General features: G+C 41.7%; 3 protein-coding genes and 1 long non-coding RNA gene across 5 annotated transcripts; 1 reads left to right on the forward strand and 3 right to left on the reverse strand.

The window, feature by feature from the left end:
• Positions 1-3,384: 3,384 nt before the first annotated feature.
• On the reverse strand, positions 3,385-6,334 carry LOC112189779 (L-ascorbate oxidase homolog). The gene is made up of 8 exons (XM_024329131.2): positions 6,025-6,334; positions 5,816-5,925; positions 5,449-5,719; positions 5,030-5,129; positions 4,588-4,933; positions 4,123-4,488; positions 3,943-4,021; positions 3,385-3,838 (listed from the first exon to the last, which is right to left on the reverse strand). Exons 1-8 carry the CDS (start codon positions 6,169-6,171, stop codon positions 3,644-3,646), a joined length of 1,614 nt encoding a protein of 537 aa, XP_024184899.1. The 5' UTR covers positions 6,172-6,334; the 3' UTR covers positions 3,385-3,643.
• Positions 6,335-28,229: 21,895 nt separating this feature from the next.
• On the reverse strand, positions 28,230-31,305 carry LOC112184309 (L-ascorbate oxidase homolog). The gene is made up of 8 exons (XM_024322572.2): positions 31,013-31,305; positions 30,809-30,918; positions 30,090-30,360; positions 29,866-29,962; positions 29,424-29,769; positions 28,958-29,323; positions 28,758-28,836; positions 28,230-28,668 (listed from the first exon to the last, which is right to left on the reverse strand). The coding sequence occupies exons 1-8, from the start codon at positions 31,157-31,159 to the stop codon at positions 28,465-28,467; spliced, it is 1,620 nt and encodes a 539-aa protein (XP_024178340.1). The 5' UTR covers positions 31,160-31,305; the 3' UTR covers positions 28,230-28,464.
• Positions 31,306-35,510: 4,205 nt separating this feature from the next.
• Positions 35,511-38,276, forward strand: LOC112183779 (reticulon-like protein B13). The gene is given in 6 exon segments (XM_040515577.1): positions 35,511-35,657; positions 35,731-35,917; positions 36,040-36,194; positions 36,197-36,253; positions 37,667-37,744; positions 37,833-38,276. Coding segments are annotated over 6 exon segments (711 nt in total). The 5' UTR covers positions 35,511-35,611; the 3' UTR covers positions 38,021-38,276.
• A 29,683-nt stretch (positions 38,277-67,959) lies between these two features.
• On the reverse strand, positions 67,960-70,879 carry LOC112185563. Of its 2 annotated transcripts, none has more exons than XR_005807032.1 (3): positions 70,580-70,879; positions 69,720-69,812; positions 67,960-68,364 (listed from the first exon to the last, which is right to left on the reverse strand). It is a non-coding gene; the product is annotated as an uncharacterized LOC112185563 (long non-coding RNA). The 2 variants fall into 2 exon arrangements; XR_005807031.1 differs by lacking the exon at positions 67,960-68,364 and adding an exon at positions 68,371-68,891 and having other exon boundaries at positions 70,580-70,877.
• Between the last annotated feature and the right edge of the window lie 1,210 nt (positions 70,880-72,089).

Below are 72,089 nucleotides of genomic sequence, written 5' to 3' on the forward strand. Positions count from 1 at the left end.
GCTGCTTATGCTAAACTCCTCTCCCAGATTATCCGTCTATGGGCTCACTACCCTGACCATCCTATTCAGTCAATTCGACTTGATAATGCTGGGGAGTTTACATCGAAAACGTTCGATGACTATTGCATGTCACTGGGGATTGATGTAGAACATCCAGTTCTTCATGTTCATACCCAAAATGGTCTCGCAGAAGCCGCTATCAAACGACTACAAATGATAGCGCAGACATTAGTTATGTGCACCAATCTCCCTATTTCTGCTTGGGGATATGCAATATTGCATGCAGCAACGCTGATTCGTCTACGACCCACTGCAACCCAATCCTACTCTGCATTCCAGCTCGTGACTGGGTACGAGCCTGATATCTCGCATTTACGCATTTTTGGGTCTGCCACCTATGTGCCTATTACGCCGCCACAGCGTACTAAGATGGGTCCACAACGACGAATGGGCATCTATGTTGGCTATAAATCTCCAACCATTGTCCGCTACCTTGAACCCTTGACAGGCGATCTCTTTACCGCTATATTTACGGATTGTCACTTTGATGAGACAGTCTTCCCATCGTTAGGGGGAGATAAGAACACAGATGTTCCACAGGAATGACAGGAATTGTCATGGTCTGTCCCCACTATGTTTCATCTCGATCCCCGTACCGCACAGTCTGAACTTGAAGTGCGAAGAATAATCGAGCTCCAGAACGTAGCAGACACTCTGCCTGATGCGTTTTCTGATGTTGCCAAAGTGACGAGATCACACATACCTGCAGCAAACGTGCCTGCAAGGATTGATGTCCCAAATACTGGACATCACGCCACTCCTGTGACATCAGGAGATGGCGCCATTGCCCAGCATGGCAATGATGTGGCATCTATGGCCTTACGTCCCGCAAGGAAGCGCTGGAGACTAATTGGTTCGAAGGATACTCGCCCTAGAAAGAAAGCGAATGAGGCACAGATAAATCCTTTGATCATCGATACTCAAAATCCGTCCCATGAGAATGTTCCGGATTACGGTTATGTCCAAGAGACATCATTAGGGGACGCCTCAATGTCAGAACCTATCCATGAGAATGTAGAGATCTCTATAAATTACACTAGTGTACATGGGACGTGGGAACGAAACTCCATCATCATTGATGATGTATTCGCGTATTCAATGGCGTGTGAGATTATTGAGACCGATGACATTGAACCATGCTCCGTTGATGAATGCCAACGTAGAGCTGATTGGCCAAAATGGAAAGATGTGATCCAAGCAGAACTCGATTCTCTAGCGAAAAGGAAGGTATTTGGCAAAGTTATACCAATACCGCCCAACACCAAACCAGTTGGTCACAAATGGGTATTCGTTAGAAAGCGTAATGAGAAAAATGAGATTGTAAGATACAAAGCTCACCTTGTGGAGCAAGGCTTCTCACAATGCCCTGGAATAGAATACGAGGAGACCTATTCTCCTGTAATGGACGTCATTACGTTCTGCTACCTTGTCAGTTTGGTAGTTTCCAAAAAACTGAACATGCAACTTATGGATGTGGTTGCTGCGTATCTATATGGGGATCTAGATACGGAAATATACATGAAGATTCCAGATGGAATTCAGTTACCCAAATCGAGTGGCTTTAAACCACGGAGCGCGTTTGCGATTAGATTGAAACGCTCACTATATGGATTGAAACAATCCGGACGGATGTGGTATAACCGTCTAAGTGACTACTTGATTGGAAAGGGATATGTGAACAATGAACTATGCCCATGTGTGTTCATAAAAAGGACAAGTTCCGGATTTGCAATAGTAGCGGTTTATGTTGATGACATGAACATAATTGGCACCCTTAAAGAGTTAAGGGAAACCGCTGAACACTTGAAATCCGAGTTTGAGATGAAAGATCTTGGGAAAACACGGTTTTGCCTCGGTTTAGAACTTGAGCACTGTAGAGATGGTATCCTGATTCATCAGTCAGCTTATACCCAAAAGATGCTTAGGCGTTTCAACACTGATAAGATTAAGCCTTCAAGCACCCCAATGGTCGTCCGTAGTCTTGATCCAAAGAAGGATCCATTCCGTCCAAAAGATGACGACGAAGAAGTGCTAGAGGCAGAAGTGCCCTATCTAAGTGCAATAGGCGCATTATTATACTTAGCACAATGCACAAGACCGGATATCTCATTCGCTGTGAACTTGCTAGCTAGATATAGCTCTGCGCCAACACGACACCATTGGACCGGTGTTAAAGATATCTTTCGATACCTAAGTGGTACGATTGATATGGGCTTGTTCTATCCCTACAGAGAGAAGATGGATTCGGACCCATCAAGTGCTAGGGACGGTACACATGGTGGACTGTGTTCCCTCTCCCCATTCCAAAACGATATAAGTGTTTTGGAAGGTTTTGCTGATGCTGGGTATCTCTCTGACCCACACAAAGGTCGCTCCCAAACTGATTATGTTTTCACCATGGGAAAGACCGCAATATCTTGGAGGTCTACAAAGAAGACCTTAGTCGCTACCTCTTCGAATCATGCAGAGATTATTGCTCTTCACGAAGCAGTTCGTGAATGTATATGGCTTCGATCCATAGTTACGCATGTTCGAAGCAATTGTGGTTTGAAGTCTACCACAGATGAGCCAACGAGCATTTATGAGGATAATGCTGCTTGTATTGAACAAATGAAGCAAGGCTACATCAAAGGTGACAACACCAAGCATATATTGCCCAAATTCTTCTATAATCAGCAACAATAGAAGCTCCTCAAGATCAAAGTGAACCAAGTTCGATCTGAGGACAATGCGGCAGACTTGTCTACTAAGTCATTGCCCAAATCCACATTCGAGAAACATGTGGCAAGAATTGGCTTGCGGAAATTATCTGAACTTCCATGATCGTAGTCATCAGGGGGAGGCACTGACATCAGGGGGAGATGTCTACATGTTCGTCTCGAATCGTGAAGGGTGTGTTGTGCTCTTTTTCCCCTTCGACCGAGGTTATTTTTATCCCACTGGGTTTTTGTTACTCTGCAAGGTTTTTAACGAGGCAACGAGAGAAGCACAGTGTTTGGACAACACAAGGGGGAGTGTTTAAGGATATCCCTATTTGTGTTTGGCCCAAACTCTAGGTTACTTGACCTAGTGGTAATATGGTTCAATTAGAAGAATCTAGATATTATCTTTCCTTGTATGATTCTAACTCTATGTATTGTAATCCTCTATAGAGATTATCAATGAGAATGCACAACAAGTTTCTCTCAATTTCTGATTCCCTAAAACAATTTTATAATTTAAATATGTATTTTGTTTATTGAATTATCTGGAGCACTAAAGTTCTCCTAAGGTTAATTGTTTTGGACTCATTTCATAATGCATAGGAAGCATAATAGAGGACAAACATTGATGCACTGAAATGGGGAGGTAGTATACAATATAAATGAACTTATAACAACAACCAATTGAGGATTGTGGTTAGCAAGAAATCTAACACAATAATGACACTTTGAAACATCTTATTTTTCCTCACCCTAAGCCTGTTTCCCCAATCCCAATTTTTTGACAGTCACACCCTCGTAACTGAAATTTAAGAACCACCAAGTGAAAAAACAAATTAAAGAACACAGAAGATTACATCAAAGACTAAACAGCTTTTCTATCAGTGATGGGCCTTGCCACAAAATAATGCATTTTGAGGGATATCATTCTCAGTGAAGAAGCTTTGCTCATCGTTCCAAACTCTGATATACAATTGCTGACCCAAGTACCTTCTTGACCAGATTGCAGACCTCAAGTTCCACATACCCTTGTTGTCCAAAGACACCATCACAGCACTCCAACCAAATGGATATACCTGCCGATTTCACCAATTAATAATTCGATTAACAGTGGTGATGATTGGTACAAAAATTCGAATTTCTGAACATTAATCAATAGAAGTAACTTTAATCCAATTACCTGAACTGTGTGTCTTGGTACAGCGTCTGCCAAATTGTAGCGTCTCCTCATATCTGGGGTCCAATTTTTAGAACCATATCTGAACATTTGAAGAGTGACAGGATTAGCCAAATGAAAAGTCTTCAATCCTACCAACAACAGATCTTTTGTTGTGCATATAATTAAAAGTTGTATGCCTACCCAACAATGTAGAAGCTATATCCATCAAGATGCCAAGATTGAAGTGTGGGTTCGGTGTTCTGGAATACGATTTCGACGAAGTCATGGAGTGTGGTTCCTATGACCGAGGCACCAAAACTTGCAGGGCCTGGAGTAGGTGTGTCCTTGATTGTGTTGAAGTTAAATACTCCAGGGATGTTAAACCAGTCAGCCAGCTTCAAGGGGGTCTCTGGATCAACATAGGATATCTTGTTTACAGCATAGCGAAGCTTGCCACCGATCTTAGTAGCAGAATTGGCTAAAACAAGTGTCCTCACTACTTTAATGGTACCATAATGGAATGAGCCCTGAGGGTTAGGCCTGGCTGCATTTGCTGTCAAATTCAATCTTCATTCATAAAAATGGGATATTAGATTAGATGCCTAGCAAATTGACAAATGTGACTAATATGGCAACAGAGATATATCATAAGATTGTGGTTGCTACCTGATTGTCCTGGCTTGCTTCATAGACCAGTGAATGTGATAGGTTGGACCAATAGGCAATGGCCCTGCAGCCTTGATGCTAGAACCAGCATATCGAAGAATTCCAGTGGTTGTGAGAATGGGCTTTGTGAATCGGGTAGAGGCCACAATGAAATAGTCCTTAACTGAACCGTGTAAGGTGACCAAAACAGCTACAGATTGGCCTGGATGAACGTCAAGTGAATCATACACCTCTTGCAAGGTATTAGCTCCTTCAACTTCAACAAGCGTCATTGTATGACCCTGAATCCTAAAGTTGATTGAAGTTGCTATTCCCACATTTGATATCCTGAATTTGTAGGTCTTTCCTGAAAGAACGCACCGAAAGTATGAGTACAAAATTTTCAGAAACCGGTAATTATGATACCCAAAGAAATTATGGAGGGGGTTATGCCTGATGTTACCTTCTTGACCAGTGAAGATTGCAGACCTATGAAGCCCATTTATAAGAAGACCATCAGGAAGAGGAAGAGGATTGCCAGAGTCCAAGTTTTGTTGCAATACCTGTAAACATAAGCACAGATATCAGAACACTCTTTTTGATATTTAGTTAATAAAAAGATGACTATATACATAGAACTCGATGTAATGTTCCATTGTCAGAGTAAATTACATTACTATATTTCATTATTTTGTGAATCCTGATTTCTTGACCACATTTTCAAACCCATCCGATTAATTATTTAGATTGATTAATGGTGTTGGCAGCCTAAAATGTAAAACTTCCTGATAAGAGAACACCTCTCTACATCTAGTATCCGTGCCTAAGAGATTAAAGAAAGGATTCGAGGATATATGATCTAGCAGTTGCATATATACATACCTTGTGGTTAGTGTTGTACCAATCACCAACAAGCACGGTAAACTCTTCAGCGGGTATGGGATATGGGACAGCTATCACAGACCTGTGTGCCACATTGAAACCACCAAAACCACCAGCAGCTCTATGAAGTTTCGTTGAAGGAAAGTAACTGAAGGTTCCAATCTGATCTTTTGTTTGAAACTTGTATCTCCAGCTTGTGTTTGGAGGAATCGGGCAATTGGTTCCGAGAACTCCATCTTCCCATGTGGACTTCCTCTGTTTAATTCCATTCCTGATTTCACACCAAGATAAGAAAGAAAAGCCTATGAGTAGCGAACACAAAGCTTCTGAGTCTCCAACTATCAAAACTTCCAACAAAAGTACTGACCATGTAATGAGGAAAGGTTCATCCAACTTATTAATGACATCAACGATTATGTTGTCATTAGTCACAGCCTCAATTGTTGGACCAGGAAATTGACCATTAATAAGGATAGCCTGCAAAATTGAGTGACAAACAGTTGTACATCAACCACAAGTAGAAAATTTGCAGAACTCTATAACCCCTAACACCATGTTAGATCAAAAGACAATTACCTGTCGAGGAACACCCAATGGAGAAACTGATCCGTATGTAACTGTCCATGTAAAATATCTGTAAGGGTCTTCTGCATTGATGATGCAGAAAGCACTCAAGCCAACGAATGTTCCAAGAAAAAAAAGCAGGAAAGAGGTTGGCCTCATTGTATAAGCTCCTATATATTCCCCCAAGCTCCTAAAACAACAACACGTTTCACACAAAGCTAAGTTAGCACCAAATGAAAACACTACATTCAATCTGAGTTTATCGTCCCCCAATTGATCAAGAGAACGAGACGAGGAAAATTGAAGGTGAGAATTGGTGTACTGTAGTTGAGCGTGAGAAATGATCGAACACCAGGTGAGGTTATATAAATGGTCGCGGGTGCAGCCAGGGCCAGCGTGGACGCGAGGACCGAGGAAGAATCGAATCGAAGCTCATTTGCGGCGCACTTCATGCTTTCAGCACCCAGCTACCTGCATATGCTACTCATTCTTAGTTAGCTCAAAATTTGAACTAAATTAAATTATTGAATTTGACTAATGAGTTAGCAGCTAGTGAAAGTGTAGTGTGTACGTGAAGCGGGTGAGGTGGACTCGTCGGTGCGCGGTGGCGGGAAGGAATGAGATTAAAGCAAGCGGGAGCTGCGCAGCCGAGAACGGATCGTTGAAAAATTAGTTTATCTAGAATTAAATGGAGGACTGCGTAATCACTGGTGGGATTAAATGAGTTTTAGATCTCTGACACGATCGGAGACAAAGCAGAAAGCGAAGACAATGGGAGGACAGTGTGGTAATTTTCGTCGTGGCGCTCTGTTTCTTCTTCATCGTCTTCAAGTCCCCCCTCTTCTTTCCCGCCATGTTGGCCGTTGACGGTTATTGGTAGTGTGCAAGTTGGGCTTCTTCGGCCTCGAATATACCACCGAATATGTACCGCTGCTACTTTCAACTTTCCTATTGGGCCTTTTTATTTGAAAAAAAAAACAAAAACACACTCCAGTTTACCCAATCCGCTAAAATTTATAACTAAAAAAAGACAGCTGACCAAATACTACGTGTCTTACTCCCACTCCAACACCTGTTAATTTTTTTCTACTGCCTTCTCTTCTCCTTCTCCTTCTCCATTGAAGTCGAAGTGTGCCCGAAAGAGGAAATACTTCAAATCTAATTCAATCTCACAGAAACCAAACAAGAGATCTGGGAATATGATAAAATCTTCGAGGATAATCCTAAAGTTGGCAAAGTATGAAACCAAATTCGAAATTCTCAAGATCCCAAATATCTGAACGATCCGTGAAATGATGAAATCAATTTGGAGTGGAGAACTTGAAGTTTCAATCCCTAGTCAAAACGAAGGCAAAAGATTGAACTGATTTAAGATTGAAATTAGACTGAGAAGTGTTAAGGGTAAAAGGGGTAAATTACTCCAAGTCAAGTCAATATAAGATATCTTGTTGTAAACAAAAACAGATTGTAATTTTCATCATCATAGTTATGTACGAAACTCTATCATTTTCTGGGTTTTTCCCTCATCTTCTTCAAGCTTTCTTATAACTCTAACATAGTATCAGAGCCAGGTTCCGATCCTCAGACCTGTGGGTTTTGGGCCCACAAACCTACAAACAATGAAGACTTCCCTGTGATTGATCATTCTAGAAATGGTGCATTGAAAATATATGCCGAGATATTCTGTTTCCTGATACAAGTGAAACTTGCTCTGTTTTCAATGACTGCTGTGTGGTGCCAATTGAAGATGCAGGATTTGGTCCACTTGATTAGTCGAAATAACCACTCTGAGCATTATGAAAAGGAAGTGAGCCGTTTAATTGCAATAGTGAAAATGACGCACCAAGTCAATCACTTTTTATCTACATTACAACAATATGTGGAGTCACAGCTATCACATGTATCATGCTGCAGGTTTCTATACTCAAGCGTAAGGTCAAAGATATGATGGATCATACTCTTTCATCCGCTGCAATTTGATGCTGGTTCCCTCCCATCAGCTTGAGGGGGGATGTTAAGGGTAAAAGGGGTAAATTACCCCAAGTCAAGTCAATATAGGATATCTTATTGTAGGGTAAAGTTATGGTATGTTAACATTTCTCATACATCAACTATTTTTAACCATTTAAGGACTCATGTTACCACTTTGAAGACTAATATTACTATTTTGAGGACTCATATGGTAAACTAAGAAAATTTGCCACTTCAAGGACTCATGTTACCACTTTGAGGACTAATATTACTATTTTGAGGACTCATGTGGTAACTAAGAAAATTTACCACTTTAATGACTCATGTTACTACTTTAAAGACTAATATTACTATTTTGATGACTCATTTTACCACTTTTAAGGCAATTGTTTGCATGTCATACGTTAACACATTGTAGAATTTTCCCTTGTTGTAAACAAAAACAAACTGTAATTTTCATCATCATAGTTATGTACGAAACTCTCTCATTTTCTGGGTTTTTCCCTCATCTTCTTCAAGCTTTCTTATAACTCTAACAAGAAGTAGGTTTTGTCCTTCCAAGTTCAGTAATCGAGCTTTTAGTTTGGATAAAGCTTAATTTTATTGTTACATGTTCAAAGCTTAATTCAAGATTTCCTTTGAATGCGGAGTCTGGGTTCAGAGAAATGGTGAACTTGGTTTCACAGAAGAAGAGGAAGAAGGAGAAGAGAAGGCACCGACGTTGTAAAACGAAAAGAAAAAAAAACCTTAGAGTGGGAGTGAGACATGCAAGAATTCGTTATGGGCAGCCAAGTATTATCCAATAAAAAATAATTAAAAAACGGTGTGCGACGAGACCACAACTATTTGTTTATAGCGGTATAATTTTTTTATAAGTGAAAAATTTGGAGTTCAAATTTCATAATGATGTAGTCGTCTCACTCGTCTGTATAAGAAAAAGAACAGTGGCAAATTGTTGTTATTTTTTTTTCTCGTAAGAAAAATGAAGTTAAGTTTGAAATCACATTAATTATCATGGAATGAATAAAATTAAAATTAATAAATAATAGACTTCTATAATTTTGAAAAATATGTTAATGGTAGTCCATAAAAAATCCACACTGTGAATCAATACATTATACATATGATTAATTTCAATTTACTCCTCTGAGGTTTGAGGGTGTTATTATTTCACCCCCCAAACTCTCAATTTCACTTTTTTACCCCCTGAATTTTCCAATTTTTGTCTTTTGTGCCCAATTTCTCATTTTCCGTCCAAATGGGACGTTAAGTCTGACTATTTGACCCACTTTGAGGCTAAAATGGTCATTTCAAGGCAAAAAAAAAAAAAACCGTTATCCTTCACTCTCTCTCTCTCTCTCTCTCTCTCTCTCTCTCAAATCTGCATCTCCAAATTTATCTCTGTCTCTCTCGACACCTCCCTCAAGCGCCTTGCTGCCGCCAACTCCTCCGACCCCTCCCCTTCCTTCGAGTCCACCTCCGCCTTCCTCTCTTGCTTCTCCATCTCCAAGTCCTCCGTCAACTCCCAACTCGCCCAGTGCCAACTCACCGATCCCACTCACCTCAAACCCTTTATGGGGTTTTATTCTTTGGTGGGTTGTGAATTTGGTTTATTGGGTTTTGATATTGGTTATTTCTGCGCTGAGATTTTCTGTGGATTATAGAAAGGTTGGAACTGGGTTTCCTTATTTTGTTCGTCAAGAAATTTGATTTTTTGTATTTGTTATCTTCTAATGATTATGGTTTTGTAACTACTGCGTTTTCTATTTTCTGTGAATTGAGTGATTGAGCCTTTAGGAAATTGTGTGCCTTTAGTTTCTGGGATTGTATGCCCTCTTCATAATTGTTCAGTTCTTTTAAGCGTTCACTTATTAGGATTCTGGTGAATGACGTACTAGGAATGTTGCAAACTTGCAATTAGCAAATTTGTTGTTTCTGATTCCATTTCTTCATTATGATGAAAATGACAATCCGTGAGTCTTTGTTTCAGATTCCATTTCTTTTCATTCGCAAATTTGCAATTGGAGATTATGATGGGAATGCTGCAAGTTCAGTCTCGGAGCAGTTTTCCCAACTAAAATGAATGTCGAGGCTGGTTCTGGTGGCAATGCTTTATCTTCTGAGCTCATGGATCATGGTCGTTGCCAGCACGGTGGTGGTAAGCGGAGCATGGAGCGCGACGGTGGGAGGAGAAATGGTTTTAGGGAGAGAAAGGTCGAAACTGTTTTTTTTTTTTTTTCCTTTTTCTAAATTTTGAATTGACCATTTTAGCCCTCAAAGTGGGCCCCATTATCGGACTGGATTTGAACGGAAAATGAGACATTGGGCACGGAAGACAAAAATTGGAAAGTTCAGGGGGTAAAAAAGTGAAATTGAGAGTTTGGGGGGTGAAATGATTACACCCTCAAACCTCAGGGGGGTAAACTGAAATTAATCCTTATACATATGTCTTGCCATCTCATAGAATCGATTATATGTTAATCGATTAATAGACCCGCTGGTTTGAACTTTGAACCAATGACACTAGCAGGGCTCACCCACTTTGTGTGTGGAGAGAAGTTAAAGGTAGTGGGAAAACTTTTCGTACAATTATCACATTTTGTCATTTTCTGCTTTTTATTTTTATTCTTTTATTTTTTATTTTTTGCAATTTATTATATTATCCCCATTGATTAATTAAAGAGAAAATTTTACAAACAATACCCGAACTAAGGCCGACTCCTAACTTCAGTACCCGACTATGCAAAACTATCACTTTGGTACCCTAAGTTTGAAGCTCGACCCAAGAATGGTATACGTCGTCCATCACAGCGTTAAGTATTTACTATGTGGCAAACCATGACAAACCATAAGGGCCCTCAAAATATGCCACGTGGTTAGTTAGTTAACGCCGTGATAGACGGCGTATACCATTCTTGGGTCAGACTTCAAACTTGGGGTACCAAAGTGATAGTTTTGCATAGTCGGGTACTGAAGTTAAGAATGAGTCTTAGTTCGGGTACTGTTTGTAACATTTTCCCTTAATTAAATTTCATAGTTTTTTAATATATATAAAGGTTAAATTGGTAAAAAAATTTAATTTAAGAGAGCAAGTTTCATTCTCTTAATAATAGTATAGATATTGTCTTTTCGAAACAAGGCATATATGGTGTAATGATCAGAAATATGTTTGTACGTACAACACTACATGTTACGCAGAGAAGATGATGAGCGCATAATGTAGGATTCTCTAATATTATAATTTTAACATAGGTTGCTCCCACGTTGATAACTTACAAATGTCAGAAGTTAGCCTCACGATATTATTGGTTATATTTACATAGTTCAGACCATTTTGATGTTTGACCAAGATCATCAAGTATGAACACCCTAGTAGTAGTGTAGTACCACTGTACCAGGCTACTAGCTACTAGCTACTAGCTAGTACCACAAGCTTAAGGTCAATGGGCCGGGAGCTTTATTGAAGAGCAAGTCAACTATTAAAGTAAGAACTGGCAATGGATGATGGATCCAAGGACAGATCTCATATGGGAAATCAAGATCCTGTTAGTTGAATAGTTTCTCTGGGGAAAATATATTGCTTGCAGGGAACACCAGGATGCACGTGGAATTCAATTCCAATACATGTTATATTAAATACTCATCATGTGGCTATGATCGATGGGATTTTGATTTGGAGTGAAGTCTCCAATAAGATTGTTTCTTTATGGTTCTTCAACATTCCTACCACGTAGTTTTGCCCCCAGCAACTAGTGTTACTCCTCTGTTCTGCGCGTCTCTAATTCTCTATAGGTTGGTACTTGTTGCCAAGAGCTAGGTAGGCAGCTAGCTGTTTAAGCCCACTGATTCTCAAGTTTATTGGTTCCACTTTCCTCTAGATCTTTTCGAAATAGTTATTTTCAGAGTTTTGAGAAATCGCATTCAAGTGATTCAACCATTTTCTCTCTCTCCTTTTTATCGAATTCAGCTGAATTGGGGACTGTTCAAGTCTAGATAGGCTTCACCAGGAGTCTGTTAGGCTACGACTAAAAGTTGGATCTTCTAGGATTTTTCTTTGGAGTTGGTGCAAGTTGCTTGAAGGTTTCATCGAGTTGTTGTTTTGAGAATGAAGGAGGTTTTTGTTAAACTCTTTGGTTGCAAATTCAGCTTAACCTCTTTAGGTTTAGGGTTTTGAGGCCTTCGTGATCTGACTCGGTTGTCTGTAACTTTTGACAAGTTTCCTACGATGAACTCTATGGCTGGTTGCTGGTGTAGCAGGCTTCTCAAGAAGTCTGTCTCTGGCTAATCCTAGCCATATGTCATATGTGGCTTTTGGGATGAAAACTGAAAATAATGGTGATTCCTCATGCATTTTGACATGGAAATGCTAATTATGTGGCATTGTTCAACTTCAGTACATGCATATGGTCTCATCAATCAAACATGCTCCCTCATTTTAGCTATCTGAATTTTGCTACTGATTAATCAACCTTGTGCTGAAGACAACATCTTTTGTGGAACAGAATCAGTTCAGAACTCCCATGAAACTTTCACAGTGTTTCCCAATCAATTTGGTAATATTAGAATTAGAAGCAGTCCGTCCACAGTTTCAACCATTGCCGGCTGCATTTTGGCCCTGTTTGGCTCCAAAACCAGCTGGTGTGCAAACAGTCTCTTTTGGGCGAGTGGTTGCGCAGGCGTGCCAGCACCGCAGGGTGCAGTCGTTGGGGTAGTCCCGTGACCTGACTTCTTTTCAAGCGCTGTGGACGAGGAGAGCACCAACCTCGTCACAGGGTTCTTTTCTTGCCTTCCGGAAAAGGACTTCTTGCCTTACGCGGGTAAGGGCTTTGGTTGTGGTCTCTTTGCGTTCACTGAATCGATACTCAACTTGAAAGCCGAGCAGAGCAATCACTGGGAAGTTTGAGAGGAACACGGGTTCGCTAAAGCGTGACTTTAGCTTCGCTGGGTGCGAGGGCGTTACCCTTGCTTCGCTGGAAGTAACAGTGGCGGTTGTGCTCGCAGTCGGCTCCTGGGGAGACTGGGATTGGAAGTACGGTCGCCGGGTTGAACTGGTGAGGCTGACAGTCGGCTCGCGAGGAGACTAGGACTGGCGGACGGTCACCGGGTTTCAACGAGGTTGGGGGTTTGCTCCGGGGAGGCTTTGTAATCGCTGGGATTGATTGATTCGAGAGCTCTTCTGTATCGTTTTTAGCCTCTATATATAGGCTACTGCAGATTCACTTTCCAAATAGGAATGGAATACTATATTTTAGGCCACAGTTATTGGCCTTGAATCAAATCAAAACTCTTAATAGTTTTGATATTATCGTAAGCGATAATTAATAATTATCCTCCTCTGTCGCCGCTAGAATGTAGGCAAGGATACGCACAGCGATAATTAATAATTATCCTCCTGCATCCAGCCCAACTGGTACCGGCCGCTAGAACGTAGGTAAGTATCGGCCAGAGAAACATTTTGCCTCTTAGAATCCTAGATGTGATCGCTGGATGCGAGCAGTAGGATACGCACGTATTAATTGCAAATATATCTTCACGCCCTTCTGAGCGCTCAAATCTTCATGCAATTAATGATGATATCTCCTTATGAGACACGGGATAAGCAGCATCACGACCCAAGTCCATGTAATCCCATTTTGGGCCGCAAGTATCGGCCCACTGGCTCAGACCCACTAAAGGATTTCGCCAAACTTACTTTTGGGCTCAAACATTGCCCCCCAGGCCCCGAAATCAGGCCTGCTAAAATGCAACTGATTGAAGGGGACTTAGAAAGAAGCGTCGGTCGCTTGAAACGATGCCATTAATAAAGGTCGCGTCCCCTCATTTGTGAAACGCTTTCTGTCGCATCGTTTCCCTCACAAAATTCTTTATTTAAACTCACAGCCGCACTCATCTCTGCTCCATCTTCTTTGCAAACGATCCAGAAATGGCTCCCCCTAAGAAAATTGTCGTCGATCAGGAAGAAGAATTGAACGAAACGGCTGCTCGGACCTGGGGCACCAGTATCGGGGCTCGCATTCATCTAGAGACCACTATTCACCGACCCCTACTCCTTCGTTTTTCCAATCACCACACCGGATTAGGCCCAGCACCGCAAGGTGTTATCCCAAATGATGCCATCGCTATGTACGGTCTTCCTGTCCGACGGCCCATTCTAGTCCTCCGAAGGACTCCCGGAGACTTTAGCGGTTGGGGTGTCCAAAACCATCGAGCCAAGATAGGGAATTGGCCATCCTCCATTAGTGCGCAGGAAACCTCTTGGTATCGCGAGGCGCGGGCGCGAGATCTAGGTCGCTGGAATGCTGCGGGTATCACCCATGCTATTGATTTGTGCTTCCACCTTCCTCGCGGTGGTAATCGCTCGCCACTCGCTGCTTTCCTCTGTTTCTGGAATACCTCCACCAACACATTTGACTTCAGATTTGGTCAAATGAGCATTACCCTGTTGGACATCCTTGCTATCACTGGCCTTCCCATCGATGGCGAGCCGTATGTGCATGGTCAATTTGACTCGACCGATTTCACTTTGACCATGGCCCAGCAAGGCCGCAGCGCTCATAGTGGTTCATACCCAAGATGGCTGGCATATTACAGCCGGGAACACAATGCGACCGGAGGAATCGCTTTCCTTGAATATTGGCTCTGTAAATTCATATTCTGCACCTCCTCCTGCAAGCCCACTGGCACCTGGACCTATTTAGCAACGGCCCTCTACAACGGCCGCAACATCGGGCTCGGACAACCGGTCTTGGGCGCTATTTATCGCATGCTGTACCAAGTGACGATGCACCCCTTTGAGACCAACATTTCCGGACCTTTCTGGATCTTGGACTTCTGGATCCAGACCTACTTCCCATTCTTCCGCCGCGAAGATATCCTGCTATCTCCGCCGGTCGATCAACTGTTAGGTCGATGGTTTTGTTGCGAGGACAAGTACTCATCTCCCCCCTACTCTGAATGCTTTTCTTATCTGTACTTGCTAGACGACATGCCATACTGTGATTTAATTCTGGGGAGACGATTCCCTTCTGTGTTACAATATGGATTCCTCCCTGGCGATCCTCGTTATCCCGACCGCGCTCGCCTGGCGTTCCGCCGCGCCATCTCTTGTTCAGACATTCGGATCGCTACCGAGGAACTCAGCTATGAGCTCTACGCTCCTAACCATTTCGCCCGCCAATTTGGCCTTGTCCAATTGGTACCAATCCCTCCGTATGATGCCTGGAACTACAACACTTCCTGGAGAAGATTCGGTCCACCTTCCGGGCCCCCACCAGCACAAAGTATGCTCGTGCTGGTCGACCTTCCCGATTGGGCCCAAAACCTAGAGGCTGTCGACGGAACCGAAGAAGGGTATGAGATTTGGTGGAGAGAAGTCTCTGTCAACTGCTGGACTCAACCAGATGACGAACTCTTCGCTACTCTCTTTGGCGAGCTCAGGAACCCATACCCCACTGATATTGAAGTGCTCGCTCGCTTTTCTGAAGACGCCAACAGGCCTCGACCCCTCCAAGTGGTCAGGCCTACGCGAGCTCCTCGCCCGGCCCAGGCTGGCATCGTAATTCGTGAACCACCTCCAGAAGTAAGTACTGCAACTCTAATTTCTGCAGACTCCTTCTTTGTTTCATTTACTCATTCTTGTTTGTATTAGGGGAGTGCGCCGCGCCCTGACCGCCGCACAAACCATGCTTCAACGGCCGCTGGACAGACTGGAAAACAAAAAGCAGTACTTGCTGAAGCTACAGCTGAGGGCTCTTCTTCCTCTTCTGATGACGACGATCTACAAACCGTAAGCACCCTTTGTCTTCAGGACCAACTTTGTGATTTGAATGCTAATCTCTCGCTTCTCCCAGGTCGTGGCTGCTATAGCCCGCAAGCGTAGTCGCTCAGATGCTCATACTGGCACCTGGGAAGAAGATGAACCGATGGCCGACCGGCTGGTAAGAAACAAAGAGCCTATGTTAGAAATTATCCCTGTCTCTGCCCATGTTTCACACCCTTCTCCTTTACAGGTTCGTCGCAGACCATCCAACCATGCCGGGGAAGGCTCTTCAGCCGCCGCTCAAGGGACAAACGCTTCGCGAACGCCAACATCCGTGGGACCTGAAAATCTTCCACCTCCCGTCAGCACTGATGGCGGCTCAGCCTCTATCCCTGTACAGATCATAGAAGATAGTTCCGATGAAACGGAAGAGAATGCGCCCCTTCCGGACGCATCAACTGAGGAACTGCTCGCTACACAACCACCAGCGCTCGCATCACCTGATCGCAATCCTGATGAGGAAGCTCAGGAATCCGCGCCAGTAAACGTCTCATGCGAGGGTCCTGTGGCAGAGGTATTCTTAATTGAAAATTGGTGCCTTAGTTCCTATTCTTCTCGTACACCTGACCGTCTTTCCTCATTGCAGAGTGACGTCCCTGTTGAGGAGGTCGCTGTCCCTGACCCTGCTGAGCCCGCTGATGACGGCATGGCGAATCAAGAACCTGCCCCCCAGATTCCAGAGATAGTTGCTGATATGGATGCAGTACCAGAACAAGTTGCGACCCCGACCATCGAACCTCAAGTAGGCCCTGCTGCTGCTACCGCTGACGCAGACATCATCGCTGAAGTTCCTCCTCCTGAGCCTCCTAATAGGCTGGAAAGACTTGTTCGCGTACTCGAAGTGGCTCCCCCGAGGGTCGCGGATGAAGCGAGGGACAATCTGCAGCGACTCCTGGGTCCTGACATTTTACTGCCGGGCGCAGCTGCCAGAGCTCAAGAGTATCTGATGGTACTTCGCCGCGAATGCGCCATCGCTGAAGATGAATTCGTTGAAATATATGAGCTCTTGCAAAATCTTCCTGCAAGGATCAAAGATAGGACGACCGCGGCCGCGCAGGCCAGGCAGGTTCAGGTTCACTATCACGGCCTTGCACAACAAGCAGAAGTATCTCGCGACTCTCTAAGCGATCAAGCGATTCGCGTTAGGGATCTGAGAATCTCACAGAACCACCTTCGGACCCACATTCAGGATCTCCAAACCCAACTAATCGAAGCCCAGGCCCAACTAGTGACGGTCAAGGCCCAACTGGTGCAGGAGGAGCCTCAGATAGAACAGCCCCTAACGGCGCTAGAAGCAATGTCTCAGAACTTGGCTCAAGCGCGCGAAGCAGTTCGACAAGCAGAGCACGCTGCTGCCGACGCTAGCTTTTGTCTGGATGAGCACTTGCTTCGCTTGACCCATGCGGGTCGAAAACTTTAGGCCTCCTGTTTTAGGCCCATTTTACTTTGTATAAGGATATGTTTAATATATACAATATTCAGCCTGCTTTGTTCGGCCCAAATATCATTTAAGGTTTGCCAATTAATGAACAGCAAGACCGTTGAAAAGATAATCCTAATTTGGGCGGTTGCTTTCTTGGAGACCGTCCTGCTTCCCACGCGTTTTCAATATCTTCCATTTCCGAGATAATCGCATTCAACCGCATTGATTCTCTTATTGATGGCGTTGAAAGCGTCTCAACTGCCTACCGCACGGTGTGAGATCAACCCTATAAATACCAGCTGCCAAAGAAGAGCGATAACCCAACCACCATGTTTCTTCCAAAGATGAACTCGCCAGCCCTGTTGCTTTTCCTCCATTTTCTAAAATCTTCCCACCGTAATCTCACCCTTAGCCACAGATTCTTAGGCTTCATGGCTTAATCTCAAGACCTGGTTAGGCTTCATGGCCTAATCTCAGGTCCAGCGGCGTGTCTTTGGTTACTGAAAATCTGGATGAACTTGCCAGTCTCAGTTAAACCGAAGAACACGCCGCGCTCCTAACGCGGCAGAACCAAATTCTGAGGAGTCCAACTTTTCAGATTGCCTGCGCGGAGCAAACGGAGGAGGGGAGGAAGGCCACTTTGAGGCTTTCCTTTCTGCCTCCGCGGTCTATCTCTGGGGCCTGGGCACGCACTTTCTGATTTACCCCAGGAGGTAGATGTGGTTGTGAGTCACGCCTGCTCTGGAGCCCAACTCTTGCCTGGAGGAGAGGCCCCAGCAGGGGAGTGAAGGCCCTCTTTTTCCCTCTTCCTCCAGCATCGATGACAGCAGCGGCGACTTAGATGGGAGGAGGATCTGATCATAGGGGGAAGAATGCTCTGAGGTGGTAGCGTCTAGATCCTTCTCCACACGGCCACGGCGAACACTTTAAACTTTCATGTCTGTAGCTCGCATGTGAACCTGTATTGCTCTATTCTGTTATATGCTTCTGGCCGCAAAGCCACTTTATGAATAAAAATGCTCGATTTACTCAAAAATCTGTACAAACGCAAAAGCAAAAATAATCCAAAATGAAAGCCTCTTGTATAGGCCCTTGTATTTATTCTTAACACGTTTTGTCAAGATCATGAATAACAACCTAGTAACTGATAACATGGACTATAATCATAAACAAAACCTCTTGTATAGGTTCTTAAAATGAAGCCTCTTGTGTAGGCCCTAATAGATATTGAGATGTTGCCCCCCAATGTTCAGCGGGGAGCAGAAACAAAACAGAAAGGCCACAGAGAAAAAGGCCGAATAACCATAACGCTGCGAGCCGATGAAGATTAAGGTTGCCCCCGAGTCGGAGCAAAAACAGAGTCGGGAGGATCGTCAAACTCCCAGACACTTGGATAATATTTCTTCAAAAAACGACCGTTAATAGGATTGCGATGGATATCACCGTCGATGTCTTTGAGGTGGAAAGCACCGCGCTCCAAGATGCGGTGGATAACAAAGGGTCCCTCCCATCGCGGCGTCCATTTACCGCGACCGGTGACCTTTTCACCCAGGGGTAAAATGGCCTTCCAAACGAGGTCACCTTCTTTGAAACTGCGACCCCGGGTCCTCTTGTCATAGGCGCGGGCGATACGCTGCTTGTCCATCACCAAATTGTCCAAAGCGGCCAAGCGCTGCTCGCTTAAGTCTTCGTGCTCCTGCCACATTGCTTGAACATAGTCCTCACCAATCAAATGATGCTGTTCTTGGACTCGTAAGGAATGCACATTAATTTCTAATGGTAAGACAGCGTCATGTCCAAACATAAGCGCGTACGGCGTCGTGGCGGTGGGGTTGCGCTTCGAAGTGCGATAGGCCCAAAGTGTCTCGTGCAAAGTATCATGCCACTGTCGAGGATTCTCCACCAACATCTTCTTCAGTAAGGTGATGATTATCTTGTTGCTCGCCTCCGCCTGACCATTAGATTGAGCATAGTACGGAGTACTATGTGTGAACTGAATGCCAAAGTCATTCACCAGCTCCTCAACGGGGCCTCCCATGAATGCTGCCCCCCTGTCCGACACCAACACTTCAGGTATGCCAAACCTGCAGAGAATATTACGGAAAATAAACTGGCGAATGGTAGTGCCGGAGGCCTCCTTTAGAGGTTCTGCTTCAACCCATTTCGTGAAGTAATCAGTGGCCTCCTTTTGGTCCCACTGGGCGTGCCAAAATGTTTGGCTCCAAAACCAGCTGGTGTGCAAACAGTCTCTTTTGGGCGAGTGGTTGCGCAGGCGTGCCAACACCGCAGGGTGCAATCGTTGGGGTAGTCTCGTGACCTGACTTCTTTTCAAGCGCTGTGGACGAGGAGAGCACCAACCTCGTCACAGGGTTCTTTTCTTGCCTTCCGGAAAAGGACTTCTTGCCTTACGCGGGTAAGGGCTTTGGTTGTGGTCTCTTTGCGTTCACTGAATCGATACTCAACTTGAAAGCTGAGCAGAGCAATCACTGGGAAGTTTGAGAGGAACACGGGTTCGCTAAAGCGTGACTTTAGCTTCGCTGGGTGCGAGGGCGTTACCCTTGCTTCGCTGGAAGTAATAGTGGCGGTAATGATAAACTTTTGCTGTAGGGAAGAATGAGGATGGATCATCCCAATCAAGTCCAGCGCCCAGCCTCGCGCAGGCCAAGGTTTAATGATAGGTTGCATAGGGATGTTAGGAACATGCTGGACAGGACCGTGTGCTTGACAATCCGCACAGCCTTTGGCGAATGCAATACAATCCTTCAAAATGCTGGGCCAATAATAACCATGACGTCGGAGGAGCCAACGCATCTTAGGTCCGGCTTGATGAGATCCACATATCCCCGTGTGCACCTCGCGCATCAATCTTTTGGCTTCGCGACCGTAGACGCATCTAAAATCTATACCATCTTCGCCACGTCTGCGTAGTTCATCACCTCTAAGGAAGTAATTCAATGCGAGGAAACGAATTTTCCTATCAGCGCTGGAGTCTGGTCGTTTGAGGTATTCAATCAGTGGGATCCGCCAATCAACATCAATGGGCTCGAGTACCGCAACCACGGGATCATCTGGAGGATCAGGGCGAGCAAGCCACGAAGGTAGTGTGCGGCGCTCAACTTTCAGAATGCGCTCGCGCACTCCGTATTTCAAGCTAATGCTCGTAGCCAGCTGAGCGAGCTCATTGGCAGCAAAGTTACGTTCACGTGGTATATGTTCCATACCAACATCTGTAAATTGGTCCAGAAGCTCAACGGCGCGACTCAAGTAGGGGATGAGCAGCCAACTCGTACAGCGATATTTTTCCAGAAGCTGATTGATCACGAGCTGAGAATCTCCGCGAATCTGAACGTCCCGGACGCCCATTTCCAACAGGACTTCGAGTCCAATGATGAGAGCTTCATATTCAGCCTGATTATTAGTACATTGGAACGTGAGCTGGAAAGAATAAGAGAAACGGTCACCGGCAGGATTCTCCAGGACAATCCCTGCGCCGGCCAGAGTATCTGTTCTTGAGCCATCAAAGAATAACACCCAGGGTTGTAGAAAAATAGTAGCCTGATACCAGACCTCGTATTCAGGAATGCATGCTTTATCTGGTCGAGTCGTGGCGTTGCAGGCAATTTCTAGCTCTTTCAGTACGGGTATTTCTAGCTGGGGATGATGTGCTAGAAAATCTGCGATAGCCTGCCCTTTGACCGCCTTCTGGGGTACATACTGGAGCGAAAACTCTGAAAGTGCCAATACCCATTTGCCAATGCGGTCTCTCAAGATAGGCCGGGACAACATATATTTGACCAAATCAGTCTGAGCGATGATGCAAGTAGTAAAGGATAACATGTAATGTCGCAACTTGCACGCCGAAAAGTATAGGGTTAAGCACAGCTTTTCCATGGGGATATACCTTGTCTCGCAATCTGTCAGTACACGGCTGAGATAAAATACAGCGTGCTCGATACCGTCCTCATCGTCCTGAGCGAGCAGGCTACCAATGGAGGCGGCGGCTGCTGAGATATACAGTTTCAACGGGACTCCGGGTCTAGGTGGAACCAAGACTGGTGGGTTTGCTAGATAGGCCTTGATACTGTCGAAAGCCTCCTGATGCTTGGATTCCCACACAAATTCATTCTGTCCTTGTAGTCCCAGCAACGGTGAGAAGGGCTGGATTTTCCCTGCAGAATTAGAGATGAAACGCCGTAGAAAGTTAATCTTACCCAAAAGACGCTGTAATTCCTTCTTCGTCCGTGGGGGAGATGCATGAATAACTGCGCTTGCCTTGTCCTCGGGGACCTCAATTCCTCGCTGGTGGACTATAAACCCCAGAAAGTCTCCGGCTAACACTCCAAACACACACTTGGCCGGGTTCATTTTGAGTTTATGTTGGCGCATGCGCTCAAACACTTTCCTGAGATCCGCGATGTGATCCCCTCACTTCTGAGACTTGACGACTACGTCATCAATGTATACCTCTAACACCTTTCCAAGTATGTCGTGGAAGATCAGGTTCATGGCTCTTTGATACGTCGCACCGGCGTTCTTCAGGCCAAAAGGCATGACTACATATTCAAACACTCCCGCGAAGCCAGGGCAGCGGAAAGCAGTCTTGTGTCTGTCTTCTTCAGCGACCGGAATCTGGTGATATCCCGCAGTGCCGTCCATGAAGGACAACAGCTCATGGCCCGCCACCGCGTCTACCAACATATCCGCGACCGGCATGGGGTAAACGTCTTTAGGTGTGGCGAGATTCAGGTTTCTATAGTCAACGCAGACTCTTATCTTGCCATTTTTCTTCCGGACAGGCACTATATTAGATAGCCACTGGTTATACTTGGCCACCCGTATGATGCCTGACTTGTGCATTTTCTCTACCTCTTCCTTTACCAAGATCTGGGTCTCGGAGTTCATTCGTCGAGGCTCCTGCTTGACGGGCCTCTTTTCAGCAAGAGTTGGTAATTGATGACAAACCAAATCTGGTGACAGGCCCGGCATGTCCTCATACTTCTCCGCAAAGCAATCTTTGAACTCTAGCAATAATTCGATGAGCCTCTGTTTCTCGTTAGGCTCTAGGTAAGCACTGATGGATACTTCCATAGGCTCGCTTACCGTACCCAGGTTGACTTTCTCTGTAGGGTCTTTAACCTTTGGAGGTGTATCGTCCAGCGCCGCCGGAGCGAGCTGAATGTGGACGTCCTCGTCATCCTCCGGATCAGCAAGTTCTTCATTGACGACCTCTAAGGTCGCGATGCGATCGTAAGCCTCTTTTTCCACCATGTATGATGACAACCGCTCGTGTATCGAGTGGAAGGCTTCCATTCCCTCCTCAGTGGGGTCGTAATCCATTAATCAGTTAATGGTTTGGGCACAGCATGGCCGGGCCGCTCCAAGCCTTCTTTTGCGAGCGTGAGACCCCACTGTGCTAGTTCAGAGGCCGTCACCCCTGTGGGGCGGCCCTTATCGTCGATGCCACTAACCTGCAATGGAGTGATAGGTTCCAAATAGTATCTGGCATCTACATAATTTGCGGAGACTGGAAACGGACGGGGATCTGCTGGGACCACTTCTGCCGTGTCTGTCTCTCTGTTCCACATAACCAACTCTTGGTGAAGTGTCGACGGAACGCAGTAACTCCGATGGATCCAATCCCTGCCCAAAATGGCGCTGTAGGCCGCATAACAATCCGTCACAAAGAAAGCATAAACTCCCTCTGCTGGGCCGACTTTAATACGCAAGAACAATAGCCCTAGGGTTTTGGTGACAGTTCCTGCGAAGTTTTTGAGCGCAAGAGACGTGGATTGGATTTTCTCCCGCTTGATTCCAAGCAAGTGCATGGTCCGAGTAGTGACAGCATTAACGGCCGCTCCAGTGTCAATCATGATTTTGCTGACTGTGATACCACCGATGTCTGCCGTAATGTATAGCGGCCGCATGTGTTGGGCCATGGCTGGTGTTGGCTTAGAGAAATGCATGAGCACCCTTTTGTCTGGAACCCCCGCTGGTTCTGGTAAGGCTCCGTCTTCTACCGGTGTAGCGGCTGCGGACGTGACCTGCAATGGTTGCGCACCCTCTTCTTCTGTTTCCACGCAATCCTGGGCAGCGACCGGCAAGGCGTACCTTGCGGGGAGCACATAAACCATGTTGCAAGAGACATTATCTGATTCAGTCCCCTCCACGTTGACATCCAGATCAATCTTGGGTTCTTCCAATGGGATATCAGTCTGGAACTGCCGAGCCAAGCGATCTACCAGCGACTCTTCTGTAAGGCCTTTTACCTGACAGTGTTCAGGCCCTTGTGACTCGAGTTCTTGCTCAATTACCAACGGCTTAGGGTTTTCCGGTTCCCTACATTCTTCTGGGGCGGAAATGACCACACTTTGGACTTTCTTAGGTCGCCATTGCAAAGTGCTAACCACTCTGTCTTTGCCCCCCAGCCTGTCGAAGACTGAAGCTTTGACCGCCGGTGCTTCATGGGAGAGTCTGCGCCTAACATGCGGTCGCCGAGTTGGCGTGCTGTTCCTTTGGGTAGGGGATGGTGAGATCTCTTTAGTAAGCCTGCAAAACACACTGGGCTTTGAAGCTCCCATTAACGAATCTGTTTGCTTGTCAAGACCACGGAGAGGTCTCAGTGGTTTAGCAGCCAGTGCCTCCAGCTCTTTCTGGTATCGTTCAGGCGACTTGACCAATTGGGAAGGTTTGATTAGGCCTTGGTCTAAGGCCTCTAGAGTGCGCTTGGCTTCACCGAAACGGCGCTGTAGCTTCCTCTTTCTGGACGGGCTAATCTCCACTGCCTTCCCCTTTTCCCTGGTGTACCATCTGCCTTCTTTGATGGGATTAGCTGCTGCAGGTGGTATATAGGGCTTGGTCAAAACATCTTTGCAGTCACTTTTGACCTTTTCCCGCTCTGGTTCTTTCGCGGTTGCTTTTAGTTTCAGGAATAAATTGGAATCTCTGGGAGGAGGTGGTGTCACTTTCTCCCGTTCCCTCGGGCTGGTAGGCTGATAGTTCCGCGATGGGGAAGTCCACTTGACTGGTGGTAGGGAACCAAAGCGAAATGTCTGCTCAACTTCCTCATGTGGCGTTTGGATACCACATTCCTCTTTACATCGCGAACAAAGAAACACAGGTGAGGCCTGGTTGGTTGTCGCAATTTTATCCTTAACAGGTGCCTCACCTGCGGCGGATTTATAACCCTGTTCGCTTGTGGCCAAATCCAGTGTCAGTTTCTGTTGCTGCTTTCTGTTCCAGTCTATGTTGACCATATTAACCCCAGTATCAGGGAAGGGGTCCACATCCACTAGTGCCGTCGCGGTGACTGGAGCTTCGACCTGCAAGTTACCGTTATTAAGCCATACCTGAATTTGGTCCTTAAGTTTTACGCAGTCCGCAGTGTTGTGGTTCCACAGGTTATGGAACTTGCAGTATTTCTTTCCTTTCAACTGCTCTGGCCGCGGAAACGGCCCAAAATCAGTTTTTACCATCTTCGCAGCAATCATTTCGTCGAGAATCTCGTGCGCTTTGTTGGCATCGTAGGTATATGCCGTGAACTCCGGCTTAGTGAAAGCCATCGACTTGAGCTTAACAGGCTCCTTGGACATCTTCAACTGTTTCAAAGACGAGCTTTTCTTCCCAGTCAGTTCATAGGCAGCTATATCATTATCCTCATCCTCTTCATCGTCCTGGCTCACCTCTGGCGTACCACGGTGATAATAAGGGTCGTAAGTGGTCGGCTGGTAGCTCAGGGCCGCTACCGTACGGTGTTTACCGGGCACATACGTTCCTTTAGAAGCGTTCTTCCTTGCATCTGTCTCTCGAAGGAGATGCTCAAAACTGCCTACTTCTGTGATGAGTTCCCCCATCGACTGTATCATGCTGCCATGCTGCTTCTTTCTCTGCCGGGGTTCCAAGCCTTTAACCGCCAACTTGACCAACTCCTTCTCGGGCAGAATGACGTTCAGTTTGGCTTTCTGGATTTGAAAGCGCTGAAGATAAGAGACTACTGATTCTGCGGGCTGTTGGGCCATCTGAGTAAGAGAGGCCAGATCTACCTCAGGCTCAATATTCCCAAAAGTTGCCCGGAAAAGTAGTTCCATCGCCGGCCAATCCGCCACTGTCCCTGGCCTAAGTTTAGAGAACCATCTGAAGGCAGCGCCGGATAGGGAGGTACCAAAGATCCTGCACTTGAGGACGTCATCGTTCTGATATTGACCGCATTGCACCCTAAATCTGGCCAGATGAGTGGCCGCATCTTCCGTGTCTTCCCCTGAAAAAGTAGTAAAAATAATGTTCTTATAACCTCGAGGGAAAGGTGCGAGCATGATGTTTGGCGGGAAAGGTCCTTCGTACACTCCATCTGGCTGGGCCCTAGGGTTTGCCATTCTGATCATCTCCTCTACCTCGTCCCGTCTCATGTAATCCGGACCCGGAGGTGGAGGGGGTATCACCAAAGCTCGGTGAGCAGTTTGTTCAGGGGCTACCTGGTTTACTACTGTTGATCCTTCCCCGCCATGTACAGTGCGGGTAGCAGTTTTTGGCGGGAGAGTCATTGCAAGAATAATTTCTTCCTTTGACAGAGCGGTTATCTTGACCGGAGTGCCAGTTTGGTCGAGCGCATAATAGCTTCCTGGCAGTTCTTGATATGTTATTTCCGCTCCGTCACTGTCATACTGGACTAAAGTCGCAGGTTCTGACGCAGCTCCTGTACCTTTCGAGGCTTGATGCTTCCTGGCAGCCTGTCCACCTGATGAAGCAACCTTTTCCTTACAGCCAGGAATAACCAAGGCCTGCTCCTTGTTCTTCGATGGAGTAGTAGCAGCCATCGTCGACGAAGAACCGACGTTCTGGTTGGCCTTGTCGCGCTGATTTGGTGGCACGTACTTGCCTGAACCGGACGACTGGCCAAGAGAGCCAAGGATGGTATTAGGGTCTCCTAAAGCCGTGTGCATCACCTCCTTCGCATGGTTCAATTCAGCTCTCTGCATAGCCACTTCAGTTGCCAAGTTGGCCCCCTCCTTGCGGAGATCAGCAATGTTCGATGTGGTTTGCTTGGAATGATCCGCTATAGCATTCAGAATTGTCTTATGACGCTCATCTTGTGCGGCAGCGATAGTTATAGCTTGCGCTTTCAAGGCGCTCTCTGTCTGTGTGACCTGCTGCCTGGTATTCTCCGCATAAAGAGTCATGCGCTGTTCAAACTCGCGGAGGAGCTTTTCTGATTTCGCGGTTTCTCTGGCTAGATCCGCGTCCATCTTCTTGCGATGGTTATCGACATTCTCCATAAGGATCGCGATAGTCTCATCGACGGTTGCTCCCTCCGGGATAGGCTTCGAAACAAAAGCCTCTTCCGCTTCCACTACAGCGTTGACAGTGGATGGATTAACAGGCTCGCTAGCCTGATTAGTGTTGACGCTCTGACCTTCAGTTGCGGTCAAGCGATTCTCACCTTGAGAAGTTGACATACTGGATGATTGAGTCTGAAGAGAGAATCGTTGCGTTACTTGTTCCTCAGATAGACCACGACAGTCCGCACGAGAATGCGATCTATAGCTGGAGGTCTTATGCTTTGGGCAGCTAGCGTAGCCTTTTTGATAAGGGTTATTGCTGGGCTTCCCAATGGTTGCGTTCAGAAAGAAACCCTAGTTTGTTGTCCCACTGGGCGTGCCAAAATGTTTGGCTCCAAAACCAGCTGGTGTGCAAACAGTCTCTTTTGGGCGAGTGGTTGCGCAGGCGTGCCAGCACCGCAGGGTGCAGTCGTTGGGGTAGTCCTGTGACCTGACTTCTTTTCAAGCGCTGTGGACGAGGAGAGCACCAACCTCGTCACAGGGTTCTTTTCTTGCCTTCCGGAAAAGGACTTCTTGCCTTACGCGGGTAAGGGCTTTGGTTGTGGTCTCTTTGCGTTCACTGAATCGATACTCAACTTGAAAGCCGAGCAGAGCAATCACTGGGAAGTTTGAGAGGAACACGGGTTCGCTAAAGCGTGACTTTAGCTTCGCTGGGTGCGAGGGCGTTACCCTTGCTTCGCTGGAAGTAACAGTGGCGGTTGTGCTCGCAGTCGGCTCCTGGGGAGACTGGGACTGGAAGTACGGTCGCCGAGTTGAACTGGTGAGGCTGACAGTCGGCTCGCGAGGAGACTAGGACTGGCGGACGGTCACCGGGTTTCAACGAGGTTGGGGGTTTGCTCCGGGGAGGCTTTGTAATCGCTGGGATTGATTGATTCGAGAGCTCTTCTGTATCGTTTTTAGCCTCTATATATAGGCTACTGCAGATTCACTTTCCAAATAGGAATGGAATACTATATTTTAGGCCACAGTTATTGGCCTTGAATCAAATCAAAACTCTTAATAGTTTTGATATTATCGTAAGCGATAATTAATAATTATCCTCCTCTGTCGCCGCTAGAATGTAGGCAAGGATACGCACAGCGATAATTAATAATTATCCTCCTGCATCCAGCCCAACTGGTACCGGCCGCTAGAACGTAGGTAAGTATCGGCCAGAGAAACATTTTGCCTCTTAGAATCCTAAATGTGATCGCTGGATGCGAGCAGTAGGATACGCACGTATTAATTGCAAATATATCTTCACGCCCTTCTGAGCGCTCAAATCTTCATGCAATTAATGATGATATCACCTTATGAGACACGGGATAAGCAGCATCACGACCCAAGTCCATGTAATCCCATTTTGGGCCGCAAGTATCGGCCCACTGGCTCAGACCCACTAAAGGATTTCGCCAAACTTACTTTTGGGCTCAAACAGGCCCTTAACACCACTTAGGTAATCGCGTGAGAAGGATTGAACTTTTAACTTATTTAAGTCCGAACTCATTTGTCTACCCTGTGACTAGCTCCAAGAGCTTCCAGGTACGTGTCATATTGCTTGAGTTAAACTTGTGTAATAAATGCAATGGTATATGTTAATCATAATTAACCATGACATAATGCATGCCATTAGGGGATGGTCACGACGCATCATAGCGAAAGACCGTGAGCAAAACTAAAGGGAAGAAAAAAATGAGCAAACTTTAGACCTCAGATTTCTATAGAGAATTATATAACTAGCCCATACAATCATTTTTGGTACAATGCCAAGATAATTAGGTTCATCTAAATTCAGAATTACAACTAATGAAATAAACATTAAATAAATATAAATCTTCTTCTTTAATTTCTTTTCTCAAATCTGTGCTCACTTCAGTCAAACCTTCATGACTCAAGAATCAGACTCTGTAGAATTACCATCTTCGATCCTAAGGGTGTCGTCCTACAGCTTTTCCACACATAAGAGCATTTGAAGGAATGTTGTATTCATTAGCAAGGTTTTGGGTTGGATTCCAAACCCTGAGATAGAGCTGTTGCCCAAGATACTGCCTTTCCCATGTAGCTGACCTCAAGTTCCACATTCCTTGGTTGTCTAGTGACACCAATATAGTACTCCAGGAGTTTGGATAAACCTTCAAGAACATAGAATATGCATGTTTATTTCATCGAAAAGCAAAGCAATCTAAAATGTCCAAGTAAAAGAGCAACCAAAGCTATATACCTGAACAGTATGTCTAGTTAGAGCATCGACTAGATTATAGGTTTTTCTCTTGGCTGGTTGCCACTGTCCAGAACCATAGCTGTAATTGTTCAAACAATAAAGAAGGTCAGTCTATAAAGTAGGTTACACACACAGAGACATGCACGAGCGCACGCACACACATATGAAAAAGTTTGAACAAGAAAGCACATTTTACATACCCAACAGCCCAGAAATCATAACCATCTAAATGCACGGATTGCATGGTCTTTTCGTTGTTTTGGAAAACGATTTCAAGGAAGTCGTGGAGTGAGGCTGGCAACACAGGTGTAGCTAATGTTGCAGAGCTACCAGAGGGAACGGATTGGATGGCATCAAAGGTGAAGACCCCAGGAATGTTAAAGTAATCAGCAAGCTTTAATGGGGTGTCAGGGTTAACGTAGGAGACTTGGTTAAATGCGTAACGCAGAGTTCCATTTATCAAAGGTGCTGAATTGGCCAATACAATTGTCTTTGTTGGTACTATCTGTCCATAATGGTATGAGCCCTGAGGGTTAGGCCTGGCTGCATTTGCTGTCAAATTCCACCTGCAACAAAAACCAAGTTCAAAATCATCAAATTAAACCATCATAATTTAGATTCCAACAAATGTGAGCTCATTTTGTTTGAATCTTTTCTTATATTTACCTGAAAGTTCTGGCTTGCTGCATAGACCAGTGAAGTTGGAAACTAGGACCAGCAGGTACAGGTCCAGAAACTGAAGTGTGAGAGTTCGAGTAGTGTAGCACTGCAGTTGCTGTAAGAACACGCCTAGTGAATCGCGTGGATGCTACAATGTAGTAATCCTTTGGAGGCTGATTTAAGGTCACTAGGACGGAAAATGATTGGCCAACATGTACGTCAAGAGAGTCATATAGGTTCTGTTGCGTGTGAGATCCTTCACATTCAACTAGCTTCAATTTATGGCCCTGAATTCTGAAGTTTAATGAGGTTGACAATCCCACATTTGATACCCTAAACATATATGTTTTGCCTGAAATCATAACAATGAAAACACAGTTAAACACTTTCATTTGGAGAAAAGGTTAACTAAATAAAAGTGGTCCAATCAGAGTGTTTATAAGGATACCTTGATCACCACCGAAGGTAGTACTAGCCTGGCCATTTATAAGAAGACCGTCGGGGAATGGAAGTGACTTTCCTGAGTCCAAAGATTTCTGCAAAGCCTGTAAACACCAAAACAATGTGATAATTGAATGAAGCATGAAAAACCCTTTAATCAAACACGTAGAGTGCAACAATTTAACACCATCACTTATAGAATGACATTTATCAAAATCATGGTTTTCTTACCTGATGGCTGGACTTGTACCAATCACCAACAAGTAAAGTGAAATCACTCTCAGGGAGTGGATAGGGGATTGGAATTCGAGGTCTCGAGTAGACATTGATACCTCCAAACGCTCCAGCAGCTCTGTGCAATTTAGTTGATGGAAAATATGTGAAGGTACCTATCTGATCCTTGGCCTGAATCTTGTAGGTATAGTTTGAGTTTGGAGGGATGGGGCAATTGGTTCCCAATACCCCATCTTGCCATGAGTTTTTCCTCTGCTTAATCCCATTCCTGGTTGTAGCCAAGCAAATTTCTTATTGTGCTGATTTATGCAATCAGACAAATACACATTGAAATGCAAGAACGAACAGACTTGAAAATTTGGGGAATAAAAATTTATTTCTTCCATTTCTATGTAATCCTAAAGGAAAAGTTACCTACATTACTCAGAGAAGCATTATGCAGTCATCTGGATTGATTTCATATCCAACTGTCCTAAAATTCTACAAGATAAACAAAGACTCAAGCAAAAATATGCCTTTCTCAGACATTGAACCAGCATTATGATTTTTCTCACTAAAGCCCTGAACGTAGAAAAGCCCCAATTTTTTAAAGCTTCATGCTTTAAATGTAAATTCTTTAAGGAAAAAAAAACAGAAAAAGAATGCGAAAATCAATAACATTAATAAGCAAGGCATTTGGGCAAAACTAGAGTGGATTTGGAGGAGAGTGAACTGACCATGTTAGCAGAAAAGGCTGGTCCAGCTTGTTAATGAGGTTGAGGATGATGTTGTCATTCGTCACCACATCAAGTCTAGGCCCAGGAAATTGACCATTGATAAGTATCACCTACAAACATCACAAAGATCCAATCTTTAGAATCCCCAACAAGCCAAAACCAGAACTGACGGTACAAGAATGACAACTGAGATCTGAAACCAACCTGTTGGGGAACACCCAGAGGAGAGAGAGTCCCATAAGTCACAGTCCAGGTGTAGTACTTATATGGGTCCTCTGCTTTCACCAAAGAAGCGCTTAACACAACAGCCAAAGCACCAAGCAGCAATTGGAGCAAGACTGCTTTTCCCATTGTCTCTGCAAAAATGCCAAACCTCACAAAACCTCAGGTTCTGGGTTTCTTTCTCTTTGGTTTCTCCGGGCCACAATAAATGGAGTTGCAATGAGTTAGTGAGAGCTTTTATAGCAGCAGCGCGGGAAAAAGTGCTTCACCAAATATGTTCTATAATTACATTGGTGTTTTTTTTTTATAGGGGAAAAGTGCTTTTGAAAAAATGCAGTCTGTTTTCTAAGGCATCAACCCCATCAATGCTCCTCTCGTGTTGGGCGCCTATACGCGTTTTGGAATTATGGATAATTGCTTAGAGTGAAAGCAATTTAATCCATCATTCATGAGTAAAAGTAAAATAGGACTACAATTTTGCCTCTAATTGCGCCATTGATGCTGAAAATTAGTTACTTTTGCTGCTTCTTTATGTTTGCTTTACTTTTTCATTTTTTGACTAATTTCTCTTTTCTTTTCTTTTTGAAATGGGGCTGGTGCGGTTGCCCTCAAATCTTGATTAATGAAACTGCAGAATACAAGGGGGGACATAGAGCCTGAACCCCATATTACAATAAGCATCGAGAGAACATCTTGAAATAATACCAGGAGTCTCCACTAAATATATGTATTCTAACAAGCACTAACTACTAAAGAGTGCACGACTGGCTACTATATTTGCTTTGACAAAGCGGTGACATACCGAAAAGAAAACTTTATCCTTAAGAAGCATCATTACAAAAAGCACAGCTTTCCCACTATATTGCCGCACAAAAACAAATCCGGCGACACTTCGTTTCATTCGGCCACTAGGAGGATGCATCCATTTAACTAAAGAAATGGTTCGCTGCCTCGCTAGGCCAGACCAGACACACTGAGTGTGCATACGGGGACCAAGTCCTCTTGGCTCTACCACAAAGTAGTAGAGATTTATTGCTGGCATAAAGCCACATTGAAATAAAAATAAACAACTTTGCAAAATAGAACATAAAATTAGAACTAGAGCCCAATCCCAGGCCCAATAATTCTTAAGCCCAGCAAGGAATAAGCACGAGTCCAGCTTAACAGTTTGTTTGCAGCACCACCACAAACCTATCAACGCCGCCGCCACTACCGTGCCACCATCATCGTGCCTCCACCTTGTCCTGCTTTCTGTCCAAAACCCAGCCACCCTAGCAATTAGATCGTTGTTCGATCTGAACCCGAGCCGCCAAATCACGGGCAGAGAAAATAGAACCTCAGAGCCACTGATCGACGCCGAAGCTTCAACGACGCTTGACCACCGTCTCCTCCCTGTAAACCGCCTGTCCCCAACCACCCCTTGCCAAGCCATTCTACCTAACCTTCCATCCAACGCACTCGATCTCATATCAGATCGGATTCGACTGGGATCGCGTGCATCAGTCAGAACAACTGCCCAAACTCGGCCGCCACCATCACCTCGACACCAAAGGGACGAAATCAAGCTATTAAAGCCCATAGTGGCCCGTCCGGCTGCCCTCGCCACCCGCCGACGAGGCCAAAGGCCCATGCCAACGGGGGAGGTGCCGTCGGACGAGAAGAACAGTAGTCTGGAAAACTAGATTTTGGAGAGCGCATGGAAGCGCGTTTTATTCCTTTCTAAAATAATTATTTGGTTACTAATTCCTCTTTTCATTTGTAATAAGATTTAGGGTTTTCACATTATATGGAAACCTATATCTAGTTGTATATATTTATGAGTATAGTTAATATGAAAACACAATGCTTGTTCACCGAAGTAAACGCAGTTTTTTGGTTGCTGGGTTTTTGTAGTTTTGTTAAGGAAATGAAGGAAGTAATTGGTGTCACATGACACAACAGGTAGAAATGTCTGGTTTTATTTGGTTTCTGCCATTATCTTTTTCCATTGGGTTCTGTGACCTTGGAAATAGCTAGCTGCTGTAGCCTGCAAGGCTGTAACGCAGAATGATATATAAAAATTTGAAGACCAAATAAAGCCTTTTATGCCATCCACGAGCCTTCTGTTCACCACCAACCACAACTACTTGGCCTCTTAATTCTGTTTTCTTTTGTAGATCAATCATCAATACCGGGGCAGTTGATCGATAATGAGGAGGCCAAGGTTACCAAATTTGTATATCAATTGTCGCAATTAGTACACATGGTAACATATGCAAAATGGCAGTTTTGCAATAAGGTCTAGAATGCGAGAAATCATGTAGGGTAATTGTGTCACATCCATAGTGCTATCTGATCGTTTGATTTGTTTTGTGCGTATTATTTCAATTGAAGTTTAAATCATTAAAAAATGAATGAGATCTACAACAATAAATTTATAAATTTCATTTTTTCAAGTGATTGACATGAAGAAACTCACACGCTAGCTTGTTTTGTTTGTTCAATAATTAACTGTTTGAGGCAATCTGCCAATGACAACAAACGAAAGAGATGTACGTAGTTAACTAGTTGAGCTGGTATCTAGCTAGCTAGTTGAGGCATCTAGAATCTAGGATCCTGCCATGCGTGCATCCCAATGCCATTTAAAGCTTTCATGGGATCGAACCTTGTCTTGCCTTGCTTTACGTACTGTCTTTGCTTTTATCAACAAGCATGTGTATGACATAGTTGAATGCCGCATATTGGTGACTCTAGCTAGCTGAATCCAGCTCATGATTTCGTTTAGGTGCAAACCCAGCAGGCTTCAATCACCGGAAGCTTCGTTTATGAAATATGAATCTTTGCCTGATCTACCCAGGTTTGAGCCTAATGATAATGCAGGTATAAGTCGTATAGCACAAGCTTTGATCATGTGCTGCACAGGATTCAAATTCCACTTGCTCTATCTCTTGCAACCTCTCAAAAGCTTAAAGACTAATTCTTGGCTAGTCAACTGGTACTCTGTTTTCTCCTGTATGAAAATAACTAGTCGAGGGGACAGGAGGTGAGTACCGACTGGATCGTAGAGTATTGGAGGAGGACTATCCAGTGACGCTTCTCTTTGTAAACGCCTTGGATTGGGTTAACTAAGCCGACTGTTGTTTCTAATAATGCTCTTATTAATTAAGTTCGTCCAATTACACTACCTAGGTCCTAGTACCTACCTGGGGCATGGTAATGTTGACTTTTATGGTATCCAGTCAAATAATATATTTTTATGATTATCTGTCTAATTCTTTAAATACAGTAATAGAAAATTGAGAAGAGTTGAAAATAAGCAGGGCCCAGTAATAATGTGATCCATGTGATGTCCAGAAAATGCCTGCATACATGGGCCTGGGTTTACTTTTGACCGTATTATACAATGGAGAAATTAGGTACCACCGGACAGTTCACACTCTTGGCTAACTGAGGAGGTGGCATGGTGCCACTATGGAGGGTTTGGAAAATTCGATCACATAGGACTGAATTGTTCCTCAAATTTGCCCATTTATGTGCAAAATTATGACCGTGCAAATCATGAAAGATTTCAGGCCAAAGAGAGAAAATCATGAGAGATATTGGTTGAGGCAATGAGTGGGATTCCTATTATGATGCTTCTTGGTGATGGAAAGAGATCGAAAGCAGCATGAATGAAAAACAATGATGGAAGCTCAATAGGCCCTGGTAAACGAAGAAATAAAAGATATGTCGAAGAGATTACAAGCTTGCAAGGAACATTTGTGCACAAAATTTGTAGATCTAGACGTTTAACTTAAACTAAATGAAATGAGTATCTGTGTGGGTTTGACAGCAGAAAATCAATTATATAACCAAACAAAAAAAGAGAATCACAATTGGAAAGATACAAATTCTTGTTTCAGTTTGAGCATTATTTAAGTGCTAGTGCAATGAGTAGGAATTTTAAGTATAGTGCCCCTAAACGACTTATTTATAAATCTCATAAGCATTATATTAAATAGATTGAAGAAGAGACTAAATCTCACACAAATCATGTTTTGTTTTTTTCTTTCTTCTTTTTGAATTTGGACGACAGTGTAACTTTTCACTCCACTGCTGATGTCAGTGAGATTTGAACTCATGACCTCTCCAGCGTTAGTTAGAATAGCTAACTAATTATAGGCTACGGCTCACCGACAACAAATTATGTCTATAAATATTTTATCCTATTCAACTACAGTAGTAACAAAATAAAATTTGTTATTATACATACCAAAACGAGAAATGCTGAGAAATGAATCCGGTAGAAAACCTAACCACTTTGATGTGTTGGAAATATTTCCTTTTTGCACTAATTTGGGTTGCTCGGCCATAACTTGCTATTTGGGCCTAGCACGGGAGATCTCATCCCTGTTTAACGGTTCCATGCATGGTGAAGGTGTCGAACTTTCCTAAACCCATGCTCAAGCTACACGTACTGTAGTGACATGAAGGCTAGCTTGCATGGTTTCCACGTTTCTATGCATTAGGTCTACGTGTAAGCATAATCTCGATCAAGAGCCTCTTCAAAAATACTGTGTGTACAATTCTTCATTTTCAGCTTAATCTGTTCTAGTCGTCAACATGTCTGAAACAGATCAAACATACCAATCGCCCCTGCCCAGTTCAGGTAATTAAATTTTAACCTTCAGAAACTAAGAAACTACTTGATTGTTTTAATTTTGATTTGGGCTTTGGTGCAGATACTGTAAGTGATATATTCCTATGGAAGAAGAAGAAACAGAGTGTTCTTGTTCTTTCGATAGCAACAGCAATATGGGTTTTGCTCAAAGTCTATCGTTTCAACTTCCTGACTGTAATTTCATGGGCGGCGATGTTTATTGTTACTTCTTTGTTCGTTTGGGGCAACATGCTTAGGTTCTTTAACAAGTAACTAACTAAGTTCCCCTGCCATCAAATTTTTCTGTCTAGTTTTTTAATTTTTTTAATTTTTACTCGGTGTTATGGATGGTCGAGTTTTATGTTTGTTTAATTCAATTTCTTGTTTGCAGAGAACCTCCAAATTTGTATGGAATGTTGGAGGTAACTGAGGAGACGGCTTTGGGGACTGCGAATACCATTCGAGCATGGATTGAAGAAGGAATTCGATGGATGTTTCGTGTGGCCGCGGAGAGAGAGTGGTTTGTATTTGCCGGGACTGCCACAGGTTATGGTTACTCTCTCGTGTAGGGAGATACTTTGATCTGCTCACCGTTCTTTATACAGGTAACACATGTTCCTGTGATTTACTCCTTTAGTCGCCATGGTTTCCCCTTTTTCAATTTGGACAGTTTGATAACACACACGCGAGCGAAATATGTTAGGGTTTTGGTAGAACGCGCCCCACGCGCGAGCGAAATAAGAAAAAAACAAAAGGAGAGTTTTCTCTCCCGGCCGTACGCCGGTGGTTCCCCTGCCGCTGCGTTATGGTCCGGGAGGGGAGTTTTGTTTCTGCGTACGTAGTGATGGGGGTCCATGGCAGCGGCGAGGCTCTGGGTTGGTGGATGGGTTGTCGGCTCCGGGTGTAGTCGGATCAATCTCGATCTGCTACCCCGGTTCATGGAGGTTTTGCGGCGGTGGTGCAGCGACGGATCTTGGGGCTCCAGCGGTGCTCTTTTTCGCCACCATCCCTGTGTGTTGGGCTGTGGCTGTACTGATCTAGATGCGATGGTGCTGATCCCGGAAGGGACCTGTCCGATCTCGTTTTTGGATCTGTGGGGGTTGTCAGCCTAGTGCTGGGGTGGTTTTTTGTGGCGTGTCAGGGCGGGGTTGCGGCGAAGGGTTTCAACGTGATGCTGTTTTGATGCGTGACGATGGCCTGGTGGCATTGGCGTTGTTGGTGGTCGGTGGATCTGTTGGTTGTGCTTGGCCGTGGCTGGGAGTGGTGGTCTTTGGGCTGAGCCTGATTCTTGGGCCTCTCTGTGATGTTTATGTTTTTGTGTTCTGTTGTTATTTTTTGGTAGTTAGTTTCCGGTGGGTGTTTTGGTAGGAATAAGTCTCTCCTCTTGTGAGCGAGGGTTAGGGTTTTGGGTCTGGTCTGCTGGCGGTGCTTTCTGGCTATCAACGTGACGATGAATCACCCTTACACGTGGTCTGGCTGTTTTGGACACGGTGTCCGAACGAGTGAAAACAGTTCATCGTTTATGTTTCTGGTGAGGTTGTACCGCCATAGTTAGGTTTGGTTAAGGGTTAAGTCTGGTTAGGGGTTGGGTCTTTTTGACTCATGTAAGTCACTGGTAGTGATGGTCCCGTAACATTGGTTTCGATGATATTGTAACCTGTATGGTTATTTGGTTATTAATAGAAGGTGGTATTGTTCTCAAAAAAAAAAAAAAAATTTGGACAGTTTGGTTAGTAGTAATTTAATGAATTTTTATTTTTATTCTTTTTCCGGTTAAAAGAATTTAAGCATAATTAGCTGCAATTAATTAAAGTTTAGCATGGATTGAGAATATATAGATCTATCAAGAATTTTCAAAACATGTAGGTGAGCAATACAGTGGAAAATGAGATTTAATCGTGTTAATCTAGCTAGTACATCACATTTGCATGGGAATGTTCTGATCTCATTCATTCCTATCCTAGTTCAGATATGAGTAAAATATACCATGCAGTCCCTAAACCCTAGACATTCATTAGTGTTTGTAGAAATGGTGATCCTATATACTCCTTCAAAATCCAAGAAGCTGGCTAAATGTCCTTGTGGCATGGAATATGGTACTTGTTGTCTCCGGCCGGTCACTTTTAAAATTTCATACATATGTATATCTGATATTAATTTGGTTCTGGCTGTTGCAATGCACAGGCGTGGTTATGGGCATGACTATTCCTGTGATATATGCGAGGTACAAGGAAAATCTCAAGAGGAGTGAGGAGTGGGTGAAGGCACAGGCAAGAAGGTACTATGACATGGTGGATGAAAAGGTAGTCAAGAATATAAAGAACAAGGTGACGGTCACCAAAGAGAATTATAAGGACAAGAAGGTAGAGTAGCTCGCTGCCGTCTCTGTAATCTCTCGACTCTGGACCTTAACAGTCCATCAGCTATCTAGTGACCTGTAAAGTGATATCTTCTACCATATACTTCATCGTTGTCTTTTCATAGTGTATATATTCATGTAGTTCTATCCCATGTACAAGTAGATTCCGTGTGACCTTGTGTATCATTGTCGTTGAATGGCGATGATTAATTACTGTAGTTATTGCTTCTATGAATTTTGTTTTGGAAAAGAAATTTATTTCTTGCGTACAGCTTCCAACATTGGTTTCATGAAAATGTCGATGGCAAGGAGTCTAATCGAGTTTGTCCTTGCAGGTGGGGCAGTAGCAATATCCTGTTGAACACCCACCCGTAGAGGTTGCAAACGGCCCGGCTCGGCCGGTCCATTTTAAGCGGATCTAGTCGTGCTTCGTGCCGTGCTTGAGCCGGCCCATTTATTATCGTGTCGGGTTTGTGCCGGTCTATTTACTTAATCATTAAGTCCGGTCCGGTCCATGGTCCGAGTTCATATCTTGCCTGGCCGTGCTCGTGCCAGGTCAATAAACGGGCCGTGCTCGTGTCTACCCACTATAAAGCACGATTTAAAAATCTTAATTTAAATAAATAAAAATTAATTTTATTTAACTATTTAAAAAATTAAAATAAATTAAGTTCTACAATATTTTTCTTAATCTTAGCTTTTTAAGATTATAGTTTTCTAATATTTTTTATATTCCACTATAAGAAAGAAAGAAAGAAAAAATAACTTAAAATATATTGTTTGTAGTATATTATTGTGAGATTAATCTTTATTAATATAATGAAGATTTAGTATTATATTATTCTTTCCTTCATTCTATAGTTGTATTATTATGAGATTAGAAAAAATACTTTATGTCAAAACAAGGATATAATGTTTTATTTCACTATTTTGACAATATAAAGAAATAATATTGGTGGAATTGTTATGAGATTTTAAATAAAGAGGTCTAATATTCAAATCTCATCATTGTGATTTTTAAATATTTTTAAAAATAAAATGAAATTTTGTATTTATAACGGGCCAGCTCACAATATGTCGTGCTCGGGCCGTGTCGGGTCCATTACGGGTTCAGATCGCGCCAATGGGCTAATATTCCTAGGCCCAACCCGGCCCATTATTCTAACGTGCTCGGGTCGTGCCGGGCCACTAACGGGCTTAGGCCGTGCCGGGCTTCTTTTAAGCATGCCGGGCCCGTGCCGTGCTCGTGCTTAGCGGCCCGTTTGCCACCTCTACCCACCGGTGTATAATTAGCCTAAGGATAGCTTCTAAACAACATAAATGCTCTGTTGTTTCAAGCTGCCGACCAATTTGATCCTCCCAATTTTCATGGAGGTCTAGTCCCCTTTTCTAGGGCAATGTACCGCGCGTCAAGGTTCATCAATGAAAAGGAAAACGTTCCCCTGTTTCACAAGAACCGTCCAATGACCCAATTAGTCTATAGGGTCTCAAGAGGTTTAAGATTTGTGTCTCAATCTTAGATTTTATGTCATGTCACTTACACATATTACCTATTTAACAAATATGTTATGTAATTCTTGAGTAAAAAGATCATTTTATCATTCTAAAATCTAATAGTTTTAAATTATTTAGGCTTTCATTTGAAAACAAAAAATTGACTTTCTTATGAAAAAAAATATCGTTTTGATTTTTTTTCTTTTCATTAGTTTGGCATTTAATATATATATTTGATGGATGAATTGATATGGTATAAGTATAAAACAAGGGTTTTTGATCGTGACCAGCCTAAGCGGCCTCCCTTGCCGCACCAAAACTCTAGCCTAACGCAGACCTTGTGTCGCCGTTTCTCCATCTTTTTTCTATCCCTACTTCACAATTTCCGGATTTGTCCATGTCGAATATTGATTCTGTCACCAAAAGCTTGGCTACCTCACTTGCTATTGCTACCAATGAGGTGGTGGACATCTCTTCCATGTCAGATGGAGGAGCACAATGAAACTCCCAGTCAGATCTTCTAGCAAGGCCTCTGACACCAAAGCCAACAAATGTTGTCGACTTGAGAAGGCATTTTCGTCGAATTTGGGTGCTGAACAAGGGTTTTAGCGTTCAACAGCGCGCTCCTGATCGTTTTCTTTTTGTGACGTCCCGAACCCGAATTCACCGGTTTACTAGTCATTTGGACGGTAAACAACTTTTACTTTCACTTTTACTGTCGTTTCAATGCTTTTGGGGGGCCCTAAAAGTTGACTTTTTGTTCGGATCAAAATTTGAGAAAATTTCCTTCATGAAAGTTGTAGAGGACGTTAAACCGAGCGCGTGCATATGTGGTACGTAAAAATCGGAGTAGTAACAAAGAAGTTATAAGGGTTTTAAGTTAGTGGCAGTTTTGTAATTTTGTGAAATTCATGTCTATACATAGAAATCTGGACTTTCCATTTCAGGAAAGCCTCGAAAATTTCCAGTTTTCTTCCTCTCGCCGATGTAACTTTCCGGCGTCGCTGCCGCCTCGTCCGGCCACCTATGGCCATGAAATTGGTGTCCATCTCTTCGTCTTGAAACAAGGTTTCTATCTATATATGCCTTGCACCCTATCATTCACCATAGACGACGAATCGAAGCCAACAAGTTCACTGTAGCAGCTCGGGTTTTCTGGAAAATTTTCCAGATTCCGGCCATCTCCGGCGGCATTTTTGATCTTGATCGATGCGCCTCGAGACGGGGATGATATTCCTCCAAGCCTTGTTCCACGAATCGAAGGAAAAATCGACGAATCAAAGGTTTGAAATTCTTGACACTGTTTACGTTTCGGGTATAATCTTCACCTTAATTGTTGAGGTAGTTCTAGGCATTTTCTGGCTTGGTTGTAGTTGAAAGAATTAATGTGTGTGTTGAGAAGGTGCTACTGCCAAATTTTGGTGGCCATTAGAGTTGGTGGCAGCGGCGGCGGCGCAGCCACTGTGGGCGGCGGTAGCGGCGGCTAGGGTAGCTTTTTAATTTCAATTTCTGGCTAGTTGAATTCTATAATTATCTTAGAACTTATATATGAAGTTTGGTGAGGATTGGTGGAGTTTTGAATCGGTTATAAATTTCTAAAGATTTGGATTTGGATTAATGTTAATCGTGAATCCGGTTGTCGGATTTCCTCCATAATTGTTATATAGTCTGAAATCGACGAGTGGGCAGTGTTGGTGAAGTTTGGTTGGATGTGGAAGAGAATTGGAGAAGTTGAGGTTTTGGGTTTTGAGACTTAATTATTGATTATCGTAAAATTATTTTCTGTCCAGTAATTATTTATGTACAAATAATTGTGTACAGGGCGACGTACCGAGCTATTGCTCGACGAATGAACTCGTATGCATGGTCGCCTAAATAGTACTGTGAGTGGACATTTATTTTAAATTAATTGTGCATGCAGTATATTAGCATTTTCCGATTGAGATTTAATTTATAATTTGAATTATTGAGTTTTATGGTTTTATGAGATTTAGTTTATCGAGATTTATTTATGAATTACGAGATTAGTATTGAAATTCCTTCCCGAGGGCTTTTAGTAGATTTTTGAGATAGTCATTCATGAGTTATTGAGTTGAGGAATGATTTTCGGGAAGTGACTGATTCAGAAAATATTATGAGAATTTTGGATTTCGAATATCGGTTTTTATGAGGATTCACGAGTACGAATGTTTCATCGAATATTTGAGCATGATTGATTTATCGAGATTTATTGAGCTTTGAGCTCCGTACTTATCATCTTTGAAGTTAGATTGAGTTTTCTTTCCGAAAGCATTTATTGATTTACAGAGTATTTGATTTTATGCTTTCGAGGATGCTTTCGAGGATTTATTGAGATTTTGAGGTTATTTTCAGTTTCTTGAGGAGGCTATTCAGTTTATTAAGGAGGCCAGTTTTGGCGCATGCGTATCTTACCTAGTTGGCAGTCCCTTCTAGGTAATAGTCTGGTTGGCAGTCCCTTCCAGACTACAGCCCGGTTGGCAGTCCCATCCGATGAGTCACCTGGTTGGCAGTCCCTTCCAGATGACATGAGGTTGTTAGTCGGTAGTCCCGTCTACTACCTGTGGTTAGTCGGCAGTCCCGTCTACTGCTTGTGGCTAGTTGGCAGTCCCTTCTATCCACCGCCTCCTATTCCGGTTGGCAGTCCCTTCCGATGCGTCATCTGGGTGGCAGTCCCTCCTAGATGGCATGAGATGACTAGACAGCAGTCCTTTCTAGTCATCAAACGAGCCTCATGAAAAGGATGTTTTTATAAGGATTGGGGATGAGATTTTAAGAGGTTTCAAGATGTTCTTGTTACGTGATTGAGATTTCAGTAAAGAGGATGATTAAGAGTGTTTTCAAGATTGTTACTGCATGCGAGATTTTAGAGAATAACTTGGGAAAGCATTAAGTTTTACTTATACATTTGAAAGTACTTATTTTTCGTCCACTCACTCTAACGGATTTTAAATGTTTTCCCCTGGGCCCTTCGGTTTTAAATGCCCAGTTTGCAGGCCAGTTTAGCTTGAGGTCGAGCGTATGTGGGGTTGAGGCATAGCTGTCATAGCTGTCATAGCTTCCCCATTACAAAAGCATCGGTCATTTATCTTGTTTTCTATTCTCTTGTACGCCTGTACATTAGATTGCTCTGATAACCTATGAGATTAATATTCTTAAATTTAGAATTGTTTATGAAATGAGAGATGTGAGGTGTTGTGATATAGGGAGCAGGGTGGCTCCAGGAGAATAAGAATGGATGATTTAGAAGTGTGGATGTTTTTCTACAGGTTTTGGGTTGTCCATTTTTAGGGGAAGTTCTGTCAAATTTTTGGTAGAATTTCTTCTAAAGTGGGCCCCGTAGGGCCTCTTCGGATTTCAGGGTGAAATCCGGGGCGGGTCCTGTCACTTTTCTCCTTTGATCTTTGAGGAGATAGAAACAATGGAGCGTCAATCATGCTTTGGTTGTTATACAACCATATGATGGAGTGTCGTCTTTGCAATCTGTAGAGATGGAGGAGTTATTTTTTTGGGGCGCAACATGAATATGCCGCCGACATATAAGCAGAGAACACTATTGCTTGCTTCTGTTGCGGGTAAATTCCTTGACCTGGATCAAAAGTTATTTGATGCAACTCGAGAAATTATGGTTAGGGTTTCACATGCAATTTTGAAACCTTTTTTCATGCAAAAAACCCTAAAATTTTGAAACCTTCACATGCAATGTTTCAAGGATGGAATGTTTCACTTTCAGGGTCTTACCACCCCCATTCTTCCTCCTGTTGGAAGATCTCTGTTTAGCAGACCTAAGACAAGTAAGGTACGCAAACCTATTGCTATTCATAGTGTAGAGAAAAGACAAGCTAATGAAGACAATGAGTTGGCTTTGGTACCTGTGGACACCGAACAGCAAGCTAAGAGAGATCGACCCTTTCCTTATCCTAAAAAGCTACAATTTTTGATGTCTGGTTTACTGGAAGGCAACACAATCCAGTTGCACCCTCCAAGAAGGTAAAAATGCCTGAATTTCCTACTAAGTTCTGTGCAAAATCTATGGGTTTAGTAGAGGCACATGGTGGTTTGTTGGTGCCTGCAGAGGTAATGATGCCTAAACCTATGCAAGTAGAGCTTCCTGGCGGAAAAAAGAAGAGAGGAAGACCTTTGGGAGCCAAAAATAAAAATCCCCCTAAAGCAAATATTGTTCTTGCTGCAGATGTCTTGAGTGTGCTGTGTTCAAAGGGCAAGGAGAAGATATAGGTTTTTTATTTTATGGTTGTAAAGCCTATAAACTATGTAAATGTCTGGCATAGTTATAGGTTCGCTTAAATAAGTGAGTGATAAGTTCAAATGTAGTTGGTCTATCCTATGTACCACTATGGCTCCTCCACGAAGCCTTGTTCTGGCCATTGTTATGTGTCAGCGGGTGGGTATGTAATGACCTTTTTGGCATGCGTTATTATAGATGAAATTTCATTACTTAAAAAAAAAAAGGGTTTTTGATCATTTACCCTAATTTAAGGGGTTTTTTTCCCCTTATACCATTCACTCTTTTTTTTTTCCCCACTTACAAATAATGAATCTACAAAAGTTGTTCCCTAATACCCAAATACGTTTTTTTTTTAGCTATTTTTGAGACTATTTTGCCCTTTTTGTTACATAGAGAGAAAAAATAGAAGAGAGAGAAGCTATAGGTGACTTCGTCAGAGTCCCGTCACTGATTGCAGATCACTGGACTTCTCTAAAAACCTCGCCGGAGGTCCCCAAAGAGGTCATCGGAGATCTCATAGGTTGCCAAAGATTTTATTGGGGGCAATAAAAGTTTATGAAACTTTATCGGAGGGCCCAAAGAGGTCGTGGAGATCTTATAGGTCACCGAAGAGATTTGTTGCCCCCTTTTAGAGGTGGCAAACGGGCCGCTAAGCACGAGTACGGCACGGGCTCGGCACGGCCCAAGCCTGTTAGTGGCCCGGCACGACCCGAGCACGTTAGAATAATGGGCCAGGTTGGGCCTAGGAATATTAGCCCCTTGGCCCGGCCCGGTCCGAGCCCGTAATGGGCCTGGCACGGCCCGAGCACGACATATTGTGGGCCGGCCTGTTACAAACACAAAATTTCATTTTGTTTTTAAAAATATTTAAAAATCACAATGATGAGATTTGAATATTAGACCTCTTTATTTAAAATCTCATGACAATTCCACCAATGATATTTCTTTATATTGTCAAAATAGTGAAATAAAACATTATATCCATAAAATATTTTTTCTAATCTCATAATAATACAACTATAGAATGAAGGAAAGAATAATATGATACTAAATCTTCATTATATTAATAAAGATTAATCTCACAATAATATACTACAAGCAATATATTTTGAGTTATTTTTTCTTTCTTTCTTTCTTGTAGTGGAATATAAAAAATATTAGAAAACTAATCTTAAAAAGCTAAGATTAAGAAAAATATTGTAGAACTTAATTTATTTTAATTTTCTAAATAGTTAAATAAAATTAATTTTTATTTATTTAAATTAAGATTTTTAAATCGTACTTTATAGTAGATAGACACGAGCACGACCCGTTTATTGACCCAGCACGAGCACGGCCCGACACGATATGGGCTCGGGCCATGGGCCGGACCGGGCTTAATGTTTAAGTAAATGGGTCGGCCCAAGCACGGCACGAAGCACGACTAGGCCTGCTTAAAATGGGCCGGGTCGGGCCGGGCCGTTCCGTTTGCCACCTCTACCCCCTTCAATAAACCTCTATTGGGGCAATAAATGTTAATAAAGGTTTATTGAGGAGAAGGAGAACTAATCTCCCTAAAATTAGACAAATAAAACTTTGATTGAGAAAGAAGATGAGGACCCACTACCTAATGACGAAGTCATGGGTTCAAGTCACCATGGAGGTAGAAGTGAAATCCTTTGATTTTTATTTTTTATTTTTTTTATTTTTTATAAAAGATGAGGAAATTGCATCAATTTTTTTTTTTGGGGAGGGGGGATAAAGTTTATTGGACCCTATAAATCAATAAAAAAATTATTACCCCCAATAAAAGCAAGAAAATAGTGGTTTTTTTTGTTTTTTGTTTTTGAAATAGAAGTTGATTTCATTAGATCAACAGCCAATAGGCTAGAGTCTACCATAACTTACATAAGCAAAACTCGGCAAGAAATCTGAACTAAACTATCTAAGCTAGAGCAGATCATTAAAATCTCTGGGACGCTCACATTTAAACGAGCTTATACAAGAATGAAAAAACCTTGCCTCATACGGAAAGGAAATCATTCAACTAGTTCCCACTTGCCAATCACGCAATTGTGATACAAACTAGATACTAGAAACGTCATAGAAGACTCATAGAAGTTAATTCAACCTCACACTGGCTCAATACCCTAATTCATTAGGGCCCAAATTGCCTTAAGTTGAGCCCAAGCCTGTAGGTCCAAACCCAAACCAAGTTTTGCTCCTCTGCCCCATCAGCCCGAAGTTGAGCTCAGGCCCAGAGACCTAGACCTAAACCCAAGCTGACAAGGGAGAAGCATTCCAGACCATCCTCTGCTGCCACTCCGCCTCCACCACTGCCATTTCCGGTGGCCTTCCTACCTACATCATCAAACTGTCCACCAACGTCTGGGTGAACACAGCCGGCTGGAGATCGCTGTGAGCCGCGGCCTCAAAACCGCCGCCTTCAAAGAACAACTTAGATCAACGTCTCAGAACGAAGACGCCCAGATCGAAGCACCAATCTACACATCCCAGCCACCAGCCTCGTCTAATGCCGAGATCAGAGCCGACAACCACCTCCGTTGACGTTGCACGACGCTCGAAGACAGGATCTAACCCAGCAAAAAATACGATCAGCGAGGCTTCCCAACCCGAAACCTCGCGCCGCCACTCACGAGGTAAGAAAATAGTGGTTTTATTACTCTTTTTGTGTTGTCCACTAAATTAATTTGTTGTTCTTCTAAAAAAAAAAGATTGATATGGGCACCCACGTCTTCTCCACATTTTAGGCTGGTCATGATCTCCTTCTTCATCTCTCTTTCGTTGCCCTTCTTGATCACATCCACATTGTAGTCGATATTCATAGTTTCCTTCTCCAACTCCACCACCAGCACCTTCAATTCGTTGACCGGCCACTCGAAATCTCTCACCTCTTTCTTTAGTGACATCGTTTCAATCGGATTCATCCTCACCAGGTTCGTTGTTCTACCACAGATCGACCATCCCTGCGCCGCGAGAATTTTGCAGAGTCTGACATGTCACCGGAGTCGGAGTCGAACTCGGATTGGCTTCTTCTTCTTGTCGGCTTCTACAAAAATCTCCTTAAGCTGCTCAGCATCAGTGAAATATGAAAGTGTCAACAATGGACTAACTCCGAGCCACTGCAGAAATCTGATCTATCCGAGCCGCTGCAGAAACACGAGCATTTGTAGAAATCCGATCTCAATGAGAACTTCGAGTCAACAATGGACGTCGCACTTGTTGCCCGCACGAAGTAGGAGTAAGAGGCGGAGACCGAGAGGCCGCCGAAAGTGTAAGGGAAGAGAGAGAGAGACAGAGAGAAAGTCTGAGTGAGGTACCAGTAATTTTTTAATTAATTGAAGATTAAAATAGTCATTTATTCTTGAATTGGGAAGCTAGGAAATAAAAACACTTGGTAGTATAAGTGGGAAAGCCATGGCCTGATTCGTGTATTAAGTCAAGGCCCCTAAATATTAATATAGTAATCCTAACCCATGAAATCTGGTAATTTTTTTTGAAACTAAGATAAACATTCATTTCAAAGCAAGCTCAGGCTTGAATGGCACAATACAAGCCCCTACTGGGGTAAAATAGGTACCATTATATTTGAAACATTTCCGCTCCTTTATTCAGGAGTCTATCAGAACAAGAATATTCTAACTAGGAATAATAGCAAAGAAACAGCTTCCAAAGCCAATGCGCTCAATTGCGGTGTATCAAGAAACTATCCACTTTGGATGTAGAATACCAAGGTTCTGTAGGCTAGACACTTAAGTCAAAGATAAGCACAGTTAGCTAGGTCGATCCTCTCAGATCCCAAATCGGAAACCCTAGAGGACCATAGACCATCCGCTTGGTCCGAAAATAGGTCCAAATCCAAAATAAAAAATAAAAAAAATATATCATCACTGTTTTGGACACCGAGCATATTTTGGGCCTCCAACTTAACATGGGCCAAATCTGATCAGGGCACCCTCTCACTCTCAACACTGACGTACCTGCCTTCGTAACCATACCCTCCGTACAGATATCGAGTTCCTTCGTCGCTGTACCCATAGAAACATCATCAGCATCACCAATGATTACAGACTTACAAACATCATCAGATATTGATGCGCAACATCTCTTGCAGCCTCACTTGCTGACCGGCGCACACCGCCAATCACCATTGTTCCTGCATATCGAAGCTCCGCCTGCCTCAACCATGGCTTCACTTCTACTTCCACCGCCTTTACCACCTGACTCATACTCAAAGGCCGTGATCTATTCACTACCTCCCATGCCAAAGATCGGCTAAACCAAATTCGATTTCACTGGTAAATTGAAGTAATATTAAACACTTTTAATAATTAAATTTAATAAAATTAATGGAAGGTAACTAATCATCTTTACGCTAACTTTATCATTGTCTATAACTTTATTTCAACTCTTTTATCATTATCATAAACTAGCGCTCTGCTAGGGTAGAGAGCAGTAGCCCTTGCGGTATGCTTATGAATCTTCCTCCATGAATATGGAGGATTTGGGCTACTTCGATGGCGTAGTGGGGATCTGGCGTAGTGGCAAAGGTTGTTTGCCCCGTTTCTCCTCCTTGTGTCAGAGTTACTATTATCATTCTTGTGGCTATTGGAGGATCGGATGGTGGAATAGCTTTTTGATTCTAGTGGTGGACAAGGGTAGTATGGTGGACACGGTGGTGAATAGGTCGAGCGGTTGTCAGCCAACAACGGGGGTAGGGAAACTCGTCCCTAGTCTTGGTCGCGTACGGCGGACCTGGATTTACTTCTGGAAGGCTAATATGGGTGGCATCTGACGGTGTGCGGTGGGCGATAGATCGCCATGCTGAGCTGATGGTCCGCAGCTTTTCAGGGCTGAAGATGCTACGTGACGGCGTGGACCATACTGGTCAGAAGATCCGGATTTGGGATCCGGGTCAGATCCAGAGTTGGGTATAGGGCTGGGTCTGGATCTGGATCATGGGTTGAGTCTGGATTTGGGCTTGGTACAGGGCCTGGATCTGGGCTTTGAGGTTAATTTTCATTTGGTTTTCATCTTTTTGGTTCATAGGTCACTTTGGTGGAAGATTGATTTCTGTTGGGCGTATTTTTACGTGGAAGATGTTTGGATGGTCACATCACCAGTTACATTATTAGAAGATTGTCCTTTCATGGTAGGTAGAGGTGGTAAACGGGCCACTAAGCACGAGCACGGCACGCTTAAAAGCGGCCTGGCACGGCCCAAGCCCGTTGGTGGCCCGGCACGACCCGAGCACGTTAGAATAACGGCTCGGGCTGGGCCTAAGAATATTGGACCATTGGCCCGGCCCAGCCCGAGCACGACATATTGTGGGCCAGCCCGTTACAAACACAAAATTTCATTTTGTTTTTAAAAATATTAAAAACTACAATGATGAGATTTGAATATGAGACATTTTTATTTAAAATCTCACAACAATTCCACAAATGCTTTCTTTTATATTGTCAAAATAATGAAACAAAAATTATATCCTTGTTTTGACATAAGTATTTTTTCTAAATATTAAATATATGTTTATTAAAAATGACTAATCTCATAAAAATACAACTATAGAATGAAGGAAAGAATAATAGATACTAAATCTTCATTATATTAATAAAGATTAATCTGACAATAATATACTAAAAACAATATATTTTGAGTTTTTTTCTTTCTTTCTTTCTTATAGTGGAATATAAAAAATTATTAGAAATCTAATCTTAAAAAACTAAGATTAAGAAAAACGTTGTAGAACTTAATTTATTTTAATTTTCTAAATAGTTAAATAAAATTAATTTTTATTTGTTCAAATTAAGATTTTAAAATCGTGCTTTATAGTGGGTAGGCACGAACATGGCCCGGCATGATATGGGCTCGGGCCATGGGCTGGGTCGGGCTTAATGTTTAAGTAAATGGGCCGGCACGAGCCCGACACGATAATAAATGGGCCGGCCCAAGCACGGCACGAAGCACGACTAGACCCGCTTAAAATGGGCCGGGCCGGCCCATTTGCCACCTCTAATGGTCGGTCACACTATCGGTAAAATAGGTGGAAGATTGTTCTCTTTTCGACGTAAGATGTACGAAGAATCTGCTTGGTCAGTCATACCACCGGTTACTTTGATAGAAGATTGCCCTTTTATGGTCGGTCATACTATTAGTAACTTTTCACATAGCATGGTTTACACCCGATGCGTCCTCAGATGCATTTTTGTATCCAATCGTATCTTTGCTAGGTTTTATGTTCATTGTTTTATTTTCGTACTTTACATTTATGATGTAGTTTCTACATCTGTCTTTTGTAATCTTTCTTATTATTAATGAAGTTGACATTTATTCTAAAAAAAAAAAAACATCTTTACACTTCCAAGTTAAATAGAAAAGTCAAAAATTAAATTTGATCCACAAAAATGGAAAGAAAATGTATTGAAATCGTAATTCTTACCTCTTCAATCTGAGAAATAATATATATGGTATAAATATATAAATTAATATCATATTAAACTCTTAATGAATATGCCAATTGGGGGAAGCCCTTAGTGAACTTTACTAGCTCATTAATGGATAATTAGTACTTATTTGTTCGTATTAGACATGTTAGATGACTTTCAATTTCAAAGTGAATAATGGGTTCTATTTTAATGTGAATATGTCATTAGAGAAAAGTTCCCAATGAACTTCCTTGTCTACTTAGTACTTTTTTGTTCGTGTAATACATGTTAGCTGACTTTCAGTTTCAATGTGGATGATGGTTTCTATTTTAGTGTGAATATGTCATGAGGAAAATGTCCCTAGTGAATTTTACTAGCTCATTATTGGCTACTTAATTAGTACTTACTTGTTCGTGCAAGACATGTTAGCTAATTTTCAGTTTCAATGGATGATGGCTTCTATTTTAGTGTGAATATGCCATTAGGAAAATGTCCGCAGTGAACTTGACTAGCTCATTATTGGCTACTTACTACTTATTTGTTACTGTAAGACATGTTAGCTGACTTTATATTTCAGTGTGGATGATGACTTCTATTTTAATGTAAATATGCCATTAGGGAAAGGTCTCCAATGAACTTTACTAGCTCATTATTGACTACTTAGTACTTATTTGTTCGTGCAAGACATGTCAGCTCTTTTAGTTTCAATAGATGATGGCTTCTATTTAAGTGTGAATATGTCGTTAGGAAAATCTACCCAGTGAACTTTACTAGCTCATAGTTTCAATAGATGATGGCTTCTATTTAAGTGTGAATATGTCGTTAGGAAAAGCTGCCAAGTGAACTTTACTAGCTCATTATTGGCTACTTAGTAATTATTTGTTATTGTAAGACATGTTAGTTGACTTTAAATTTCAGTGTAGATGATCACTTCTATTTAGTGTAAATATGTCATTGGAGAAAGGTCCCTAGTAAACTTTACTAGCTCAATATTAGCTACTTATTTGTTCGTGTAAGACATGTTAGCTGACTTTATATTTTAGTGTGATTAGTGAGTGTGTGTGTGTGGCCCTTCCATTAAGGGATCCATTTTTTTAGTCAATTTAAAGGATCCCTTGTGGGATCCACTTTTTGATTGTATTTCGGCATCTCGACAGTTCAATTTTTAGATCCTAATGTTTAGATCACTTTTGTAAATTTTCAGCCAAATTGATCATCGTTAAGGTATCGAACTAGATTAAATCAATAAATGAATCGAATCTATCCAACCTAAATCATTCATGTTTATAATTGTAAATCATAGTTATGAATGCCTTAACAATTATCAATTTGGCTGAAAATTTGCAGAGATGATTAACTCATATAGAAATGAAAATTGAACCATCGAGATGTGGATGTGTGATTGAAAAGTGAGTCTATCAAGGGATCCTTTAAAATGACCAAAAAAAGAGATCCCTTAGTGAAAGGGCCATGTACACACAGACACACACAAAGCGAACTCTTTTTTTTGGTCATTTTAAGGGATTGCTTATTAGACCCATTTTTCGATCACACAAATTGATAATTATTAAGGCATTTATAATTGCTATGTAAAGTTATAAACATGAATAGTATAGGTTGGACAGATTTGGTTCATTGATTGATTTAATCTAATCCGATACCTTAACGATCATCAATTTGGATGAAAATTTGCAGAAGTGATTTATACATTAGGACCTAAAATCTGAACGGTCGAGATGCCGAAATGCAACTGACAAGTAGGTCCCAAAAAGAGACAGTGTAATGACTCTCTCTCTCTCTCTCTCTCTCTATATAGATATATGGCGTGTCTGTGTAAATTTTTTTTTGGACGAATTATATACTTTTATATATATATATATATATATATATATATATATTCACAAACATATCTATTTATATATATAATTATATATATATAATTTTTTTTACTAGTTACACACACATTTCTTTTGCACGAATTATATATATATTCAAAAACATATATATATATATATATATATATAATGAAAAAAAACTGAAATAATAATTTTTATAGAAGAAGCCAAAATAATTTAAAGTTATTAGATTTTGAAAATATAAAACTATCTCCGATGGAGATGTCTTTTGACACATGGCAATTCCAACAGCTATTTTTGACAAATTTAATTGCTCCAACCCATATATCAATTCTGACGTGCCATATATCAATTTGACAGATTGTGAGAATGGTCTTTTTTTTTTTTTTTTTTACTCTCTCTCTCTCTCTCATTTTTCTCATCTCCTTCATTCCCAGAATCCAGACCAAAGCAAAATCAAGACCATCTACACTCAAAATCAGATTCACGGCTGACTCTTCTTCTCCCTATCTTCTTTTCACAGTGAACAGAGAGACAATTGGACCATGCCATTGAAGCCCTTCAAGAACATCTCACCGAAAATATCAATTTCTATCTTCACGCAAACTCCACTACTTCATCATCCGTACTTCATTTCAAGTCTATGATGAACCCAAGTAAAAAAGAGTGAGTCTTTTCAACTCATAATGGACTCCAATTTGGTGTGGTTCTTGACCCACCAATCCTCCGCCGTTTGATCCAGCGACCTCGAGTCGGTATGCGGCTGGTGGAGAAGCTCCCAAAAAAATCAATCTCAATGCTGGTCCAAGATCCATATATAGAACACTGATGAATTTCGACACCAAGATTCAATTATGAAGGGTGGATTGTGTAGAATCGCTGTAAATCTGTATGTAATTAGGATCTTATTTAATTAGGATATCCTACAATTATGGAAAGACTGTTTCCTATTAGAGTTAGACTACTCCTTTGTACTTGTATATATACACCCATTGTGGGATGAATAGAATTATTGAATTAACCCTGAATTGAAGTATTCTTTTCTACTTGGTATCAGAGCAGGTTCAATCCTTTGAACTTGCGCTGCATCCTTTGAATCCTGAATCCTGAAGAACACCACAAACCGCTGCGTACCACCATCGTTGAAATCAAACCATCCTGAATTTCAAACCACCATCACCCTACCTGTTTTCGAAAAAAAAAAAAAAACAAAAAACTTTCTTATCCAAAACATTCATATCCATCTTGAAACCCTTGAAAATCCAAACCTGCGAAAATCATGAATTCCTCAATGATGCAATCAGAGAAACAGACTATTGGGCATTCGGTGACTACCGAATTTTCTGTTATGGCTCAACGCAAACAGGGTCATCCTCCAGGCTTCTCAGGACCTTCTCCACGCCGCCTTCTGGGTAAACCAAATCCATATGCAAACAAAAGGTGCATTATCTGTGGGGAATTAGGTCATAGCAAAGAGCGGTGCTATGAAGTAATTGGTTACCCTGATTGGTGGGACTTCACTAAGAAACCGCAAAAGAATCTGGGCAAGGCCGCTGTTGCTACTACAGAGGAAGTTTACCTAGACAATGCCTCTGCTAATGTAGCGCAGTCAGGTATGAAGGGTAAGGTTACTTTTAATAGTACATGGATAATTGATACAGGTGCATCTGACCATATGACCAATGAACCAAGTCTTGTGAAAAACCTTAGACGTTCCCCTCAAGACGTTGTCTCTACTGCTGATGGTACTCCAACTCCGGTCACTGGAGAAGATTCTATTGCTTTATCTGATACCTTAACCCTTGAATCTGTCCTAGTTGTTCCATCACTAGCCTATAATCTCCTGTCTGTTGGTCAAATTATTTTAGCTCTTGCATGTATTGTGACCTTCTATCCGTCTTTCTGTGTGTTTCAGGACATTCTGACTCGACGGATTCTTGGTTATGGTGTTAGAAGGAGGAAATTATACTATCTGGATCTGACAGAGACTCGAAAGAAATAGAAGCATCTTTTGGGACAAGCTAATCAGATCAACGGGGTAGAGAATGCGAAGGAAGCTGTATGGTTATGGCATCGCCGTTTAGGTCATCTATCCTTTTGTTATCTTAAGAAGCTACAACCTCATTTGTTTTCAGTTGTTAGTGATTTGGATTTCCGCTGTGACATTTGTGAACTGGCCAAGAGTCACCGTATTTCATATTCACCAAGTCTTAATAAAAGTCCTGTTCCTTTTATGAAGATTCACTCTGATGTCTGGGGTCCTCCGAAAATTCCTTCTCTTTCTGGAGCTCGGTATTTTGTAACGTTTATTGATGATTGCACTCACATGACATGGGTGTCATTACTGAAGAATAAGAGTGATGTATTTGGAATGTTTACCGAATTTCACAAAATGGTGGCAACTCAGTATCAACAATCCATCAGAGTGTTTAAGTCTGACAATGGTGGAGAGTTTGTGAATGGCCCTATGATTGGTTTTTGCCGGTCACATGGAATTCGTCATCAAACCTCCAATTCTTATACTCCTCAACAGAATGGTTTAGCAGAACGGAAGAACAGGCAATTGATGGAAGTTATTCGTGCTTCCTTGTTTGGAATGAATGTACCTCGGTCCTATTGGGGAGAAGCAGTGAAATCAGGAGCATATTTTATCAACCGTACTCCTTCACGGGTGATTGAGTTTCAAAATCCTCATCAGAAGCTTCATACACTTTTGACCATCCCTTCTATGCCTAATTTGGAGCCCCGGGTGTTTGGGTGCACAGCTTATTTTCATATTCCCAAGCCTCAACGCAGCAAGCTTGATCCCCGTGCCCGTAAGTGTATATTTGTTGGTTATGCTGACTTCCAGAAGGGTTATCGATGTTATGATCCTCTTACTGGCACTTTACATGTCTCTCTTGATGTTGCTTTTCGTGAATCTGAGCCTTATTACTCAGGGGGAGCTTCTCAGTCTTCCCTTCAGGGGGAGAGAGGTTGTGAAGGGAATCCTCGTTCTATTATTGATTTTGATGTCTTTGAAGACTTGGAAAATTTGGAGGAACGATTTGAAGGTAGAAATTCGGAAACAGAAAATGCAGTTTCCGAACAGAGCATTGTGAATTCCGAAATAGAAAATGTGACTGCTGAACAGAGTGCAGTTGCCGAACAGAGCATTATGAATTCCGAAACAGAAAATGCGACTGCTGAACAAAGTGTGGTGAATTCTGAAACAAAAAATGCAACTGCTGAACAGAGCGTTGTGAATTCCGAGACAGAAGATACGACTTTTCTGGATAGTTTGAATCAAAATCAAGATGTATCTGAAGCTTACACACAAGATATTCCCCCTTCTGCATCACCAACTGAAGATCCATGTCAGAATTGTCCACCTCAGGTACCCCTAAACTTTAATGAGTCTTCTGGGTTAGAAAGTGTCGAACCTAGGAAATCACAAAGGGTTACCAAGGGAATTCCTAAGAAACAATATGAACTAGATATCAAAGCCAAAGCTACATACCCTATAGCTAATTTTATGTCTAACCATAGGATTTCTGGGTCACATGCACTTGTTGTTGATCAATTATCTACTGTATCTATTCCTAGTAACGTGCAGGATGCATTGACGGATCCAAAATGGACAAAGGCGATGAATGAAGAAATGGAAGCTCTTCAAAAGAATGCAACATGGGAGCTAGTACCTATGCCGGTTGGAAAGAAGACTGTAGGATGTCGTTGGGTATTTACTGTGAAGCTTAATGCAGATGGAACTATTAATAGATACAAGGCGAGGTTGGTTGCCAAATGATATACACAACGCTATGGGATTGATTATGAGGAGACTTTTGCACCTGTGGCAAAGATTAATACTGTTCGGATTCTAATCTCACTTGCAGCAAACAAAGATTGGCCCTTGCACCAGTTTGATGCGAAGAATGCGTTCCTTAATGGGAATTTGGAGGAAGAAGTGTACATGGATGTGCCCCCAGGTGTTAAGAATTACCCAAGTGACGTTGGCAAGGTGTGTAAATTGAAGAAGTCTTTGTATGGCCTGAAGCAGTCTCTAAGAGCTTGGTTTGGAAGATTTTCAAAGTCCATGAAAGCCTTTGGATACAGACAGAGCAATTCTGACCATACCTTGTTTATCAAACGCAAGAATGGTAAGATTATAGCTCTTATTGTGTATGTTGATGACATGATTGTTACAGGGGATGATCCGAAAGAGATGAATGAATTGCAAAAGTATCTGTCAAAGGAGTTTGAAATGAAGGATCTGGGACAACTGAAGTATTTTCTGGGTATTGAAGTTGCAAGGTCTAAGAAGGGGATTTTGCTTTCACAAAGGAAGTATGTACTTGATTTACTTGCTGAAACGGGGATGCTGGACTGCAGACCAATGGAGACACCCATTGAGATGAGTCACAGACTTGCTATTTATCCTGATCAAGTTCCAACTGATAAAGGGAGGTATCAATGTCTTGTAGGAAGGTTGATTTAGCTTTCACATACTAGACCTGATATTGCTTATGCTGTGAGTGTTGTTAGTCAATTTATGCATTGTCCTAGTGAAGAGCATATGGATGCAGTCTTTCGTATTTTGAGGTACTTAAAGATGGCTCCAGGTAAAGGGTTACTGTTTCAAAAAAAAGATGAATTGGAAGTTATTGGGTACATAGATGCAGATTGGGTTGGTGATAAAACTGACAGACGTTCTACATCTGGGTACTTCACTTTTGTTGGAGGGAACCTTGTCACTTGGCGTAGCAAAAAGCAGAAAGTTGTTGCCAGATCAAGTGCAGAAGCTGAGTTCCGAGGTATGGCACACGGAGTCTGTGAAATGTTGTGGATTCGTAATGTCTTGAAAGACCTGGGTTACAAGCTTAAAAAGCCTATGGATTTTCATTGTGATAATACAGCTACCATTGAGATTGCACATAATCCAGTTCAGCATGATAAAACAAAGCATGTGGAGGTTGACTGTCATTTTATTAAAGAAAATCTTGACAGAAAGGTTATTCGCTTTCCATTTGTAAACTCAGAGGAGCAATTAGCTGATGTTCTTACTAAAGGAGTGTCCAGGAAGGTATTTGACAGCTTAGTTGACAAGTTGGGCATGATAGAAGCTTTCGGGAGAGTAGAAAGATGATTTTTTTTTAAAAAAAGTTGAGGGTGGTAAGATCTGTTTAGTATTAGACCTAGAAGCAAGAAGGAGACTAAATCATGAAAAAGAAGAGTGAATGATTTTCCAAATGTGAATGGTTTTTCAATTCTGAATGGGTAAGATTTGTTTGGGTCATTTGGGATTGAAAAGTTATCTCCTGCAATTATGGTCTTCCAAGAAACTTAGAGCAACTCCAACAGTTTTCCTATATTTTATTTTTAAAAAAATATATTTTAGGGAAAAATGAGCCTTTTTTGCCCCAACAGATTCCTTATAACTATCCCCATTTTAGGGAATGTAAGGAAAGAGAAAACCAAATTCCCTAAATTTAGAGCAACTCTAACAGCTTCTCTATAATTTGTGTATAATAGGGAAACAAAAGTTAAAGCTTTAGCATATTTTTCTTCTCTAACTCCAACAAATTTCCTGTTTTACAGCAATCTCTAAAATCTCCATATTCTTCCTTAAAATTTTAGAGCTTGCCGTAAATATAGGGAATTTGATTTTCTTTTTCCTCACTTTCCCTAAAATAGGAATAGTTATAGAGAATCTGTTGTAGCAAAAGAGTCTCATTTTTCCCCAAAGTGGAAAAAATCAAAATATGGTGAAACTGTTGGAGTTGCTCTTATAGCAATCTGTAATATTTTAAAGAAGAAATATGGAGATTTTAGAGATTGGTGTAAAATAGGGAATCTATTGGAGTTGGAGAAGAAAAAGAGGCTAAAACTTTGACTTTTGCTTCCATATAATACAAAAATGGGTTATTATCACAAATGATACCTAAACTTATCCTCTATCTTATCGATGGTACCTGAACTTCAATTTCATCACAACCAGTACCTGAACTTTTCGATTTCATTTCAAATGGTACCTATCACTAACTTCCGTTAATGTTCCATTAAAAACTAACTTGTGCAAAACACATGACCTATATTCAAGAGTAGTTTGACGAAAATACCCATTTAAATGATTTTGATCAATTAATCTGTTAATAAAAAAAGAAGTTCAGTTAAAAATAGAATTAAAAATGTGTCTCTACCCACTGATGAAAATAAAATTTAAAAATGTTAAGGAAAACTGAAATTGGGAGAGAATTGAGTCGTGCTTTCCTTGATAATAGGGGCCTCTTTATATAGAGGATTACAAGACATAGAATCAGGGTTGTATAAGGAAAAATAATTGTACAATTAATCGGATATCTATGAATATCTCCGAGAATATCTCTAATTCTAAACTCTATTACAACTAGATCAAGTGACCTAGAGTTTTGGTCAGACACATATTCTAGGTTTACTTGAACACTCCCCCTTATGTCGCCCAAACATGGTGCTCCTCTCGTTGCCTCATTAAAAACATTGCCGAGTAACAAAAACCCTGTGAGACAAAAATAACCTCGGTCGAAGGGAAAAAGAGCACAACACACCCTTCACGTTTTGAGACCATACATGTAGACATCTCCCTCTGATGTCTGCATCTCCCCCTGATGACTACGCTCATGGGAGTTCGGATAATTTCCGCAAATGATGCTACCAACATGTTTCCTGAAAGTAGAATTTAGGTAATGACTTAGTGAGCAAGCCTGCCGCACTATCCTAAAATTGAACCTAGTGCACTTTGATCTTGAGGAGAGTTTGTTATTGCTGATTATCCTTGGTGTTGTCGCTTTTGATGTAGCCTTGCTTCATTTGTTCAAAACAAGCAGCATTATCCTAAATGCATGTAGGCTCATCTGTGGTAGACTTCAAACCACAATTTTTCGAACATGAGTAATTATGGTTCCAATCCATATACATTCACGAACCACTTCGTGAAGAGCAATGATCTCTGCATTGTTCGAAGATATAGTGATTAGGGTCTGTTCTGTAGACCTCCAAGATATCATGGTCTTAACCCATGGTGAACACTTAACCAGTTTGGGAATGACCTTTGTGTGGGTCAGAAAGATACCCAATATCAGCAAAACCTTCCAAAACGCTTATCGTTTTGGGATGGGGATAGTGGACACAGGCCAGTGTTGGTGACAATCCTAGTGTGTGATAGGTTCGAATCCATCGTCTCTCTGTAGGGATAGAGCAAGCCCATATCAATCATACATTTCAAGTATCTAAAGATATCTTTTACACCAATCTCTAATGGCATCGCGTTGGCGCAAAGCTATACCTTAGCTAACAAGTTCACTACAAATGAGATGTCCAGTCTTGTGCATTGAGCAAAGTATAATAATGCGCCTATTGTGCTCAGGTAAGGCACTTATGCCTCTAGCACATGTTCGTCATCATCCTTCAGACGGAGATGATCATTTTCAGGATCAAGACTACGGATGATCATGGGGGTGTTTGAAGGTTTACCCTTGTCAAAATTCCTAAACATCTATCAATACGATGCTCAAGTTTCAAACTGAGACATAATCGTGTTCTCCCAAAATATTTCATATCAAAATCGGATTTCAAGTGTTCAGCGGTTTTCCTTAACTCTTTAAGGGCTTCCAATGAAGATCATGTCCAACATGAACCGTGATAGAATCCAAAACTTGTTATGGAAACGAGCGGGCATATCCCTTCCCAATCAAGTAGTCACTTTAGTGAGCGTTTCAACCTTCTTGCAAATGCGTTCCGTGGTCTAGAGCCACTTGACTTGGGTAAATGAAGTCCACTATGAACATTTATGTATATTCCGTATCTAGATCCCCATAGAGATAGGTAGTGACTACATTCGTAAGTAGCATGATCAGTTATTCGGAAACTACCAAACTGACAGGGTAGTGGAGTGCAATGACATCCATTACGAGAGAATATGTCTCATCGTAGTCGATTACATGGCTTTTTTTAGAAGCGTTGCATCATAAGGCGAGATTACCATCTCTTTTTCTCAACACGTTTTCTAATGAAGACCCATTAGTCAATAGGTTTTATGTTAGGAGGTGTTGGCATCACTGGCTCAAAAACCTTCCTCTTCGTTAGAGAATCAAACTTAACCTGGATCGCCTTTTTCCATTTTGGCCAAATTTCTTTACGTTAGCATTCATTCATCAACGGAGCATGGTTTGATATCATCAGACTCAACAAACTCATGCGCAACGAAATGCGCAACTACATCATCAATTATGATGGAGTTTCTATCCCATGTCTCATGTACACTAATGTAATTTTCAAAGAGCTCTATATTCTTAGGATAGGTTCTGATGTTGAGGCATCCCCCAACGATAACCATAATCCGGAAGATTCTCATGAGATGGATTTTGAGTCTTGATGATCAAAGGACTGGAATGTGCCAAAGTATCCTTCGAACCCAAGGGCCTCCCACGCATCCTAGCTGGAGCCATGGCCTATAACGCCAGAGTACCACTCTCTATGGCGTTGGTGCCACGCCTATTTCCATGTACGGTGGCATTACGTCCTCTCTTAGGGATGTCCATCCTTGCAGGCATATTTGTAGCAGATATGTGTGGCTCGTCACTTTAGCAGGGATCGAGATGAGACATAGTGGGGACAGACCACGACAAATCCTATCGTTCCTGCTGAACATCTGTATTCTTATCTCCCCCTAATGACGAGAAGACTGGCTCATCAAAGTGACATCCGCAAATCTAACGGTAAAGAGATCACCTAGCAAGGACATTAAGTGGCGGACGATTGTTGGAGTCTCAAATCCAACGTAGTTGTCCATTCTTTTGTAAGGACCCATCATAGAGCGCTGTGGCGGCGCAATTGGCACATAAATGGCACACTCAAATATGCATAAGTACGATACTTGTACCCAGTCACTAGTTGTAACGTAGAGGTAGATTGAGTGGCGGTGGGTCGTAGACGAATTAGCATAGCTGCATGAGATATTGCATCACCCCAAGCGAATATAAGGAGATGGGTGCGCATTATCAATATCCGAACTACCGTCGTAGTCATTTCCACGAGACCGTTTGAGTGTGTTCATAGGATTATGATATCCAACATCAGTCCTAATGCAATAACCATCGAAAGTCTTCAATGTAAACTCTCTAGCATTGTCAAGTCCAATTGACTGAATATGATGATCTGGGGAGTGAGCCTGTTATCATATGATATGTGTTAAGAGTGTAGCATAAACAACATTTACAGGTGGACAATGACACAACATGTGACCAGCGTGTTTGCGTGTCAACCAACATCATGAGATATTTAAACGTCCGCGACTTGGTTGAACTAGTCCACAGAATCCTTACAGACTCTATGTAAGAACATAATGAGTATTTTTATATCTTTTGCATGGACGGTCTCAGTCCTAACTTCCTTAAGGAACATGCTTTGTAAAACGAGAGAGAGGCTTTATAAGCAACCAATGAGGATTTTGGTTGGGCATGAGCGTCTGAAACGTTATTTGAATCAAAGTTGGTGATCGCAGCATCACCTAGGGTGCCATCACCATGATGAACGCCATCCATGGCGTCATGGATAGGGACTGTGCTAGCCCTAGGCTGGTGCTAGACTGCAGCGGCGGTCACACTTAGTCCAAGAATTAACTTTTGATTCATGCTTCGTTTCGCTCGAGAGAAAGGATATCCATGTGAAGTCTTTAGTAGACACATCATCATATCATGACTAGGATGACCTATCTTGTTGTGTGAAAACCAATATGTGTCTAAATCCAAGAGATCTTCTCTCATAACTTTATTGGATTTAATAGCTCGAATAGTGACATAGAGTCTACTAGAGAGACACATAAACTTCTCTAAGATGCGCATTTGTTCGGAATCGTTAGAAATATTGCAAAAGGAACTCATTTTCGTTCTCTACATGCATGCGTTTTCGCATGGAATCTGTTGGCTATTCATAGGTGCGATTTACCTTAGGAGCGTAGAGAGTTTCTGTGACAGTAATTAATCAAGGTGCCATTTGGCAAGGGGGACTTGAGCTAGTTCATGTCCTTGAATTAATACTGATGGCCCAGCCATCGTAGTCACACAGTCATATGCTCATAATTAAAATGGAGTCATAAAAAGAACTCAAAATTTTATTCATAAGCTAACGGAGTACATCATTGTCTCTTAACCATTAGGAGAATCTAATCCAAATGCTAGCTAATGTAAAACAAAGGTAGTCGTTTGACTTCTTTCGGTAACTCCAAAATAAATATGAGTAGGTGAGTAGAGAGATTCGGTGGAACAAAGCTCGCTTAAGTACTACTTATCTCAAAACCTTCCTAGACATCATACTCATTTTGGATAAGCCTATGTGAAGAGAAACTAAACCAATGACATTTACTACAAAGTATATGGCAATTGCCTATTACATCTCTTGGAAAAATAAAGATTTAAACAGAATTGGCAATCTATTGATCCCAGCTAGATTTGTAGTCTTCAACCCTTCACTCTAGATCATCTTCTTGATCTTCTTGTTCTACATAGTGAGCTTCTCTTGCTTCACAATATGCTTTGTAGGCGGTGACAATTTCTTTATGAGCTCTACAAATATGTGCCCAATGACCGGATACTCCACATCGAGAACATACATCTCTTTGCTCAGTTTCTATTGATTGAGGTGCTTTGAAAGCGTCATTTAGATGGCTCTTAGTATTGGTGGCGCCACCAACATGGCCAGAGACGTTGCCTCCCTCTCCCTTTCCACGTTGACCTTTTTGGTTCCGTGTTTCCCTATTTTGGCAATTACCTTCCCAAGTAGAGCGAATATATTGACCAAAATGCCCAAAAGTATCCCTACGATTAGGGTTTCGCTCTTGGCGCCCTCTCGGCGCGACTATAATTAGATTCCGGAATGTGCTCTATTTCCACGGATCTCGAATTATAGTTCTTCATAAGGATGTTGTCATGCTTTTCGGTGACATTCATAGCTCCAATGAGCTCATAAAACCTTGTGATCCATCTTGCAGTAACATCGATTCGATAGTTCTTAGCAACCATCAATGTAGAGACGGGGAAGGTAGAGACAGCTTCTCCATCAACATCGCATATGTGATCTCTTTATCACATAATTCCATTAAAGATTATTGCGAAGTGCTTCCGAGATGTAGTCAAGAACTGACTTGAAATCACAGAAGTGGTGACTATGCCATCTCACTTCTAGGTCAGGAAGCAGGGAGTCACGGACGTTGCCAAATCTTTCTTCGAGTGAGACCCACAGCCTTCTGGGGTCTTCTTCATTCATACACTAGTACTGGAGCGAATCATCCATATAACGAGTCATTAGGATGATGGATTTCGCCTTATTTGCTTCTATGGCTTGAGCTTGCTCAACAGTTAGCATGTCCTGGCTAGGCTTGAGAATCATATTCAGGATTCCATCGGCCTTGAGATGCTGGCAAACATCACGAACCCACCTGTGATATCCAGAGCCAATTGTTCCCAACAGAGCAAAGTCCAATTTGTTTAGGTTACTCATCCTGAAAGAGACCAAGAAGAATGGTTAGTTTCGGAGCGAAAAAGCTACCACGAAAACATATAAAATTTCTGAGCGTAATCGGTTCCAAGAAATTCAATTCCAAGAGGTATTGGATTAGATAGAAATAATGATGTAAGTGGTCGGTCATAAATTCTCTACAAACTCTAAGTTTGGAGATCTCAACAAGCTCCAAGCTTGGAGTGAGCACGAACCCCCACAGTTCGGCTTAATTAGGTCTCCCCTATGATGAAAAAAGGGAGGTTAGAAGAAGGGAGTTTGCAAGTCCTTGAGAAAAAGAAAAGAAATTGAATAAAAACTCAAAAAAACGGGAACTTTAATAAAAAAAAATACCTTGAAATAGGTCGCCGGAAAATTTGGCCGAAAAAGTTGCCAGAAAGTGGTTGGAAAAGTCACCGGAAGTCATTGACCAGATAGTTGATGGAGTTGCTGACGTGGCAGAATCTGCTGAAGTGGCTGATGACGTGGCAGATTTGATGTCAGTGGGCTTGTGGCAGTGGGCTTTGACTCCTTCTGGGCTGTTGACCTTTGGGCTTTGACTTCTTCTAGCTTCTCCTTCCTCTTTTTTTTTTTCTTCTTCTTCTGCCAATTTAGGGGTGTAGACGCTCAGGTGGCCGATTTCGAGAAAAAAAATTTCGGTTCCAGGATTCTGGGATTGGGGCGCTACTGCTGGAAAATTTTCATAGCAATTGGAGGTCCAAAAGGTGGTGAACCAGTGGAGTATTTGCTGTGGGTGGTTTGGAGCTTCTGGTGGCCTTTTTGGTAGGTTTCCGGCCGGTTTTGTGGGGTGGCGCCGCCGGTTCTGGACTCCTGGGATGGTGGGCTTCAAGATGTGTGGCTGACCCGAAAGGGTTTCAAGGTTTTGTATTCGGATTTAAGGTTTTAGTTTCTTGAATCAGGGTTTGGCTATTTTTTTAGGGTTAGGACTATGTACTGATAACATGTTTAAGGAAAACTGAAATTGGGAGAAAATTGAATCGTGCTTTTATCGATAATAGGGGCCTCTTTATATATAGGATTACAGGACATAGAATCAGAGTTGTACAAGGAAAGATAATTGTACAATTAATCGGATATCTATGAATATCTCCGAGAATATCTCTAATTCTAAACCCTATTACAACTAGGACAAGTAACCTAGAGTTTGGGTCAGACACATCTTTTGGATTTACTTGAACAAAAAACAAGATCTCAACAAAAATTAATTTGTTTTATAAATAGAGACAAAACATTTCAAATAAAACTATAAATCATTTTTTTTTAACAAACTATAAAACATTTAAAACCAAAAACTTATCAAAACTTTCATAATTCTTTTTTTTCCTTGTCATTCATATTTTTAATTTAAATTGAAAGTTTTTTCTTTGGGCAAACTACTGTTTAGTCCCTAAAATATGCATCCATCCTTGTTTCAGTCCCTGCCTTTCTAATTTAATCCCAAAAGTCCCTAGACTCAAAATTTGAATGCCAACTGGTCCATTCCGTCCATTTCATCCTATTGCTTGATGAGGTGTCAGTTTTGTACTTGCCAGCTTAGCGCTTCGTAAGACACTAATTTTGTAAAGTGACGAAAATGCCCCTGCTTCAGTTTCTTCCAAAATTTCATCTGTCTTCTTTCTTATCTTTTTCTCCTTCTGTCTACATGAAGATGTATGTAGAACAGTAGCCCAGAATGAATTGAGCTAGATAATAATTTGCATAGGTGCCAAGATGATCTATAGAGAAAAATCAATGAAATTTTTTTTTTATAAGAGTGAGTTTTGGAATTGGGAATTAGGGAACGTACTTGAGCAAGCGGAGATCAGCAATGGTGCGTTTGATTTTGAGTACCGTAATCGACGATGGGCATGGTCAAGTAGACACACAAGAGGTCAGAGGAGAATATGAAGAAAACAGAGAAAGTAGCCACAACCTCCCAGTGCGTGAGGGGCAACCGCTCCGACTTGGGCTTCTTGCCGGTGGACCAATCAGTCACGCTCACTCTCACAACCACATGCCAGAGCTTTTCTCTTCTCTTCCTCCTCTTGATTTCCACCAACATCACCGCCGGCGTCGCTCTCAACAACGCCGTCTTCCTCCTCCTGATTTCCACCGACATTACTCTCTAGGCATGCTGGAGCTTTTCTCTTCTCTTCCTCCTCTGACTTCATTGGGTACTCATCTCTGATATATGAAATTGTCTAAATTTGGGTTAGAATTTAGTGCTTGGTTTATTGAATTTTTTGTTCTTGTTTCTGTTCTTATTCCCGATTTCTTTCTCTCCCATCCTCTCTCTCCTTTATGAACCTAATACCAAGAAATTTTATGAACCCAATGCGATTTGGGTTCACGAGGTGTGCCAAAAGAGAGAGAAGTCAGACACCCAGAAAGGTTTGGGTGTCCAAAGCAATTCTGGGTATTGCTTCGTCGGCGCGTGAGTCATTTTTCGGCTTCTCCAGACGATGTGGGAGCTGGGTTTGAGTTGCCAGAGACTAGTAGACACCGTGATGGTGGAGGTGAGGCACGGTGGTGCTGAGATATTCACTTGTGGTGGAGGAGAGAGAGAAATCTACATCTACTCTCCTCGAGTTCTCTCATGAGACTTCACCATTTTGGAGGAAATTTTGGAAAAAACTGAAGCAGGGGCATTTTCGTCACTTTACAAAATCAGTGTGGCAAGTACAAAACTAACACCTCATCAAGCAACTGGATGAAATGGACGGAATGAACCAGTTGGAATTCAAATTTTGAGTTCAGGGAATTTTTAGATTAAATTAGAAAGGTAGGGACTGAAACGAGGACAAAAACATACTTCAGGGACTAAACAATAGTTTGCCCTTTTTCTTTTGAGAGTCTCATTTTTTGTCGCCACAATATAAGTGAAAATAAGTGATATTACAAAAAAAGAAGGTAATTTTACAAATTTATCCTTGAAAAATGAGTCACATGTTTGACATATGTCAGTTTTTGATGGAACGTTAACGGAAGTTAGTGATAGGTACCATTTGAAATAAAATCGAAAAGTTCAGGTACTGGTTCTGATCAAAATTGAAGTTCATGTACCATCGATAAGATAGATGATAAGTTTAGGTACCACTTATGTTAATTACCTTACAAAAATTATATAGAACTTGTTGGAGTTGTGCTACAGCAAGAAAAATAGAGAAGAAGAAAGTGAACATGACTCAACCACGAAAGAGGAGAGATAAGAAGCAAGAGTTAAAATTATTTTTTTGTCATAAAATTTTGAAAAAATAGTAAAATAATATTTAAATTTGACATATTTATTGGAGTACAAATTTGTCAAAATAACAATTGTCACATCAGTCCTCAAATTCGAATTTGACACAATCATTTTGACAATGGAGATGCTCTAAGATGGTTTTTTTACTCAAAAATTACATGACATGATTTGTCAAATATGTGATGTGTGTAGGTGACATGGCACGACACAACACGACACTTAGGATTGAGTAACAAATCTTAAGTCTCATTGAGGTTACAAATCATTTTCCTTAACAAATTAAGTTAAAGGTCCATTATTTCATGTTTCGTAATGAACTTGCACGTCTAGGACAGCGAATTCATATTATTGAAGCTTATAATATAAAGTCAACTTAATTACAGACGTCACAACTTATTCCTAACATGTCGTCACTTAATCAAATATCCATTATAATTGGGAGCAGCAATATCGGAACTTATATAATTCGGTTGTTGTTAGTTTGCAGGGATCGATCCTTCCCAGAAATTCTCATGCATGCTAATATAATCAATTAAGCCAGCCAATTTCCTTTATGTTTATGGGGAACAGCGATGATTAGCTGCATTTCAAACATGTACGAGCCCCCAAAAGCGATTAGTATTTTGGATTAGACAATGATTCACACAAAAGTCCAACTTTTGGTTAGTTCATACCATTAATTAATCAATACCATGCATTATCACCTAAAACCTAAACGAATGTCCAAAACAGGCTTAATTGAGATGGCAAACTATTAGGTCAAGTCTATGTCCTCTTCTTGGGGAGTCTTCTTTTTTTAATTAATTTACACCTAAAACGTAAACTAATCTTTTCTCTGTACACTACTAGAATTTTGTCTATAGGACACCCTCCATTAAGGGTGTCCATTGTTTGTAAAGGGCACCAATTAATTGATTAGCCACCATGCAGCCACCAATTCAATGTCAGTCCCCTTTGCTGCCGTTTCCATTGAGACTTAGGACACCCATTCTAGGAATGGTGTCCTCTTTCTACTTTAGCAGTACTGGGTCCCGCACTGCCTACTCTGACCAACCTGATTACTGATGATTGGTCATTGCCACCAATCATTTGGTGTGAAATGAACCCAAGCAAAAGAAAAAAAATTTTGAAAAATGAAAATGCCAATTATCTCACCCCAAAATTTTATCCTCTTTTATCATTCAACTACCAGTATTACACCAATAAATAAATCATTTAACCTCATAAAAATTGATAGTAAATATTTTTATTGCATCAGTGAGAAATTACATAGCCTGCTTTATCATATTTACAAACTTAAAAAAATAGAACACCATGTCTATACATAATTTACGGCCCCTCCCACCAAGGTTTGATCGGTATCACAATGTTTGCCTTTATGATTTCTAGTACCTGCCAAAGAGTAAGTGCAATGAATACATAGGGTTGATGTATCCTAGTCAAATTCTTATTGTTAATCATTAACCAACCAAATGAAAATAGAACACCATGATCAGTAAAGTTATCATTTTTGATCCCAGGCCAAAGGAATCAATACTCCATCTAACTGCATCTGAGAAAAACCTACAAATAGAACAATCAAGTAGAAGATCAAAACAACACCAAATATGTGATTGACTTCTACGCATCAATCACTCAATTATTTGAAGCATATATTGACACAGTTACATTTGCAATGTATTTAGTTGATGTGCTGCATATATAACATGGACATGAAGAGCTTGGGTTTCATAATTGTGCTATTATGGCTCATTTTGGCATCAAAAGAAATAAAGAAACAAATATAAGTTGATGTGAAGTATCACAGTATTATCAATGAGAAGCCATATAATTAGTTTATGAATTTTAACTAGTGGGAGTCCCGAGTTATTAATTATAGGCAAAAATTCACATAGAAACATGATACCAAGCACTGTCTAGCTAAACATAGAGCATAATGGAGCAAGAAGAATTTATGGGTATCAATTCGAAGGACAGAAGTGAGCTTAGAATGAACCAGAATATATAGAGCACAAGTGGTGATGCTCACAGAAGCAAAAGAAATTAGGATACAATTGATGATGATAACCCAAATTTACTTGTAGGAATACCTGAAAATCAAAAACAACAGTAAGCACAAGAATATAGTAAAGAATAAATAACATAAAATAGTTGAATATATAAATGATGTCTACAAATGTATTCATATACAATTATACATCATCACTCTTTTGCAAAAATCTAAAGTTATACAGATATGTAAATTCAACTTACTGCACCACCTAGTCCAGAAATAGAAACCTAAAGCAACTTACAAGCCTAAACCTACCGGAAGTAAATATATCTAGTCACAAATTTGATGTTTATTTCAATGTATCTAGTCGATCAAGATTTTTTTTTTTTGCATGATATTGTTGCCTCAATATCTTGAGTAGGTTAATTCGTAGAACATTTTATAAAAAAAGGACAGATAACTTGATTAGCTGACAGAGAAAGAGAGATGCATATTAGAGAGTATAAAGATCAATGAGAGGAATAGGAATTGGAATGAACTTGTCTTCATAACAGCCAAACGCTCTTTTTATCGCACAAGACCTCTTGCTTGATTATGTGTTTTTTCAACTTCTCAGACAAGTTTTAAATGCAGCTGAAAACATATGAAAATTTTACTTCATTCACTAGGTATATTTACGATTACAATCTACAATGGTGATTGTTAGGCATAAGCAAACAAAGAAACAGTCAACAGCCATCAAATGGCATGGAGACAACTTATTACGTACCTAATAACAAGAATGGGTTTAGGGATAGTACCACACAAAATGTATTCATGTTACAAGAAAAACTTAAATACAAGATTGTTTCGTCACTTATGGGATCTATGTACACCACAGAACCCAAGCACAAAGAAATTCTGTATTTTATAACAGCCAACACACCTTACGAAAAATAATGAGAGCTTGCACCAACCAAGGAACTGATTCAAAGTCTCCACAGCTGCATCACCACAATCTTCCTCAATCACCATACACCTGCAGCTTCAAAGATGTACAGCTAGAATCTTAAAGACAAGGATTTATTCATTAAACTGGTTACTGAACAAATTCTTTCTTAAAAATAGCATATGTGTTGATAGTACATATGGATAGACCTTGTTATGAGCCAATTAATCGAACTCATTGGGAACAGGGGCAACCCTCCACTGGGAGCATGACCTAGACTCCACCTTCTCAACAATGACTGAACACTTGAGCATTTGAAATAGCTCAAGTTCGACTAGCATTTGAAATAGCTCAACAACTAAACACTAAGCTATTAAATTAAAAAACTTTACCATGAGAAACATCAAATCTGAATTCATTGCAATTTTATTACAAATTAAATTGGCTTAGAACAAGGCTTTGCATAGGTCAACTAAAATAAGATTCTACAATTATGCTCATCCATATTCCAATACATATAACTCTATAACCCATTATTAATTCAGAAATCCTACTGCAGCAAAACAGAGACTAAAGTAAGTGTTGGATTCAAAGCACATGCTTCTAGCAAGGGAAAAAAAAAAAACTTAATTGCACCTTGTTCTACATGAAAATTATTATTTCTGGGATTTTATTTTTTATCAAGAGAACATTTTCAGATTCACCCAAATGAACATGAAAGACCCTAAAACACCCATAAAACCCAACAGCCATGATCCCGTACTGAAATCCAAGTTTCCACCAGCCAGAAAGAAACAACCCTAAAATCCAAAACATATTTTACCTACAACAAGATTCAGAGTAAAAAAAGGTGGAACCTTTTGCAGAACACGATCGACAGCTGTTGAAGTCAGCAAACCATTGGTGACGGCGCGTTGGCTAATTTCCCGTCCTATGGCCATGTGGGTTTTGTAGATCGGCTCACCCTAGATTCATTAGTATCGGTCGTGTCGCAGGTCACCGGAGTTAAAGAAATGGCAATGAAGAAGAAAGAGAGAGCAAGAGAGTTTGAGTTTTTTCATTGTTTGTTTATCTGCTGAGAGAGTCTCCCTGAGAAAGAGAGAGAGAGAGAGAGAGAGAGAGAGAGAGAGAGAGAGAGTGTTTGAGAATTTGTTGCAATTGGTATATTTAATTCTCTATGGGCAAAAAAATAATAATACTAAATAAGGGGGGATAGAAAGTGATCAGCTATATTATTATTTTATTATTTAGTTTATTAATAAACATATTAACCACTGATCATCAGTGACAAATCCAATTTTTTGCCACCAACATATGCTATCAGTGGATCACAAAAGTTAGAAGAACCGTTTGCTTATCAGTGGCCATCTATCGGTGCCCTTTGGCCACATTTCTAGTAGTGGTACTGGGAAGTTTGAAGTTAATCTTGTATAGTATTTTGCTAATGGAGTTGCGGGCAACTATATATAGTACTGGTTTTTCGTTCTCTTGGACATATAAGCTGAACCAGATTTGAGTCTGAATTAGAGTTTCGACTTTCAGGTTTCTTTCCTCATATTGTTTCCAAAGTTACCTTGCATTAAAGCTTTTCAATTTTCTAATAGAATTAGTTGTTATTGATTTCTTGTGATTTGTAATCAAATCAATCAAGAATGGCTGCACATGCGGTGCTTAAGGTTACCGAGGATGATCTCGGGAAGTTGATCAAGAGCGTGGACAGACTGATCAGGCACAAGCATCATTTCACTCAGGAGCTCAATACCATAAAATCCAGGCTCGACGAATTACAACCGGTGGTCAAAAATATAAAGCTAACGATAGAAAGCTTCAAATTCCGTCTTTCAATCAAGGAAGTAGAAGACTTCCAAAAGAAACTCAAGGATCACATGCAGCTTTGCGAAAACTTCTCCGGGGAATCTAACTCGCTCAAAGATTCTAGGTACACCAAACAACTTGACGAATTGGATAAATCTATCAAGGAGCAGCTTCAAATACTGACGGGCCAGAAACCCAACTCGCATGAGGGAACTGGTGCCGTGGCAGCAGTTTTGGAAGGTGTAAAAGGCCGAGTCGAGACACTGATACACACCAATGGACCTGAGGAAACTGGTGTCAAGGCACGGCTCAAAAATCTATGTGGCCACGTCCTCGAGCCACTGATACACACCAATCGACCAGAGGAGCATAGTGCCAAGGCACTTTTCGAACACCTGTATGGCTGTGTCCAGACACTGAAAAACAACAAAGTTAATTTCAAAAAGGAGCTCGGAAACACCAAATCCAGGCTCGATGAATTAAAGCCACTACAGGTCAAATATATAGAAGTCATAGAAGATTGTAACGAGAGTTTACATTTCTCGATCAAGG

Source organism: Rosa chinensis, chromosome 2 (genome assembly GCF_002994745.2).
Source record: "Rosa chinensis cultivar Old Blush chromosome 2, RchiOBHm-V2, whole genome shotgun sequence".
NCBI lineage: Eukaryota > Viridiplantae > Streptophyta > Magnoliopsida > Rosales > Rosaceae > Rosa > Rosa chinensis.

Coding starts and splice junctions, on each gene's coding strand:
- LOC112184309 (XM_024322572.2), bottom strand. CDS start 31,159: ATGGGAAAAGCAGTCTTGCTCCAATTGCTGCTTGGTGCTTTGGCTGTT. Junction 29,963..30,089: donor GGTACAAGTCCAGCCATCAG/GTAAGAAAACCA, acceptor TGGTGTTTACAG/GCTTTGCAGAAATCTTTGGA. Junction 29,324..29,423: donor CAGCAAGCCAGAACTTTCAG/GTAAATATAAGA, acceptor TTTTTGTTGCAG/GTGGAATTTGACAGCAAATG.
- LOC112189779 (XM_024329131.2), bottom strand. CDS start 6,171: ATGAGGCCAACCTCTTTCCTGCTTTTTTTTCTTGGAACATTCGTTGGC. Junction 4,489..4,587: donor AAGCAAGCCAGGACAATCAG/GTAGCAACCACA, acceptor TTATGAATGAAG/ATTGAATTTGACAGCAAATG. Junction 4,022..4,122: donor TATAGCTTCTACATTGTTGG/GTAGGCATACAA, acceptor TCAAATGTTCAG/ATATGGTTCTAAAAATTGGA.